The sequence below is a fragment of the Miscanthus floridulus genome, chromosome 1 (assembly GCF_019320115.1).
Source record: "Miscanthus floridulus cultivar M001 chromosome 1, ASM1932011v1, whole genome shotgun sequence".
NCBI classification, from domain to species: Eukaryota; Viridiplantae; Streptophyta; class Magnoliopsida; order Poales; family Poaceae; genus Miscanthus; species Miscanthus floridulus.
In genome coordinates this window covers 4437424-4509512 of record NC_089580.1, presented here as the reverse complement: position 1 = coordinate 4509512, position 72089 = coordinate 4437424, and the positions used below count along the sequence as shown (strand labels likewise).

The 72089-nt window shown below is 45.8% G+C and overlaps 3 protein-coding genes and 1 pseudogene across 11 annotated transcripts; 2 read left to right on the top strand and 2 right to left on the bottom strand.

The window, feature by feature from the left end:
- Positions 1 to 12540: 12540 nt before the first annotated feature.
- LOC136451269 (uncharacterized) lies at positions 12541 to 13119 on the bottom strand. Its single transcript, XM_066451984.1, has one exon. It carries the CDS (start codon positions 13117 to 13119, stop codon positions 12541 to 12543), a length of 579 nt encoding a protein of 192 aa, XP_066308081.1.
- A 24465-nt stretch (positions 13120 to 37584) lies between these two features.
- On the top strand, positions 37585 to 41445 carry LOC136471439 (putative B3 domain-containing protein Os03g0621600). Its single transcript, XM_066469174.1, has 5 exons — positions 37585 to 37848; positions 38418 to 38535; positions 40090 to 40522; positions 40604 to 40791; positions 40974 to 41445. Exons 2-5 carry the CDS (start codon positions 38431 to 38433, stop codon positions 41226 to 41228), a joined length of 981 nt encoding a protein of 326 aa, XP_066325271.1. The 5' UTR covers positions 37585 to 37848; positions 38418 to 38430; the 3' UTR covers positions 41229 to 41445.
- A 4632-nt stretch (positions 41446 to 46077) lies between these two features.
- On the top strand, positions 46078 to 52717 carry LOC136471411 (1,4-alpha-glucan-branching enzyme, chloroplastic/amyloplastic-like). 9 transcript variants are annotated; one of them, XR_010762036.1, is made up of 8 exons: positions 46078 to 46661; positions 46747 to 46972; positions 47052 to 47120; positions 47319 to 47425; positions 47510 to 47585; positions 47674 to 48071; positions 50051 to 50253; positions 52193 to 52717. XR_010762036.1 is itself a non-coding variant. In XM_066469147.1 (7 exons), the coding sequence occupies exons 5-7, from the start codon at positions 47991 to 47993 to the stop codon at positions 52206 to 52208; spliced, it is 300 nt and encodes a 99-aa protein (XP_066325244.1). In that variant the 5' UTR covers positions 46078 to 46661; positions 46747 to 46984; positions 47319 to 47425; positions 47510 to 47585; positions 47674 to 47990; the 3' UTR covers positions 52209 to 52717. The 9 variants fall into 9 exon arrangements, 1 of the variants encoding a protein (XP_066325244.1); XR_010762037.1 differs by having other exon boundaries at positions 46747 to 46984; positions 47092 to 47120; positions 47319 to 47398; XR_010762030.1 differs by having other exon boundaries at positions 46747 to 46984; positions 47092 to 47120.
- Positions 52718 to 61659: 8942 nt separating this feature from the next.
- On the bottom strand, positions 61660 to 64600 carry LOC136451258 (uncharacterized; annotated as a pseudogene).
- Positions 64601 to 72089: the final 7489 nt, after the last annotated feature.

Genomic DNA, 72089 nt, shown 5'->3' with positions numbered 1-72089 from the left:
GATTGAGAATTTTTTTATTTTTTACATATTTTTAAACTAATTTTAAAACTAACACTGTTTATTTTTTTTTTAAATCTAACACTTTTAGGCCGCTGCCTATTCGCATGACGCGGATGAATTAACGCTGCCGCGCCATGCATGGGGCGCGGCGAGGCTGCTTACGTGGCTGCGACAGGGCACTGACCGGTGACGTGGCCAGCCCTACCGCGCCACCGATCAGGGCGTGGCTGTGACGCGCCACGCATCAAGGCACGGCAGTGACGCATCACTCGCCAGGGCGCGGTAGAGGCAAATATAGGCCTGCGGCCCAGTCCAGCTGCGCCACGCCACCGCCCTCCGCCCACGCACGCCGGACGCCTGCCGCGCCAGCCCGCCGCGCCCGCACGCGCCGGCCGCGCCACACACGCCGGCGCGCCACGCACGCCGCGTCCGCACGCCGCCCGTCGCGCCGACCGCGCCATGAACGCCGACGTGCCACGGCCGCCGCCCGCCCGCCGCGCCACCCCCCCCCCCCCCGCCCAGGCATGCCGGCACGCCACGCCCGTCGGCCGCCCACCACGCCCTCCGGCCATGCACGGCGGCTGCCTGCCGTGCCACGGAGGCCCGCCACACCCGCCACCGCCCTCACTGCCATGTTGCCGCCCTCATTGCCGCGCCCGCCACTGCCGCCGCCGTCCTCACTGCCGCGCCGCCGTTGTACACCGCTCCCAACTTCCGCACACCCCTCTCTCTATCCCGTGTCCACCCGCCGCCGCCGCCAAGGCCAGCGCCCGCGCCTCCCAGCCTGGTCTAGCGCGCTGCCGCCGTGAGGACGAGCGCATGCTGCCGTGAGGTACTCCTCTAGTGTATTTGTTGATTGAGTCGACATTGTTAGTATAGTAAGTTAGTACAATAAGTAAAGTTAGTATAGTTAGTAAAGTATAGTCAGTATAGTTAGTAAAGTTAGTTAGTTTAGTTAGTTTAGTTAGTATAGGCAGTATAGTAAGTTAGTATAGTTAGTAAAGTTAGTTAGTTTCGTTAGTACAGTTAGTGAGTCTAGTTAGTTATTGTATTTAGTATAATTAGTTGTTGTAGTTAGTCTTGTATAGATGTTAATATTAGATTAGTTAGTATAGTTATAGTTAGAATATGTATTAATATTACTATGGACAGTACGTACGACGATTTCGATGACTTAATGAAGTTTCTTGAAATACTTTTGTAGATGGATTATTGTGTTAGAGTTTTTTACGGAGGAAGTGTTAGGAGAAAAGATAGTATGTTTGAGGATATGGAAGAAGAATTGGAATGGTTTGATGAACCTCCTAGCTTCAACGACCTTTGTGTCCGTTTGAATGTAAAGTTTGGCGGTGATTTCACACTGAAGGGGAGGTTTGATACTGGGAAGACTAGGGCACACTATGTCCTGATGCCCTTGTGCGACCCTGCTCACTAGTCCCGCTACACTAGGGTGCTCCAAGGTTCCAATGTGCCCATGACTGAGGTGGTGGTGGAGAATGGGTACATGATGCAGGGTGTCCTGGACGGGCCGTTCATTGATGGTGTTGGAGGCAATGAGCAAGAATTGGGGGTCGAAGGGGAAGCAACTCAGGGTAACATGGATTTGGACGGTCAGTTGACGCAGGAGCAGTTTCATTCAAGTCAAGTAGGTTGTATAAGCAATGACTTCGATGTAAATGAGTTTGAACTAGAAAAGGAGGAGCAGGAGGAGGAGAATAGGATCAGTGATGTAGTTAGCAGTGATTCGGATGATTCAGATGATGACCTAGGGAGATAGACATGATATGCCCATACCAGGTTGATGCCATGCCAGTACCTGTTCACTGGTATGCCATTACCAGTACCAACTAAGGTTTTGCATGCTATTTCAGGCTCAGGGTAGACTAGTCACAGATTTGCCAGCAGATGATACCCCCTATGATTCATGGGGCAGAATTAGTGAAGCGCAACAATATGTTCCTACCACCACCTTACACAGCGACTGAGCTTGAGCAACTAAGGTCGATGAATGTACCTTTTAGGGGTGTTCTGAATTATAGGGATGTTAGCATGACGGATATGGCAGTTTGTGACATCGGTCTCTAGATGTATAGGAAATCATTGTATGACCATGAGAAAGAAATCCTTAGGAAGGGGGATGATATTCAATATAATGTCAGAGATGAAGCTCTTCCTTTAAGGACTATGTTGTGTATCACAATAGGTCATACATCGTCACTCATTCGGACCAGGAGTTGAGGTACCACATGATATGTAAAAACGGTTGTATGTGGAGGTTAAATGCATGAAAGAGATAGAGTGATGGTAAATGGAGGATAAGTAAAGTTGTCGAACCCCACACTTGCCTAACAAATAGGGTGAAGAAAAATCATCAACAGCTCACTGCACGTTACCTTGCCCATCGTATATTGGGGCTCGTTGATGACGATAACGATATTTTGAAGTCTTCTTTACAACAGTCCATATATGAATTCGTTAAGTATGATGTGAAGTACGGAAAGGCTTGGCATGCTAAGCAAATTGCCCTGGCGATTCGTTGGGGTAGTTGGGAGGAAGCGTACAACAGGGTGCCCCACATCTTATGTGCAATGCATTACTACAACCCTGCTTGAAATGGTTTGTGGACACCGGAGGAATGTATTTTCGGGACCCGTTGAGGCATGTCCTCTATTGTGTGTTCTGGTCATTCGCGTAAACGGAACATGCATTCTAGTTTTGTCGGCCAGTCGTACTTGTTGATGACACTTTCCTGATAGGAAAGTACAGGGGCACCTTGATGATGGCTGCTGTTGTTGATCCTGAGGACCAGATAGTACCCATGGCTTTTGCTTTGGCAGAGGGAAGAGAACAATGAATCATGGTCATGGTTCATGCAGCTTCTACATGTACAAGTGCTTGGCCCATCTCGCACTATATGTTTGATCTCAGACCATCACCCTAGGGCTTCTTAATGCTGCAGCTGAGCATATAGATGGGTTCCCGCCTCTAGTGCATAGATGGTGCATGAGACACTTTGCCGCTAATTTTAGGCGGCGTCAGAGGAAGAAGGAGGTATGTGACAAGGTAAAGGCTCTATGTTGTGTACGTATAGAGCACCAGTTCAAGGAGACAAAGAGAGAACTAGACAAGATGCAAAATGAAGCGAGAAAGACCTAGTTAGAGGCATAGATGGAACAGAAGGCTCAGTGGGCATTAGCATATGATGAGGGGGGTTCATGTATGGCATCATGACCACTAACTCCTCGGAGTCTTTCAACCATGTATTCACTGGAGTTCGATCGTTGCCTAGTGTCTAGAATTGTTGAGTTCTCCTTTCATAAGTGCAACGAATATTTTGTCAAGAGGTGAAAACTTGCAGCAAAGGAATATAGCTGAGTAGGGGCATTTTGGAAAGGACCAGGAGCAGAACATTTGAAGGAGGCTGAGGAATTGGCCAAGTAGCACACCGCCGAGCCATATGGACCCTCGCCGCCATATCTTTAGTGTACAGGGCTAGGGTGGCACAAGCTTAGGCGGCGAACATTATGGTGGACAAAACTACCTGAGTTGATCTTGAAAAAGTATAGTGCAGGTTGCAACGTCCCTCAGATCATGCATGCCCCTTGCTCTCATATGATCACGTCCTACAGGGTTCGCGGGTATAACTATGAGGATCTACCATATATGTCACCCGTGTATCTCTGTTCGAACACCGTTAGTATTTGGGAGAGGAGCTTCGAGCCATACCTTGACCCAACTACAGTGGCCACCTTATCATGGTTATGACTACGTGCCGCATCTAGATCTAATGAAGGTAGGCAAGGGTAGGAGGAAGAAGAAGCGACTCAAGGGGGACATGGACGCTATGAGAGGGTATGGCGAAGACATGTACAGAGGGGGAGACTTCAATGAGATCCGTGGTAGGAATCTTTGCTCCGTTTACAAAGAACCTAGTCACAAGGCTAGCAGGCATAGAAGGCAAGGGCAGCAGGTGCATATAGCATACATTTTATTATATTAATGTTAATTGTTTGACTTTGCTATTTAAAACTACTATGTTAGTACATTGGAACTTTGGAGCTATGTTTATTATGATATATGTTTATTCTATAATTTTGCATAATAATTTATTCCTTTTAGATTTACTTTGTTTTTATGCACTAATGTTCCATCAAATTATAGTACTCTTAATGTTTGTTCTAGCATATACATTTGAAATTTGAACCAGGATGGGGGATCATCATCCGTAGTACCCCATTCTTGAGGTGCAATACGACAAAGACCACCGAGCCAAGCGTCTGTCGGAGGTTCAGGAGGACTTGGTACCTCTTAGACTATGCACGCACTAGTCACACCGCTGGGACGAGCGATACCGGCCGTACATACAGCGTGCCGGCTTCCTTGAGATCGTCCATGTCTTCAACACTGGGCTACATATCCTCGACCCTACACTTCTCTCTGCTGCTGTCGATAGGTATGATATGATACACGTTTGCGATAGTACAAAGCATTGATTTGTCTCATTGTTTGAATTAAAAAAACTTCTTGTATTGAATTAAAAACCCATAGGTGGAGGCTAGAGACCCACACCTTTCACCTTCCTTACGGTGAGATGACTATCACGATGCAGAATGTAAAGATGATTCTGTGTCTACGGTTGGGGGGTCTTCCAGTGACTGGGATCCTTGATAACGATCACTGGATGGACTTGGTGGAGCAGTTCTATGGCAGAAGACCACCCGAGGACGAGGATGCTAAGAGAGCAAAGTAAGAATTTCTATGTTCCAAACATTTACCATTTTGACACCAGCACATGCAAGTCTTTGGTTGGTCTCTTATATCACAAATATATGTTATGGTCTAAGTCTGTCGTTGATCTACATATTCTACAAATTATTTTGCTATTTAAATGGAGGGTTTAGTACATAACTTTTATGATGTGTATTATCTTTGCCTAATTTAATGTTTATTTTTGTTCCCTCAGCTCTCATGTAATTGTCCTTCAAAAATTGTAGGAAAACATTCGGTGTCAGTTCGATTTGGATAACGGAAAACTTTGGGGCGCCACTGCACCCAAACACTCTAGAGTAGGAGATCGAGAGGTATGCTAGAGTGTGGCTATGGCACTTCTTAGGCGCCTTCCTGTTCCCCGACGCATCGGGTAACACCATCAGCTGGGCCTAAGGATGAAAACGGTCGAACTCGGTCGAAAAACTCCTCAACCGTTTTCTACTTTTACATTTGAAATACGAAAGCAGAAGCGAAAGCGGACAAGCCGGACACGAAAACGAACGCGAACTTATGGAATATCTAGAATTTCGGAAATGAACCAATTCGAGCGGAATTATGTCGAACACGGTCAGTATGCGAAAATTCAATACGAAATACCGACCCACAGTGCATAGCATTAAACAAGTGCACGACCAAATACATAACAAGTTCATAACTAACAAGTGCATGATCTAGTTCAAGTGCATATCATTAAACAAGTGCACGATCAAATACATAATAAGAGAGATGAGGCTGGGCGCCGTCTATAAGAGAGGGCAGCTAGCCACCAGTAGAAAGAACGCAGATGCGTGGTGAGCAGCCTGTAATTGGGCTGTATGACCTATGCAGTTGGCCAAATTCGGTTTAAACCGAATTTTGAATTCGGAATATTTCAAATTAAAAGTAGAAAAGTAGAAAACGGTCGAAAAATGTGTAAACCGTTTTTTACTTTTACATTTGAAATATGAAACATCTCAAATGCGAAAGCGAAAACGGTAAAGTCGGACAAGAAAATGCGGATTCGATCGGATTAAATATAGAAAATGATGCGGTTCGGTTCGGGATATTTTCGTTCCGTTTTCATCCTTAGCTGGGCCTTCCTCAACATACTGAGCCAACCATGGGAGAATATAGGAGCGTACAGCTGGGGCAGCGTAGTCCTAGCATGGATCTATCGTCAGCTTTGCATTGCCTGCCGATGCAGTACAGGAGGTGCCAACCTAGGAGGTTGTTCCCACCTACTACAGGTTTGGTGTTGGGAGCGATGGCCAGTCGGGAGGCCCGTTGTTCACGGTTTACCTGTAAGTGCATCGATTTTTTATTTTCCTCAAACTTGATGCCGCACTTGTGACCGACTATCCTATTCAATACAGGCATGGAATCACGTGGACGTAGGACCGACTGCTCTATACGTCTGGCAAGAAGCGGAGGTAGTTAGAGGGAACCCGAAGCGTTGGTATAGGCAGTACTCAGACACGCTAGACGTCCTAACACAGCACCAGGTAACGACCACTTTGATACTGCTAGTCGGTGTTGTTGCTTTTTTGTTATTCCAAAAAACTAACTGTAGTTACCTAACTTTCAGGTGAATTTGTGTCCGTGGTCCAGATTCGAGCTAGAGGGGTACCTGAGTACTCGCACTGAGGAAGAGTCGGATGAGTGGCTTTTTAACGGGCCACTAATTTTCTTCCACGTGGTCGAGATGCACTACCCTATAAGGGTGTATAGGCAGTTTGGAAGATTGCAGCCATGCCCATCACCGCTGTACACAACCAACAGAAAGTTAACTAAAACATAATAATTTAGTAGTCATATTCATACATACAACCACTAACTTACGTTAAACTTATAGGTACGATCGAAGGAACAGGTACAAGGAGAAGAATTGGGTCATGACGCACGCCCCGTTCATCCACGAATGGGACAGTCGACAAAGGGTCCTAATCGCCAAGATACCGCCGCACAACCAACACAACTTTGACCGCTACCTCCAATGGTTGCATAGGAGTACCCGCACACATATGCAGGGCCCCTACACTAACAAGTCAATTGATGAGGACAAAGACGAGGATGACATTGTTAATATGTACGACGAGGCAACAAGGATGGAGACACAGCTTCAAAGAGCCCCGCTATAGAGATACATGATAAGAAATTTGAATTTCAATACAACTGCACGTCAGCGTTCCTATGAATTGAAGTGATACGAACTTAGCTCGCTTGTGTATGCAGGCATCACAGTTAACAAGTCTATCCAACGAAGCAGCCATGTGACTTCACGAGACCAGAGGGGAGCCGCACGACATTCTACACGTCTTCGTCGATGCATATTCTATTCTTAGAAACATGACAGTGGTTAAATGGTTCCCATGACTCATTCACCTGTGTTTTCTTTTTTTGTAGAAAGTGAGGAGGAGCTGCAAGAAGCTGGCACAGAAGCTCAGCTACGTGGATACTTTGTGGGAGATACCCTATGACCCGGACCTGTCTAGTTCCTTATGCTCGAGCACTATGCCGACACGAGCGGGTTCCTCTAACATGATAGCTGGTGGGACCTCTTATGTTCGTACTCCCAGCAATCGCGGCAAGGGTCCTGCGAAGCACGATGTTGAGGAGGACAAGGATGAGGAGGACGAGGATGAGGAGGAGGACTACGATGAGATTGGGATGTCTTAGCTTGGTGATGCACCATTTCCTACACAGTTCGACGCACAGGTACTTGAAACAACCCTTTGCTATATACATCATAATTACTTAAACATTATAAGTAATGATGCCTATATTGTAATTGTAGGGTCCTAGTTACACTCAACAGTACCACCAGGTGTACTGCCAACGAGACCGTACTGACGTTGGGTTCACCCCTAACGTGCTGCCTTCACGTTCGAAGAGGCAGTGACGTCCACAGTCACCATATACTCCTAGGTCGTAGGAGTTCTTTAGGATGCACTTGTACTCGGACACCCATATACTGATGGAACATGTAGTATGTCGAGTAATGACGAACTTATGTATTGATGAACTTATGTCGTAGTTATGACTTGCTGAACTTATGTCGAATAGTGGTATTGTCGAACTTGCGATGAACTTGGGACGTGTACAAGTTAGTATTGCTGAACTTGTATATTGATTGTCTTGTGCACTTATCCTTCCTGTTGACCTATTTGTTAAATCGACATGACAACATAACAGAAGTGCCTTGTTCCTTTTGCTGCCGCTTTGACCGCCGCGCCATGGCTTAGCAGCAACATTGTAATACCATTTTTTGTGGCAAAAGTTTAATGAGACAACACAATGTCCGTTACAAAAATGAAACAATGTTTGTTAGATGGGTACAATACATAAATAGTTCAAATGAAACACAATGCAGCACCAAGAAAGTTCTACTACGATACAAATACCAAATCTAAAATATTGAACTAGCACACGTGTACCAATCCTCAGTCTGAAACATACTGAGTAAGCAACTCATCATCCGAGTACCAGTCCTCTAACACAACCTCGTTATTGTGGCTAGGCTCACCGGCATTGCCCTGATCTACCTGTCGCTTATAGTACGCTGCCTCTGCTTCACTTGCGGCCTCTGTGGCCTAAGCCAAGAACGTGTCCTCCTTTGTCTGGCTCATGTGGCTAGGCTCACCTATATTGCCTAGATCTATCTGTCGCCTATAGTAAGCGGCCTCCGCTTTATCTACGGCCTCTGTGACCTAAGTGAAGAACGCGTCGTCATCCTCCTCTGTCTGCAAGTCCGCCTCTGCTAGAGCGATGAGCTCGCTCAGTCTACCAGTGTCATCTTCAACCTCCTTGGCCTACAAGCCTGCCTCAGCAAGAGCGATGAGATCGCTCAACCTGGCAGTGTCATCCTCATCCTCGTCCCCCCTCATCAGACAACACAATCGGAGATTGAACGGTGCGACCAGCTCGCGTTCTGTGCTCATGTAACTTCTTTTCCTCAAATATTTCACGGGCCACCTCTGTGGCATGGTCCTCGCTACATCTAATCCCTTCATGTATGAAATGCAACAAGTTAGCAACGCGATTATATTATATTTAAAAGCAGGCAATAAAAATAACAAGGCTTCCAATGACTCACTGGCACATAATGCAACAACATGGTCGTTCGAGGCCTGCATTTGTACTCTTTCCTACTCCCTTGCCTCCTTCATTGCCCTCTCCTCCTCTAACTCCCTTCGTCTCTCCAATCCCCATTTGTCAAGCCCAACATCGATCGGGTTACAAATACCTGCGCTGTCTAGCAAACTCACGCATCTTGTTTTTGTGATATTTAACGAATAGGTTGACGTAGTCAGGTCCATATCCTCTCTTCCATACAATTACCTGCCTCCCCTTCAGTTCATCCTAAGAACTTAGCTTGACCATCATAACATTCCCACCTGCATTTTCTAGTGCTCTGTTCAAACAAAAAATATGTCATATATGTCTTAGCAAAAGAAACAAAATACTGATTTCATGTTTACCACAAAAATAACCAACCTCATCATAGTCAACCATATGGCTACAATAATGGCCTATTCCAAGCTCTGATGGGACTAGACCGTAGTTGGATTTAACACCACATTCGCACTTGACTCGAGGTGCTTTGTAAATTAACCTTTCTTTCTTCTTTTCCTTTGCCTTTGGTGGCTCCGACTATTGATTCTTAGGACCGTAGAGCCACTCATTGAAATGACACTTCGCAAATCCATAACGCTACAAGAGAATACATTAGTACACGCACACATATAGAGCTAAACATTTAAACAGATATACTTTCCACTTACTTCGTGTTTGTTCGGACACAAACTCCAACATATTCTTAGGGTTTATCACAACTCGATCTCCGCATTCTCATAGAGGAGGTTCCTCGAGTTGTCTAACTACGGCTATGTGCTTCTCCTTAGCCGTCATTGGCGGGGGGTTAGGGGGGTGGAACCCACCGCTGGAAGTGCTCACGTGGATGTCTTCCTCTACACCAATCGTTGAAAAGAAGGTACCTAGAGTCAAACTTGTCTGCACCGTTGATCCACTGAAAGAAAAAGCACCTCTCATGGTCCTACACAACAAGATTTCAACAAAATATTAGTAGCCTACTTACACAAACAAAAAAAAGATAGTGGAAACAATTACTTACATTAAAACGATTGCATGCGTAGAAGCAATGCGCCGCTGTGTCTGGATGTCTCGATTGAAACATGTCGGCCGGGAAACCACAATCACAGTTAGGGACATGAAGGTCAGGAGGGACGATGGCATCTTTGCTAGACGCGTCAGGGTATAATTCTCGAGGACGATCTCATTTTCGCCAAAACTCCTCCCGATACATTTATTGCATCTAACAAAACAGTTGTAATTTAACAAACAAAAATCAAAATATCACAAATTAATGTCAATGAGAATCATTTGCATTACAACAAATAAAATATAACCTATACTTTGGTGTAAACTCTATCTTAGATACAAACATGAAAACTATATAAAAACAATACTTTGGTCAGTAAAAAAAAATTTGGTACATCAACAGTGTGTCCATATATTTATTCACATATAAAAGGTGAGATGCAAAGTCAAACAAGCAAAATACATGGTAATCATAATTCTAACTAACCAATTAACCTTAACATTAGCCATCCTAATCCTAATCCTTCAATCCAACGTTCTAACGAACTCATATTTTTCTCCATACCCTAACTACTCATTCAAATCATTCGATCCACCGTGGAGGCTGAGGAGGAGCTTCATTACCTTGACAAGGCCGAGGAGGAGCTTCGGGGAAGGTAGGGAGGGGAACGGCAAGGGAGGGAAATTCGGTGGCCGGACGTGGGGGAGCTAGAAGGCAATGGCGCGGCGGTGCGGGCTGGGAGGCACGGCGGCGGGGGCAGGGCGGCACGGAGGCGGCTATTGTGCGGTGCGGAGTGAAACAGAGAGGGAGAAAAGGGACTGGGCCATGGGCCTATATTTGGCTCTGCCGCGCCCTGACGAGTGGCGCGTCACTGTCACGTCGTGATGCGTGGCGCGTCACCGCCGCGCCCTGATCGGTGGCGCGGCAGAGCTGGCCACGTAGGCAGCCTTGCTGCGCCTCCATGCATAGCGCGGCAGCGTTAATTCGCCACGCCGTGCGAATAGGCGCGGCCAAAAGTGTTATATTTGCCAGCCGCGGCTGTGCGCATTCAAAGCCCGATAAGACAGCGTCAGTGCTCAGCTTTGGCGACGCCCGATGCGATATCGCGCGGCCCCAGTGCCCGCCTGCCCGGCCAGCCGCAGCGCTACCACCTTGTAGCTGTAGCAGCGGCCGGCCGGGGTGTTTACATCCGGGGCTAAAATTTAGTTGTATCACATCGGACTCCACGTGGGGATGTTATATCAGCACCGTTCGGCTTGCTGAAACTTGGCTGAAAACACTGTTCTAGCTGAATTGTTGTGAAAGAAAAATACTGTTCCAGCTGAAAAACAAGCTAAATAGTGCGGATTATAAGGTAAGCCGAACGGGGCCATCAAGTGTTCGGATTGTAATAATAAAATAAATTACAGATGTCCTCAGTAATCCACGAGACGAATTTATTAAGTCTAATTAATTTCTCATTAGCATATGTTTAATGTAGCACCACATTGTCAAATCATGAACTAATTAGGTTTAAAAAATTTGTCTCACAAATTAGTCTCAACCTGTGCATTTAGTTTCGTAATTAGTCTTTATTTAATACTCTATTTATGTGTCTAAACATTGACAGGAACTATCATTTCGGAGGGGAAAACAAACACAGCTGCCAAGGCACTGAAATCTTGGATCGTAGAAGCTGTACCACCTTGCAGTTGCTATGGTTCTTGTGTGTTTGGTTTTTTGCTATGGCTTAGAGCATCTTTGGCGGTCCTCAATCTCACCTCTTCGTCTCCATAAAGCTATCGTAGCACGAGAGAGGTTCAGTTTTTTTCTTCTCTAGCCGTCCCAAAGTAGCCCTTCCCAGAAGTATCAAAATATCTACTAACTACTTATGCACTCGCAGCAATGGCCCACAAAAAAGGTGTCATCTTGTGTATGCTCCATGTTTGAATAAATTTTCGAAAGTTTTGTATAAGGAGTTTCATATTGTCATAGAATTGATAGGGGTGCTAGTAGATGGGTTGTAAGTAGGGATGCAATAAACGGATTGGATACGAACGGATATTGTTGGTATCATATTTGTTTTCATATTTTTCCTCGAATTCGGAGTCGAACACGTATAGCTACCGGATACAGCTACATATACGGATTTTCTTGGATATGTGAATACAAATAAATATATATCAAATACAGGATGAGTTGGGCACGGATAGTGTCGGTTACGAATATTTCTCCGGATATTGAGTAAAAACAACATCTATATATACAACATATGTTGCTGTCATTTAACCACTCTAGTGTAGAAGCAAATTATCAATAGTTCATATACAAGTAGCATTGTCATGTTTTTTTTCAAAGTTGAGTTGCATTGTCATCGCTTACATAGCATATTATGCATACCTAAGCCTATATCTTTTGAGTACAAACAAAAATCATATACAAAAGATAAAAAAGAAAATGTGCTGGCAAATACAGAAACAATTAGACTTGAGCAAGCAGGCAAGCACACTCGGCTGTTGCGTGTGCTTCATGGGCTTCAGCCAACACATCCTGCTACTCGTGCTGGGCCTGTGCGTATGCGATGGTAAGTAGAGTGCTTCATGTACTCCTTTCTTTTTCATTCTTATATGTGCCATTTCTCTTTTTTTTATTTCTCTTGGTAAGGTTTTTTTTTTAAATCGGAGTGCATTTCATTACTCTCCTGTCACAGCTAACTCGCTGGGCACCAGATCCTCGAAGGATTGAGGTACAACGTCCCAGGTGGTTTGCACACCACCATGCAGCTTACAACCCAAAGAAGCAAATTCATGTGCTAGCTTATTACAAATACGAGGACAATAACTAAAGATACATGAGGAGAATTCCATCGCCTTCAGGTGCTTGATTTCAGTGATAATACCGCCCATTGATGATAGCCGGTAATCCTCACCTTCAATAGCCCCCATCACCATCTGCGCATCAGTTTCAACAACGACATGAGCCATGCCCAATTGCGCTGCCATCTTCAGGCCCTCCAGGCACCCCAGCAATTCAGCGTGGAAGGCATGTTGAAGGAAAGGTTCGCTGCCCGCTCCAGCTTTCTTGACAGCACCCTGATCATCCCGAATCACGTACCCCCAACCTCCTGCTCCAGTCATCGAGGAAAACGCTCCATCAGAATTGATTTTCAGCACTCCCAGCCGTGGCCTACTCCAGCTCCTTGTCTGACCAGAATCCGGCAATAGCAATGGTCGCTCCGGTTTATTCAGATTGTCAGCCCGGGCAGCCACCATGTACGCCACATCTCGGCCAGCTCTCCTTCTCCCTTCCTCCCTCCATTTGTTTCTCTCTTCCACCACAGCCAGAGCAACATCACGACCTGAGCTTGCTGCTGCGCATCAAGTTTGAGAATTTTCTCCATCATCTCTCTTGCAGAGGACGCATTTGCCAGATCACATCGTATCTCCTCTAAACTGAGCTCCCTCCATACTTCCTTCACTTCTTTACATTTGAGAAGTAGATGTCCTCCATCCTCATCAAATCTCCCGCACATACAACATCTAGTGTCCAGCTTCATACCTCGCTGCTACAGAACAGTGCGGACGGCCAAAGTATTGTGGCTCATTCTCCATAGAAAATGTTTCACCTTCGGGGGGCAGTCAATTTGCCACAGCTGCTTCCAGAAATCATCTTTGCCACGGCTTCCCTCAGCTCCTCCTAGTCTGTTAGATCGTTGAGCTCTCATCGTCGCTGCCCTATGCACTTTATAAGCCGATCTCACTGAAAACCGGCATTTATTATCAAAGTGCCATCCCAAAAATGTCCCCCATATCTGCATGGACAGGTAGCGACCTGATGAGCTTCACGTCTTCTTCCCAGAAAGTTTGTTCAAGTAGCTGCACATCCTAGCTCTCTGTCACAGGGTCTATTAACTCATCAACCCTTTGCAGTAAGTTCCTCCCCCTTGGTGTGATTGGCTTGCGAGTCATATCTCTGGGTACCCATGGGTCTTCCCATATATTTATGCTCTGTCCATTCCCAACTCTCCAAATAACACCGTCACGCAAAACCTCCACACCCTGCATAATGCTTCTCCAAGTATACGAGCAGCCATCCTTCAGTTTGGCCGACAGCAAGCTCGTATTGGGAAAGTACTTGGCTTTGAGAATCCTCGCACAAAGAGAGTCCGGAGTTTGGATCAATCTCCATCCTTGTTTAGCGAGCATCGCCATGTTGAAAGAATGCAGATCCCTGAACCCCAGCCCCCCTTCATCCTTTGGTAAAATCAACTTCTCCCAACTCAGCCAGTGGATGCTATTCTCCTTGTCTTGATTATTCCACCAATATTTGGCGATCAGCGCACTGATTTGGCCACAAATTTCTTTGGTGATGTCAAAGCACCCCATGGCGAAAACTGGGATCGCCTGTGCTACCGCCTTGATTATAATCTCCTTCCCAGCTTTGGAGAGTAACTTCTCCTTCCACCCCTGAATCCTTTGCCACACACACTCCTTGAGGTATGCAAAAATATCAGTCCGAGATCTCCCTACATAAACAGGCAGGCCCAGATATTTTTTCGCTCCTTGTCTCAGCCCGGATATGCATTATCTCTCTCACTCGCCTTCTTCTATTTTCCCCGGTATTAGTACTGAACATAACCGCTGATTTATCAGTATTAATTACCTGACCGGAGCATTCCTCATATATTCTCAGGATCTCTTTTAGGTTCTCCACTTCCTGCTCGCTGGCCTTGCACAAAATAAGTGAATCATCAGCGAACAACAAGTGAGAGACTGGTGGCGCCCCCCTGCATATGCGTATGCCATGTATTCTCCCCTCCTCTTCTGCTCTTGCCAGCAACGCTGAGAAGCCTTCTGCGCATAATAGAAATAAATATGGCGAGATTGGGTCGCCTTGTCTCAAGCCACGTTTCGGAATAAATTCCTCTGTCAACACACCATTCACCCGAATGCGGTACTTGACCGTTGTAACACATGTCATCACCAGATCAACCCACCTCTGAATGAATCCCAATCTTTGCATCATCTCTCGAAGAAATTGCCACTCGACATGGTCATATGCTTTGCTCATGTCCAACTTTACCGTCACCGAGTGCGTTTGTTCCCGGACGGCTGATAACGGACAATATTCTCTTGGTAAGGTTTTGATTACTTGTAGATAGTAGTTTAATATAGAACCGTTACAGGGAAAACTTTACTTATTCTCAATAATGCCTTTGACCTGAGGCTCTAGGATGGCCTCCGCTAGGATCGAGCAAGAACCGATCCAGGCAGCAAGGGCTACAAGGCACAGCGTGTTCTTCATTTGCTGGGAAACTTTACTTATTCTCAATAATGCTTTTGACCTGAGGCTCTAGGATGGCCTCTGCTAGGATCGAGCAAGGACCGATCCAGCCAGCAAGGGCTACAAGGCACAGCGTGTTCTTCATTTGCTTGGGCTAAAGATGCATGGTTCGTTGACAGGTGAACCCTCGCGCCTCGCCCATCCTCGCACATACCCCGGGAGTTTGGATATTGATGACAAGGAGGAAAACCCCAGTGGCCCAACCCAGGAACAGGCTCGCCCTGAGGATGTTCCAGCCCCCGAGCCTAGCTTGGCCATGAGGCGGAGGAGCACCCGATCACAAGGGAACGCCGAACAGCTCACTCTCCCTGAGCAGAAGAGAAGTCGAGGCAAATCTCCAAGTCCTCCGACGGCCGGTGGATCCGGGGGAACCAGCTGGACAAACCCGAGGGGCCCCAGATTAGAGATGCACCTCGTCCGGGCGATCAGGTACGTACTATGATTGTCTTTGGTCGGTTGCATGAGGCATTTGCCCATCTGAGAAGTCTTGAATGTGTTTGAGAGGTTTTTTTTAAGGGATGGCAAAAGCTTTGCCGCGATTTTTATTAGATGGAGAAAATATAAATACAAGTGTTCAGTCCAGTTTTTTGAGTGAAAATCGGGCCCAAAAAACCATCAATTGGGAGAGTGCACCACTCATCCCAGCCAACTTTGAAAACACCGTTCGAACAACTAACGACTTCGCCCCAGTACTTGCTCAACCATGAGCGAACAAGGTAAAAAACGACCCAAGTAGCAACTCAACTGCACTGACAACTATCTAACAACTAAAGCAACTAAAAGTGTTCGAGAGGTTTGTTCTCGGGGAAAAGCTTTGACTCCATCTACTAGCAATCCACCACCTAGACGGAGGAAGAAGGTTATATCCGGTCCAGTTTGGAATTTAGCCCATAGTGGCCCATGTGCATATTAATGAGATATTTTGAGAGTTTAGTCTCACCTTGGTTGTTAAAGATGGGATAGACCAACATATAAGGCTTCTAAAGTCCATCCCATCATTCACGGGTTAACCCTTTTACGCGAAGCGAGGATGAAAGCGTAAGTGGGATGGTGGTAGGTGTGGTTCATTCAGCATGTAGAGTGGATCTGAGCCGTTTGGACTCTGGGGCATTACAAATGGTATTAGAGTCGACTTTCGCGGCCACGGACACGTGCGGGTCAGGGGTGCGGACATGGGGGTGGTGTATGTCACATCCGGCCCAGTTTGGAATTTGGTCCATAGTGGCACATGTGCATGTTAATGAGATATTATGGAGAGTTTAGTCCACACCTTAGTTGTGAAAGGTGGATATACAACATATAAGGTTTCCAGAGTCCATCCCACCATCCCTAGAGAGTTTAGTCCCCACCTTAGTTGTGAAAGGTGGGATATACAACATATAAGGCTTCCAGAGTCCATCCCACCATCCCTGGGTTAACCCTTTTACGCGAAGTGAGAATGAAATCAGTCCATCCCACCATCCCTAGAGAGTTTAGTCCCCACCTTAGTTGTGAAAGGTGGGATATACAACATATAAGGCTTCCAGAGTCCATCCCACCATCCCTGGGTTAACCCTTTTACGCGAAGTGAGAATGAAATCGTAAATGGGATAGTGGTAGGTGTGGTTCACTTAGTACATCGACTGACTCTGCGTCAGCCCCAGCTTTTGGGCAAAACTTGGCCATTATGCCTGACGTTAAAGTCAAGGAAGCCGAGTTGGGGCTTCCGAAGAAGAACCCTCCCAACTGGACGCCATAATCCAAGAGCTGAAGGTTTGTCGGAACACCTCCCGACTGGACGCGGAAGCCGAGTTGGGCCTTCCCGAAGAAGAACCCTCCCAACTGGGCGCCATAATCCAAGAGCTGAAGGTTTGTCGGAACACCTCCCGACTGGACGCCATAATCCAAGAGCTAAAGGTTTGTCAGAACATGTGGTGCACGGCCAGTGCTCAAGCCAAGTAGTCTGGTTTGGCAGCGTCTCAGCTAGAAGAAGTAAACAATATTTGGGAATCTGCTCTTTGCTGATCAAGCTTTTGACCTCTGGTTTATTCCCGCCTGGAGGTCAATGCAAGAATATCGAGCATCTGCAAGGGGAGAAGACAGTCTTGGAGCAACAAGTCGCTTCCAAAGACAAGTCAGACCCACGGCCAATGGGCCGACGCCCACACGAATCCGAGGCTGACGCCTCCGCGTTGTGCTGCTGTTGTGAGTTAGGTTTAGTCGTCGAACTCAGGAGCCATGGGCCGATGCCCCTGCTGTCCTGGGTCTGACACCCCTATAGCATCTCCTTTCTTCTCTTTTCTTCCACCCTTGCTTCCATATGCCAACATCAAAGTGTCCCAACAGTTGCACATGTGTTAGCGTACGGTTTTTCAAAGCATTTTCATGGGTCAGGTTAGTCACGCACTAGGTTCTAACGTATATGCATGAATCACTTCACCTAGTGGCACTTGGTAACCTCTTTTACCATGATTTTCTTCTCTTCGTAGTACGGCTATCTAAACCCGGTCACACTCTCTATAGTGTCTTGACCGACAAAACAAAATGGCCCTATGGTTTACCTTTGCCTTGAGCCCATTATGTTTTCTCTTTCTTCTTTTCCATGTTGGAGTACAAGATCACCTTCTTTTGGCCACTTCCATCACTTGAGTGCCATCTAGCTCCATTTCTTGGACTTGGACCAACCTATCTAGACTATGCATCTAGAGCATAGGGTTAGTCCAATAGGTTTGATCAATTAACCAAAATCAAACTAGGGCTTTCAGTAACAGGGTTTCAAGTCAGGGTCCAGGAGAAGTTGGTTAGGTTCTCAAGCTTCCAAGGGCGTTTTGAAAAGTCTAAGTTGGAATGACCTTTGGGTCTTGACATTATTTGTAAACAACACAATGAAACTCTCCATTGAGAATGACCTTAGATGCTCCGATGCTCCCATTCAAGAAATCCATCATAAAGTGCTTGAAAAGTTCAACCAAAAACAACGGATAGATGATGAAAGCATCCATCTTCATGCAAAGTTTGAGGATGAACAAAAAATTCTACAAGGAGAAACAAAAAAGAGATGTCATGTATATGTAAAGTCACAACTCCTATGGGGAGTTGTAAAATTTAGGTTACATCGTGTCGGGGTCATGATCCCCGGATGTCTCAAGACATCGATTAGTCGGCAGGCCGAGCGGCCCATGACACAAAAGCTGGCTGGAGCCCAAACGACCAAGGCCCAGCCAAGCTAGGCGGACCGAGCCAAGCGCTGAGGCTGAGGTCTACCACGATCCCTTTCCTTTGTCTTAGCCGCCCGCCGAACAAGGGCACAAGACCTCTCCACCGTCCCGACCCTCACGAGGAACCAGGAGAGATCGAATCTGCCATAGCGCGCCTGCTCTGACAGGAGCAAGCACGCCACACTGACCCCGGAAGGACCGAGGGGACAACGGTCACCTCGGTCTGATCAGACGTCCCCCCTGTGCCACGCAGCGTAGACAAGACAACATCGCCAAGAGGTGATGGCCAGTACGGAGACCCGCCGTCCAAATACGGCCCGACGAGACGTATGTACGATCTCACCCACCACAGGATGGGATCTACGACGATGGTCTTGACTTAGGAGGCCACCCAAGATAGCAAGGGCCACGACCCCTTAGCTCAGGATCGTGGCCACCAACTCCGTAGACGACAAGATGATTGGTGACCCAGGGGCGGTTGTCTACCCTCGTACGACGCCCCCGGACGACCAGGACACGATGACGAAGACCACGGCGAGGCCACGTTGTGTAGGACGACTGGCGAACTACCACCATGTCTACAGTGCTGCCACGACCGGCACAGTAGTACCATGCCACACCATACCGTGACGTGGGCACAAGACCATGACGACAACCACGTCCAGACGTGCACCACAAGACGACGTAACTTACAAGCCAAGTTAGCTAGGCCCCCTCCCTTGGCTCACAACTTCTCGGTCAGGAGAACCTCCTTCTTGTAACCTAGCCCTAGACTCTATATAAGGGCAGCCAGGGCCTCCTTTCAGGGCATCTGGATCCTCATCTAGATCTCATCCTATCATTCTCATTCTCGCCGGGCTCTCGAAGCTTTCCTCCAGGTAGCCCTTCTCCTAGCTCTAGCTCTCCTACCTCTTCCACCATTCTTGCCCCCCCATTGTAAGAACTTCAAAGCATTCAAGCGAGGAACACACACTTGATCATCTCTAAGACTGGACGTAGGGCTTCAGTCTAGACTAGTATAAATCATCATGTCTTTTGGATGCTACTATCGTCTTCCTAGAACAGCGCGGCATTCGTATAAATTTACTAGTCCGGTTTACAAATACAGACACATCGCATAATCTAATATTCTTAAGTATAGATGTGTGAAGTCACACAATGATATATACGTATGGAGATAGATCTAATATTCACTTGCATGTTATGTAGTATGTTAACACGCTAACAATCGTAATTAATAATTAGTCAGTGTATTAACATCACACAAGAACATGTAGTTGTCATGTATATTGGTATATATTGAAACTTCGGCCCCCGTTCGCCCCCTCCCCCAGGGGTGACTCCGTCGCCGCCGCCTTCGGCCCCCGTTCCCCTCACCTCTGGTCTCCCTGCCGGTGGTGAGGAGCGGGGGTCCATCCTTTTAGCAAATCTACTGTTTTCTTAGATTTTTTATTCTTTTATTTTCCTTTCCTCCATAATAATTTGGGCTAGGTTTTGGTTGGTCGTTTTGATGTTTTCGATCTGGCTTTCTATTTCATACCAGATCGCTGGTGGATGCGTCGTTGTCCTCGGTGATGGCATGCTCTTCCTGAAGAGATCGAGGTATGTTGGCATAGTCCTTCTTGGGGAGGGATTGGATCTGTTTTTCCCCTTCTATGGGATTATCTTTCTGGCCGTCGGTGATGCTACTGGCGGTAGCGGATCTACCCTTCCGGTTGTTGATGGTGATGCTAGTGGTGTCGGATCTTATGTTTGGTTCAACCTTCAGAAGATATGGACGATGTGCTCTCGACGCCCTTTACTCCCTATAGTGGTTGAGCTTACCATGCCTCATTTGTGGTCTCCATGTTCATGGAGTCTTCTGTTGGTAGGGACTATGGTTCTTGGGTCCAGATCTGTTATACTTCCATGGTTGCAATGGAGCTTCCTGAGGGGGTGTACGCTATCGGAAGCGAGGAAGATAAAGTATAGGGATCTAGTGGTGTGCTTCAATGTAATTTTATTTTATGTTGCGGTCTCAGTTGTAAAAGGGGTTTTAATTTAATAAAATTCAGTCCCTTTCTAAAAAATTAGATTCATTATGAATGAAAATAGGACCCTGTAAACATAGTGTCGGTGTTTCAGACCCGGGGGGGTCCTCAACCAACTAGTGAAATGTACTGCGTGCCCCTAATCCCGGATGGTGATGCAAAGAGACACAAGGTTTATACTGGTTCAAGCAGTAGGTGCCCTACGTCCAGTCTGAGAGATCGATCTTGTATTCCTTGCAGCGAGGTGCTTGTAGTAGGGGTTTACAAGCAGGGCGAGAGAGGGAGCTAGCCCTAGGTCTCTGCGTAGTGGTGTGAGTTGCTCGTTCATCTGTCTGTGTGTGTCTGAGTCTACGTCCGTCCTTTTATAGTTGAAGGGGGACAGAGGCGATACATGTGTTCGCTACGTGGTGTTTTGTGAGCGGAGGCGGTATGTTTGAGCCTGTAGCTTGTCACTGCGGTGGCATGGTCGACGAAGTGGTCTTGTCCTCGATGCACTGGAGCGACGTGCCAGTCATGCCCGGTCCTGTGCGACGTGGGAGCTCCTATGACGGCTTGACGTAGGGCATGGCGCATACTGTGGACGATGTGTCGGTCGCTGTATGTTGTCAACGTAGAGAGCCGAGGCCTAGTTGGTGTACAGGCTGAACCATCGTGGGGGGCTCGGCGGGCACGAGACCTGAGGCTACCGAGACCCCAAAGCGGATAGCCGAGGCTCGGAGGGAGCAGTTGGTCTGGTATGCTGATTCCGAGGCTACAGGGACCCGGACAGACTCTCCACGCCGCGATGTCCTTGGAGCAGGTGGGGTTAGGCAGCACAGTACCACATGGGTGTCCATCATGGGCACAGTGCCGAGCACAGCGGTCGGCAATCTGTAACAGAACCGACCAATTATACGAAATTAAGTAAGAAAATCATCCGCCAGAGCAGACGGTTTAGCAAACTTAAGCCCGTATAACCCGGTAGTCCGTGAAATCATGAAGGATTGCAAACCAACTCACATACCAGCCAAGATCGTAATAAGTTTAGCGGTCACCATCACATATTACATAAAAGTTTGCATCACAGATACATCAGAGTTTAAACATAGTTATTACAAAACGAGTTCAAATAGAAGTAGCGGAAGCCATTTGTTCAAAACCACACACACTCACATGGAGTTCAAATACAGTGCCAGCTAATGATCATCTCCAACAAAAGCATTAGATGAGACGTAAGGAATGACCATGCCCATGGTCCTAAGCATCACCCATCGCAGGATAAAGGCAGTTGATACAGTAGCCGTAATACATCTGCCCATCTGCAACAAGTGGGAATAAAACCCTGAGTACGAGAAGGTACTCAGCTAGACTTACCCGACATAACCGAAAATAAGTGACACCAAGGATTATGAAGGGCTTTATAGTAGTGTAGCTGACTCATTTGCAAAAAGAAGCATTTTTAGCATTTCAAGAACCTTTCCAAAAGCATTATTGTCAAGTTAATTATTATTAACATGTCGACTAGATTTGCACCTATACTAGAGACAACATGTGATTAAGCAAATAATGATAACCCATGATCATTAACAACTTCCATATTGTCCTATTCATTATAAATGTCCAAGTGTTCCATTAACATTACTACGATGAAGTAACTCAAGTCAAGTGCTCACTATCCGGCAGCGATGGCGATTCAAATCGATTCCTAACCAGCTGGTGATTTATTCCTTACACAAACCTCACTCATCCGCTAAAGTGAGGTATTGGTCACCGAGTCAACTATCCAGGTATCTCGAGTTTGCTAGGAACCACATGTACCCGGGGGCCGACCGACTGCACTTTGGTCTTATCATCTCGCCCCCGTGTCCTACCACACCTGCTCCGGCACAGTGCGCTGCGGGCAATCTACTCGGCCCAAATAATCTCCTAGCTTCGCGGTCGAAAGGTACTTTATTCGGCCAGCTAAATGTAAGGCATGCGTTCAACATGACTCGAGGCCCAACAACGGTCGGTCCTTAATCGACACATACGGAAAGCACTACAGTCCAAAACTCTGTAAGTCTCCGCCCGATCTCAACTTCATTTAACACTTAGTTATACCATGACTACATAGTTATCCAAGCAGATCCAGGTAACCACCTATAGCTCGCAGGTGACAGAAAATCACCCGACTTCTACCGGTCTAAGCCAACTAAGCATTGACTCGACTGTGGATACCAGGGTAACAAGGATATAGTATAACAAAGGTAGACAAGGTATAATGCAGCAACGGTTGCAAACAACTCCTGAACGTAATGCATCAATTAAAGTAAAGCATTTAATTAATAGTTGCAAACCGGGGAGAAAATGCTCCGGGGCTTGCCTCTCTCGAAGGAGCTCGAGCAGTGATCGGGGCACTCCGGAAGTTCCTCAACGTCCTCCTCATCGGCTTCGGGCACTTCCTGCGGCTGCACCTCGAGCTGCTCCTCGGGCTACTCGGGTATGACGACTGGGTTCTCGGTTTGCGATCCTGTATGATGCATGTGCGTAAGTGCTTATGCAAAAGTGCATCGGATGAAATGAACACAAGGGATATGCTTGAATGCAAGGTAGTCAACATCATCCAAGAACATATACTACAAGTACATGTCATCTACTGCATTCTCTTCTACTTCTAATATGCTAAGTCAACACATCTTATTAAATGCTTCAAAGATACACCAAAGCTTCACTAATTTCTTAATCACACATAAAGCAACACTTGATTAAACCCTAATTAATAATAGGTTTGAATAGCAACATCTAATTTTATTGCTCAGAAAAATCTTAGAAAATTACCATAGCACAGTACTACCCTAAGTAGTCTACCAACAGATTTTTATGGTATTTGAATGAGTGGATTAGCCTACACAAAAATAACAAGCTATGGCATGATTATGAACATGAAAATACTTTGTACTGTGAAAAGTGTCAAACAACAGATGAAATATTTTTCCTATGTTCTACACAACAAATAATCACTGTACAAAATTTATCACATGCATGTTTTATACAAATTTTGCTCTCTAGCAAAAATAACAAAAATCAGCCATTAAAGGCACTTGAACTACACCTCATAATTTTTCTACAGGACATGCATGGCACATATTTTTCCTAGGAAGTACATTACACAAGAAGATTAACAAACTTAGAAATCATATTTTTCTGATACATATAGGATTTACTAACCATTTTACAATATATCAGCAATATCAAGAATTAATTAAAGCTCTACAGAAAAGTATCTCAAAAATGACATGCAATATTTTTATCATGTAGATCTGGTGACAAGGAACCTAGCAAAATTTGTTTCAACAAATTTGGAGCCAAAATGAGTACACAAACATTTTCCAAAGCATTTAATAGAAATCTGAAAAACATTTCTTAAATTCATTTCAAAACCAGCCGACGAAAAAGGCTGGGTGCACCCGGTGCTGTGCACCCGGAACCTTCACCAGCCACTGCGGCTGGGCCCTGCGGCCCCACGAGTCAGCGACCCGAGAGCAGGGGAGGAGCTCCACCGACCGGTGTTCACCGGCGGCGAGCCCTTCCGGTGGCGCGGGCGGTGCCAGCGTGCACACCACGCCAAGCCGCACCGGCTAGGAGGGTGGCGCTGGCCCGGCGGTGTGACGGACCACACGGCCGTGGCAGCGCGCTCGCCGGAGAGGAAGGAGGCGGCCAAGCTCGGCCCTTACCTCGACGACGACGGCCGCAAGCGAGCGCAGGCGAGGCAGGGAGGCTAGGCGGAGCTGCTGGCGGTGTGAATCGAAGAATGGAGGCGAGGGAGGCGGGGTATGTCGCCGGTAGGGCAGCGGCGGCGTTCGGTGGCGAGAGCGGCGGGCGCTGCTGCTGTTGCTGCGTTGCTACTGCTGAGTGAGTGAGGGAGTGGAGTGGAGAGCGCAGCGCTATCGGGCAAAAGAAGGCGAGCGCTGGAGGGCGAGGCAGGACGTGGCTGCCGCACGACGTACGTCGTCGGCGCATGGCGGCCACGCGGCGAGCGTGCCCTGACGCGGTCGAGACACGGCGCGCGGGAACGGCGCGGCGCAGCGTGGAGCAGGCCAGACGCGCGAGCTGGGCTGGGCCGAGGCGAGCGGCGGGGGCGGAGGCAGGCCAAGCCGGCTTCGGCCGTGGGCCGAGAAGCGAGGCGGCGGCCCGTAAAAGGATAGAAACATTTTTTCAATTTTCTATTTTCAAGGAAATTTCAAATAGCAGTTTTCAAATACACTTTTGAGCAAGAAAATGACTTCTTTTGAAAATGACCCAAAAATAAAAGTTGCTTAGAATTTAATCCTCTATAACTTTTCTTTTAAGACCAAAGTCCAATTCTTGCTAGATTTTGAATTATAAAATTAAAGTCAATTTTAACTCAAAACCCTAATTTTTGGAGAATTATTTTTAAAGCAAAATTTGGCAATAATTTAAATACAAACTTTGCTCCAAAAATTGTGCTAAATAATTCTAGATGATTTACAATCATAGCCAAATTGTTTTACTAACCTAGCTAGCATAATTTGGGCAAAAACAACTCTAAACAAGTGTATGCAACATTCATGTTTCACGAGCATGTTTCGTATGTTTCGAAGCAGGGTTTCAGTTATTATTTACATGATTAGGCATGTATGATTAGGATGCTTGATGATGCATGATATGCATGATTTGCAGTGCCTAAATGCTGGCATAACACCGGGGTGTTACAGCCCTCCCCCCTATAAAAATCTCGTCCCGAGATTTAGGTTACGAACCATTTGTTATAAAAATCTTCATAAGCTTTTTGTAGATATTCTCCCGTTTCCCAAGTTGCATCTCCCTCATCATGATGATTCCACTGTATCTTGTATATTTTCACCACACTATTCTGAGTAGCACGTTCTTTAGTGTCTAACACACGGACCGGTTGCTCACGATACACCAAATCTGATTTGAGTTGGATGCCTCGAGGTTCTATTCTTTCCTCCGGAACACGCAAACACTTCTTGAGATGTGATACATGGAAAACTGGGAAGACGGTACTCATTATCTCAGGTAACTCTAACTTGTAAGCTATTGGACCTCTTTTTTTCAAGATCTTGTATGGTCCTATGAATCTAGCGGCAAGTTTTCTTCGGACTCCAAACCTTTTCTTCTTCATTGGCGTGACCTTTAGATAAACATAGTCACCAACTTCAAACACAAGAGGTCTCCTTCTTCTATCTGCATAACTTTTCTGACGCGATTGGGCTACCTTCATATTTTGTTGAATATAATATGAACTTTCTTTTCGGCTTCTTCTACAAAGTCAATGCCATAATACCTTCTATCTCCAGGCTCGACCCAATTCAATGGTGTTCTACATTTTCTGCCATACAAAGCCTCGAATGGAGCCATCTTGATGCTTTCTTGATAACTATTATTGTAAGCAAACTCAGCTAATGGTAACCATGACTCCCATGATCCCCTAGAAGACAACACACAGGCTCTTAACATATCCTCCAAAATAGCATTCACTCGTTCAGTCTGACCATCTGTCTGAGGATGATAAGCTGTACTACGAATCAAACTAGTTCCTAAGCCTTTGTGCAAATGTTCCCAAAAGTGAGCCGTGAACTGTGGCCCTCTATCAGATACTATAGTCTTTGGTATACCATGCAACCTCACAATTTCTGCGATATACTTCTCGGCATATTGAGGTGGTCGATATTCGGTCTTGACAGGCAAGAAATGAGCGGTCTTAGTAAGACGATCCACAATCACCCAAATCGAATCATGTCCCTTTTGAGTAGTGGGCAAACCCGAGATAAAATCCATACTTATATCATCCCACTTCCAACTAGGTACGGACAAAGGTTGCAACAAACTAGCAGGTTTCATATGAATGGCATTCACTCTATAACACGTGTCACATCTGGCAACATATGCTATAACTTCTTTCTTCATTTTGGTCCACCAATAATGAGGTCTTAGTTCTTGATACATCTTACTACTTCCTAGATGGATAGATAGCTTGAAAAGGTGAGCTTCATCCATGAGTTTATTCCTAAGCTCTCGATCCTTGGGAACCACAAGACGGCCGTCAAACCATAACACGCCCTGTTCATCCACTTTAAAGTGCTTAGATGGCTTTTCTTTTATTTTCTCTTTGATGTGGAATATTCCCTTGTTGGTTTTTTGGCCTTCTATTATCTTACTCTCCAAAGAGCAACTAATCTGAATACTATGTAACACAGCAGGATGCATCAGATCAAACCCATCTTCAAGTAATGGCTGCACATTCAAGTAATGTGACTTTCTGCTCAAAGCATCTGCCACTACATTGGCTTTTCTAGGATGATATTGCACATTCAAGTTGTAATCTTTGATCAATTCCAACCATCTACGCTGTCTCATGTTCAGCTCGGGTTGGGTAAAGATGTACTTGAGACTCTTGTGATCTATGAAAATATTGCACACATTACCAAGTAGATAATGTCTCCAAATTTTTAGGGCATGCACAATTGCAGCAAGTTCAAGATCATTTATCGGATAGTTGCCCTCGTGCTTTCTCAATTGACGTGAGGCATAAGCAATGACTCTCCTTTCTTGCATAAGAACACAGCCTAATCTAGTTTTCGATGCGTCGCAAAACACATCAAATGGTTTCTCGATGTCTGGTTGTGCGAGAACAGGAGCAGTGGTCAACAGTTTCCGCAAAGTGTGGAAAGCTGCTTCAAACTCCTCTGTCCATACAAACTTGTGATCCTTCTATAGCAGACTTGTCATAGGCTTGGCAATCTTCGAGAAGTCTAGTATAAAACGATGGTAGTAACCGGCTAGTCCTAAGAAACTTCTAATCTCAGAAACTGTGGTCGGTGCTTTCCAATCCATAACCTCTTGCACCTTACTTGGATCGACTGAAACTCCATTTTCTGACAGAATGTGACCAAGGAAAGGAACTTTCTTCAACCAGAATTCGCATTTGCTAAACTTAGCATACAGTTGATGATCTCTAAGTCTGGTCAAGACAATTCTCAGGTGCTCTTCATGATACTTCTCGTTCTCGGAGTACACCAGCATGTCATCAATGAACACGACCACGAACTTATCCAATTCTGGCATAAAAATTGTATTCATCAAAAACATAAAGTATGCAGGAGCATTTGTCAAGCCAAAGGACATGACAAGATACTCATACAACCCATATCTGGTGGAAAATGTAGTTTTTGGTATATCTTGTGGCCTAATCTTGATATGATGATAATCGGATCTCAAATCTATTTTTGAGAACACCTTAGCCTTGGCTAACTGGTCAAACAGAACATCAATATGAGGCAAGGGATACTTATTCTTGATGGTTACAGCGTTAAGTGGCCTGTAATCCACGCACATTCTCAACGTGCCCTCTTTCTTCTTCTTCACAAACAAGGCGGGACATCCCCATTAAGACTTGCTTGGCCTGAATAAACCCTTTTTTGATAACTCTTCTAGTTGCTTCTTCAGCTCAACTAATTCATCGGGAGGCATCCAATAGGGTCTCCTTGAAATCGGAGCAGTTTCGGGGATTAACTCAATTCCAAACTCAATATCCCTATCCGGCGAAAGACCAGGTAGCTCATTCGGGAATACATCCGGAAACTCACACACTACCAGGATCTGATGAATAGGAATGGCTTCCGTAGCGCATGTCACACTTATAAGGTCTGTTCTCCGAGGCAATGGTACTTGGAAAGTACCCTCACCTAGGGGATCCTTAAGGGTAAGTACCCGACTTCCGGTATCTATAACTGCTCCCCAATCCTTCATCCAATTCATCCCTATAATGACATCCAAAACTAGTCCAGGCATAACTATCAAGTTCACTCGAAACTTCCTGCTACCTAATTTAAGGGTTGCCCCTCAAACCATCCGGTTGGTCAAAACATCAGCCCCTGCTGAACTTATACGGTAACCATAACCCAATTCTGTGCATAGTTGTTCATGTTTCTGTGCAAATGCTTGACTCATAAAAGAATGCGATGATCCAGAATCAAAGAGAACAACTTCAGGGTTTTGGTTGACAGGAAACTTACCAGCGGTTACGGGCTCTCCCTCAGGAATCTCATCCACAGTCGTACTATGTACCCGAGCATTATAGGTCTGCTTCTTCTTGGGCGGATAAGGACAGAACCTTGAGAAGTGGTCGGGTTGATCACAATTATAGCAGGGTCCCCTCACTATCCTAGCAGATCCCATAGCTCCCTTAGAACTGCCTTGTACCACAGTTACGGCTGCCTTGTTGGACTGTACTGCCATCTTGTAAGGCTTCTGGGATCCATAGAAATTCTGACTTCTCTGCTGAGGTGGCCTGAACCTAGCTCCAGGTGTAGATGGACGATAGGGAGGACAACCTCCTGTAGGTGCTCTTGCTTGGGATGGACCACCTTCTAGGGCTCTCTTGCGAGTCTTGGCTGCGGTGCTGGCGTTGTTGTTCTTTTCCTACTTCAGACAATCGTTGATAAAGTCATTGAATCTGACGCGGTTGTTGGTACCCACATGCTTCATCATCTTTGGATTGAGTCCCCTTTTGAAACTGGCGATTCTCTTAGCATCCGTGTCAACCATGTCGAGAGCATAACGGCACAAGTTGTTGAAGGCATGCAAATATTGCGTCACCATCTTGGTGCCCTGATTCAATGCCAAGAACTCTCCCAACTTCATCTCGGTCAACCTAGGTGGAATATAAACTCCACAGAAGGCCTCAGCAAACTCTCTCCATGAAATCTAAGCATTTGGAGGGAAGGTGGTGCGATGGTGCTTCCACCACATTCCTGCTGGTCCTTGCAACTGATGTGCAGCATACTCTGTTTTCAATACCTCAGTCATCCTCAACACACGGAATTTATCTTCCATAGTGTTGATCCATTCCTCAGCATCGAGTGGCTCTATTGCTTCCTTGAATATTGGTGGCTTAGTGTCCATAAAATCTTTGAAGCTGCTATATTGGTTCACCCTAATACCACCACCTTGATTGTTACCGCGCTGAACGTTGTTGGCGATGGTACGCAGAAAATTCCTCCATGTTCTTCTGGGATTGTTCCGTGTTGCGCTGACTCCCGAGCAACTGTGCGAGGAACATCTCTGGGGTAAACAGGGGAGGAGGTGGCAAATGCGGTTCATGGGGAGGCTCATTGTTGTTGCCGTGGTTTCCACCACCACCACCGGTCCCCGCACCGTTAGCACCGGTCTCAGTGGCCTCATACGTGGTACGGCGAGTGTTTGTCATCTGCATATTTCAGCAACAAGTAATGATTGAGTGAAGCTGTAATAATTACGAGTGAAGGAAAAATTATGACGTACTGAATTTACTAGAGAGAATAAATTCATACAATAAAACAAAGGCACAACAATCGCATCCCAATTAAAACAACATCACTAATCAAATTGCTTCAACAGCAAACATCACGTCCATACAATCAAATTGCCAGCATACATACACTGGACTTTTATGCGTTCAGATATCGCATTCTAGCCAAGTTCCAATCACATGCCAAGTCTCATAGATTCCGAAGCAAGATACATTAGGTTACATGACAACAAAAGAAAGGTCATCGCGATAGGACCTAGATACTAGCGCAAGGCAACTAGCCTACTCCTCGGGGCAGTCGTCGGGATCGGAGACGTCAGCCATTGCCCCCAGGTGAAACTATAGGCTCATCCTCGTTGTCGTCGTCGATGTCCATGCCAGCTGGCGTCTAGAGGAGCATATGGGCCAACCCCATTGTAGAGCGCGTGAAACTCCTCGTGCAGGTTGACATTGTACTCCTCTAGCTCATCGACCCTCTGTAGCAGAAGGTCCCTCTCGTCCCAGGCTTCATTCCTCTCCTGAACCAACTGTCCAATCATGCGGTCTGCATTGTTGTTGGCTTGAGTCAACGTATGCACCCACTGCATAGCTCTATCACCTCTCTCAACCGCCTGGTTCCGCTGTAAGTTCATATCAGCCAACTGCTCCTGCAAACTAGCTATAGCACGTGCCTGTCTCTTCTTCTGCTTTCTCCCCTTGAGCTTATCATGACCACATAAGTGCAGTCAAAGTCTAGTAGGTACTCTCGAGACCCTCATACGCTCTGATGGCGGCGAACATAGCACTCATAGCATGGTTGTCGCTAGCCTGTCCCTCAGCTAGACCTCTGACCAAAGCACTTCTCTGAGGCTAAACCCAAATAGCATCACGAGGATCATCCCTAGGAAAGGTGCCAGCTAGAGCTGCTGCAAGCTCACTGGGAAATCTGCTCATGATATCCCTGATGACACGGAAAGCTGCTCCCTCTACACCCTCAGCAGGAGTGCGACCCTCAAACTCCAAGTGCCAACCATCCCAATCTGGAGCATCACCGAGAGCAGGAACCATGATCTCTACCACTACAAGTCCATCCTCTGCTAACTAGCTCTCATTCCAAGAGTACACCGGCTCTTGACCCTCTGGGTACCCCATATCATGGAGCACTCTCCAAAGCAAGGTCGGCATGCCAAACTCGCTCAAGAAGGTGTCTGTGGTGCGGTGCTCCCTCAGGGCCAACGGACGTCGAGGTGCTCTTCCTCTGGTGGACTTACGGGCGGTCTGCTTCATGCGGGCCATCTGTAGCAAAAGTTCTTTTATTACCCCGTGGAAACATATTTTAGGTGATACAACTTTTATCAAAATGAGATAATCAATTTATAAGGGGAGGAATGCATGACATGAATGAAATGCACAAGTAATATGATGTATGTACGTGCCGTACGTTCTCACAAACTTATGAAATAAATAATTTCTAGCGATGAATTCGGTGGCATACAAACGATCTCTCAAATACATAGCTAATGCGTTCTACATGATAGCATTGTTATGTACCTGCAGAAGATTCATTTTAGCCCAATTCCCAATGAATGCATAAAAGCAGTAAATTTTATCTACACGCTCTACACGAATCCCTAGATACGTGTACAACGGTAGTAACTACCCGAACCATCGTCCTATTGATGGCATCGCCTCAATAGATGGAATACCCACACATGAGATACCTTTGTAAAACATGCGTAGAACATGTAATTACTTCAGCATCATATAAGCATTCACCCTAGATCGGCGGTGTATCCGATCATGCTCTCACAACTCATACTTGCCGAGGCGTAGAGGCAATTGATCCATACACTACCACTCAAACAAGTGGCACTCATACAATAGCATGCCGTATGAGCGACGAAAGAGAAATATGATGTAAGAACCCCAAGTCAGTACTTAATTAAGCCACCTAGAGTCCTTAACTGGGCATAAAGGATATGACCACTGGCATACTTTTTAGTTTAGAAATCACGTTTTTCAAATGCCTTTTTGTTTTAAATATACTTGTGAACAGTAACACGCTAAACCATGCTCTGATGCCAGCTGTAATAGAACCGACCAATTATACGAAATTAAGTAAGAAAATCATCCACCAGAGCAGACGATTTAGCAAACTTAAGCCCATATAACCCGGTAGTCCATGAAATCACGAAGGATTTCAAACCAACTCACATACCAGCCAAGATCGTAATAAGTTTAGCGGTCACCATCACATATTACATAAAAGTTTGCATCACAGATACATCAGAGTTTAAACATAGTTATTACAAAACGAGTTCAAATAGAAGTAGCGGAAGCCATTTGTTCAAAACCACACACACTCACACGGAGTTCAAATACAGTGCCAACTAATGATCATCTCCAACAAAAGCATTAGACGAGACATAAGGAATTACCATGCCCATGGTCCTAAGCATCACCCATCGCAGAATAAAGTCAGTTGATACAGTAGCCGTAATACATCTGCCCATCTGCAACAAGTGGGAATAAAACCCTGAGTACGAGAAGGTACTCAGCTAGACTTACCCGACATAACTAAAAATAAGTGACACCAAGGATTATGAAGGGCTTTATAGTAGTGTAGCTGACTCATTTGCAAAAAGAAGCATTTTTAGCATTTCAAGAACCTTTCCAAAAGCATTATTATCAAGTTAATTATTATTAACATGTCGACTAGATTTGCACCTATACTAGAGACAACATGTGATTAAGCAAATAATGATAACCCATGATCATTAACAACTTCCATATTGTCCTATTCATTATAAATGTCCAAGTGTTCCATTAACATTACTACGATGAAGTAACTCAAGTCAAGTGCTCACTATCCGGCAGCGATGACGATTCGAATCGATTCCTAACCAGCTGGTGATTTATTCCTTACACAAACCTCACTCACCCGCTAAAGTGAGGTATTGGTCACCGAGTCAACTATCCAGGTATCTCGAGTTTGTCAGGAACCACATGTACCCGGGGGCCGACCGACTGCACTTTGGTCTTATCATCTCGCCCCTGTGTCCTACCACACCTGCTCCAGCACAGTGCGCTGCGGGTAATCTACTCGGCCCGAATAATCTCCTAGCTTTACGGTCGAAAGGTACTTTATTCGGCCAGCTAAATGTAAGGCATGCATTCAACATGACTCGAGGCCCAACAATGGTCGGTCCTTAATCGACACATACAGAAAGCACTACAGTCCAAAACTCTGTAAGTCTCCGCCCGATCTCAACTTCATTTAACACTTAGTTATATCATAACTACATAGTTATCCAAGCAGATCCAGGTAACCACCTATAGCTCGCAGGTGATAGGAAATCACCCGACTTCTACCGGTCTAAGCCAACTAAGCATTGACTCGACTGCGGATACCAGGGTAACAAGGATATAGTATAACAAAGATAGACAAGGTATAATGCAGCAACGGTTGCAAACAACTCCTAAACGTAATGCATCAATTAAAGTAAAGCATTTAATTAATAGTTGCAAACTGGGGAGAAAATGCTCCGGGACTTGCCTCTCTCGAAGGAGCTCGAGCGGTGATCGGGGCACTCTGGAAGTTCCTCAACGTCCTCCTCGTTGGCTTCAGGCACTTCCTGCGGCTGCACCTCGAGCTGCTCCTCGGGCTCCTCGGGTATGACGACTAGGTTCTCGGTTTGCGATCCTGTATGATGCATGTGCGTAAGTGCTTATGCAAAAGTGCATCGGATGAAATGAACACAAGGGATATGCTTGAATACAAGGTAGTCAACATCATCCAAGAACATATACTACAAGCACATGTCATCTACTGCATTCTCTTCTACTACTAATATGCTAAGTCAACACATCTCATTAAATGCTTCAAAGATACACCAAAGCTTCACTAATTTCTTAATCACACATAAAGCAATACTTGATTAAACCCTAATTAATAATAGGTTTGAATAGCAACATCTAATTTTATTGCTCAGAAAAATCTTAGAAAATTACCATAGCACAGTACTACCCTAAGTAGTCTACCATCAGATTTTTATGGTATTTGAATGAGTGGATTAGCCTACACAAAAATAACAAGCTATGGCATGATTATGAACATGAAAAATACTTTGTACTGTGAAAAGTGTCAAACAACAGATAAAATATTTTTCCTATGTTCTACACAACAAATAATCACTGTACAAAATTTATCACATGCATGTTTTATACAAATTTTGCTCTCTAGCAAAAATAACAAAAATCAGCCATTAAAGGCACTTGAACTATACCTCATAATTTTTCTATAGGATATGCATGGCACATATTTTTCCTAGGAAGTACATTACATAAGAAGATTAACAAACTTAGAAATCATATTTTTTTTGATACATATAGGATTTACTAACCATTTTACAAGATATCAGCAATATCAAGAATTAATTAAAGCTCTACAGAAAAGTATCTCAAAAATGACATGCAATATTTTTATCATGTAGATCTGGTGACAAGGAACCTAGCAAAATTTGTTTCAACAAATTTGGAGCCAAAATGAGTACACAAACATTTTCCAAAGCATTTAACAGAAATCTAAAAAACATTTCTTAAATTCATTTCAAAACCAGCCGACGAAAAAGGCTGGGTGCACCCGGTGCTGTGCACCCGGAACCTTCACCAGCCACTGCGGCTGGGCCCTGTGGCCCCATGGGTCAGCGACCCGAGAGTAGGGGAGGAGCTCCGCCGACCGGTGCTCACCGGCGGCGAGCCCTTCCGGTGGCGCCGGCGGTGCCAGCGTGCACACCACGCCGAGCCGCACCGACCGGGAGGGTGGCGCTGGCCCGGCGGCGTGACGGACCACACGGCTGCGGCAGTGCGCTCGCCGGAGAGGAAGGAGGTGGCCAAGCTCGGCCCTTACCTCGACGACGGCGGCCGCAAGCGAGCGCAGGCGAGGCAGGGAGGCTAGGCGGAGCTGCTGGCGGCGTGAATCAAAGAATGGAGGCGAGAGAGGCGGGGTATGTCGCCAGTGGGGCAGCGGCGGCGTTCGATGGCGAGAGCGGCGGGCGCTGCTGCTGTTGCTGTGTCGCTGCTGCTGAGTGAGTGAGGGAGTGGAGTAAAGAGCGCAGCGCTGTCGTGCAGAAGAAGGCGAGCGCTGGAGGGCGAGGCAGGCGAGCGTGCCCTGACGTGGTCGGGACGCGGCGCGCGGGAACGGCGCGGCGCAGCGCGGAGCAGGCCAGACGCGCGAGCTGGGCTGGGCCGAGGCGAGCGGCAGGCGCGGAGGCAGGCCGAGCCGGCTTCGACCGTGGGCCGAGAAGCGAGGTGACGGCCCGTGAAAGGATAGAAACATTTTTTCAATTTTCTATTTTCAAGGAAATTTCAAATAGCAGTTTTCAAATACCCTTTTGAGCAAAAAAATGACTTCTTTTGAAAATGGCCCAAAAATAAAAGTTGCTTAGAATTTAATCCTCTACATCTTTGCTTTTAAGACCAAAGTCCAATTCTTGCTAGATTTTGAATTATAAAATTAAAATCAATTTTAACTCAAAACCCTAATTTTTGGAGAATTATTTTTAAAGCAAAATTTGGCAATAATTTAAATACAAACTTTGCTCCAAAAATTGTGCTAAATAATTCTAGATGATTTACAATCATAGCCAAACATGTTTTACTAACCTAGCAAGCATAATTTGGGCAAAAATAACTCTAAACAAGTGTATGCAACATTCATGTTTCACGAGCATGTTTCGTATGTTTCAAAGCAGGGTTTCAGTTATTATTTACATGATTAGGCATGTATAATTAGGATGCTTGATGATGCATGATATGCATGATTTGCAGTACCTAAATGCTGGCATAACACCGAGGTGTTACACAACCCCTGCCCCGTCCTGTCCCGGACGGCATGGCGTCGATGTGACCCACATCTCGTCGGCCACTCCGCTGTGTCGAGCCGTCGTTCGGCTGATATCGCGGGAGCGGTTGAACGCGTTAGTTGGACGTGACGTCCTGTCAAAGAAGTTGGTCAAGGCGGAGGTGACGGGGTTGTTGCCGAGCCAGCCTCGAGCGAGGCGGAGAATCGACAACTCGTCCGAGGCCTTACGGGCGGGGCCTCGGGCGAGTCGAAGAATCGGTACCTCATCCGAGGCCTTACGTGCGGGGCCTCGAGCGAGACGGAGAATTGTATCTCGTCCGAGGCTTTACGGGCGGGGCCTCGGGCGAGTCGGAGAATCGGTACCTCGTCCGAGGCCTTACGTGCGGGGTCTCGAGCGAGGCGGAGAATCAACACCTCGTCCGAGGCCTTACGGGCGGAGCCTTGGGCGAGTCGGGGTACTGTTCCAGGCGGGCCGGGCGGTCCAGCCGAGTCTCGGATAAGGTGGGGGTTTGCCGGTAGTTGTCTCTTGGCTTCGATTTTTACATGGTTCTAAGCGATTTTTTCGGTCCTTACTTAGGGGACCCTTTTTTATGGTACCCGACACATAGACGGAAACCCCTCTCTTATGGAAACGGATCAAACAAAAGTAGAAAAGGAAACTGACGAAACAAAAGTAGAAAACCTGATGGATTTTTGTCCCTTCATTTTCATCCAAAGTTGAGGCCTCGTGTAGCTGGGATGTAGCAGACGCCGTGTTTTAAGTTTTTCAGACTTATGTTTTCAAGTGTTTTCGTCTGGATGTTGTGTATGTTGCAATGACTATATACGCATGTTTCAAGCGTATCTTTAATGTTACGAGCATACGTTTCATGTGTTTTTAAATATACGTTTCACGTGTTTAATCTGGATATTGCAGAAGTAGATCTAGATGTTGTATTGCGAACGTATATTTTCAAGTGTTTCAGGAGTTTCATACGTTGCAAGTGTTTTATCTGGATGTTGCATTTACTTGCAATTGTTTTTTAGGTGTTTTGCAAGTATTTCATACGTATGTTTTAGGTGTTTCAGCTGTTTCGAACGTACGTTGTATGTATTTTATCTAGATGTTATAAAAGTAGATTTGGTGTTACACATGTTGCAATAGAACCCACCTACGCTGGGGGCACCGTCGTCCTGTGTTACCGATGCATCTGTGGCGCGCACCCACAGGCGGGCGCGTGGATTCCTGCATGCGCGAAACAGAGCAGGCATGGGTGGGCCATGCGTACATGCGGGAAGCGGAGCGGGCGTGGCACGAGAAACAGAGCGGCTTTAGTGGTGCGGGAAACGGAGCAGCGCGGGGCGATCAGCGCCCATGCGAGCTAATCCACATATGCGCAGGCTGGGACTGGGAGCAGCATCCGGACGCGTCTTGAATCTTGCTGCCCCGTTTCTACATAAATTTAGTCAAAATTTAAACGATTGACTCCTTGGAAACGAGAATGGCATTGTTTGGTGGATAGAGGGGGTCGGTAATATTATGATATTAAATGCAAACGTGGTGCTTTGTTAACCGGTAGTAAGTCTCATCTATACTATAATCGAATAAAAGCTCTTGGTGTTTCCCAGTCTTCCGTCTTGGGTACCGTTTAGTTCCATTTTATTTTACAAAAAAATTTCAAGATTTTACGTCACATCGAATCTTTGAACGCATGCATGAAGCATTAAATATAAATAAAAAAATAAAATTAATTATACAGTTTAGGCGAAATTCACGAGACGAATCTTTTAACCGTAATTAGACTATGATTAGACACTAATTATGAAATAACAACGAAAGTGTTACAGTACAATTTTCCAAAAAAAATCGCCAACTAAACAAAGCGTTGGCGATATACTGCTATTAAATGCAGACGTGGGGGCCTAGGCGTCGCCGGCATCGTGGTCGTGGTAATAATTTCCAATGAACGTAACTGCAGCGAGCAGTAATAAATGGCAATGCGTGCAGGTGCAGTGGATCGGATGATCGCCGGCAAGTTCCTTTCTTCTTCCACTGGAGTTCAAGCGCCTGCTCTGCTCTACTGTAGAGTATTATATTAATCCCACCGGACACCGGGCACCACACGGCTCCTGCTCTGCTCTCTTCGCCTGCCAGTGCCAGCCACAGCACAGAGTCCCTGAAACATCGAGGGTCGATCAGGCCATGGCGCAGGGCTAGCTGTCTCTGAAGAGGAACGGGCGCACAAGGTTATCCTGTTCTTCTCCCCCGGTAGAAAAACGTTTCTGCGCTTGGAGCCTTGGACTTAGCAAAAATCACTGTAAGCCCTCTTCTAGCGATTTCCTTTAGATAGTTTCGTCTTTTCTGTTTCTTCAGTAGCTTGTTCCCCTTGTTAATTCCATTTTTCCTAATCTCTCTCAGATTGATTGTTCGTCTAGTTTGTCTCTCACTATTGATTTATTCGGCTACACTCATATTCACCTCGATCCATGTGGATTGGACTGAATTGGGTATAAATAAATTAGTTAGTTTTTCACCTTAATTTATGCCAATACACATGAATTGAGGTGGATACGAATGCAATAAAATCCTTAAATAATGGAACGTCGTATTGTTAGACCCTTTTGAATGCGAGAATTTTTTATGTTTTCTATTTCCCATAAAAATGAAATGATTCCCATAAAATTTTGGTATGTTTTCTATGTAATTCTTACGTTCTAAAAGGGCCCTTAATAGGGCATACAGAATTACCTTGAACTGGAGTAGAAAAAACTTTGTTTTTTTTACCCTTTCTTTGTGAGCTATGACCTGTCCAATTTCCTCTCTTTTTTTCCTCTCAAAAGGTTACTTCTCCATCTCTAGTTGATACTATTGTAAACTTTTACGCAGGTATGCTACCAAGATGAGAAATCCTTCGAAGGATGCAAATTACCACCGGGACGATCACACATGTGACCATGGCAAGCATTTCTTCAAGGTTTTGATTGGTGATTTCCATAAAAGATTGGTGAGCAATTTTTTTTTTCACACTGCGTTTCCGGGTATTCAACTTGTGGAATACTAGAATGTGTTAATTACCTTCTTAGAAGTCGAGTCACTTTTGTTACTAGCTCAATATTGTGGTAGCGTTTCCAATTTATTAGCATGTTGTCCCTAGGACTACTGATCAAAGATCTATTTTGGTAGCCATAAATGTAATAGCATCACTAAGGCTAGTCTTAGTGGATAGTTTCATAGCGTTATTTTCAATAATGCCATGTCATACAGAACGAAATAAAACTCGGATGAAATACCTATTCTCAATGGAAAGTTTCATTCTATAGTTTCATACATATTTAATTTCATGACTCATGAAGAGTTTGTAATCGTGTCAAGAGTGTTTCATCCCCATGAAACTCATTTCTTCTCTCTCTTCTTAATTATAATGTCATGTCATCAAAAACGTATATGTGGCAAACTATTTAATGTAGATGTAGATGAAACTCTCTTGAAACTCTCACTAAGACTGGTCATCTCAGTGAAAAGTTTCATCACACTATTTTCAAGACATCACAGCATTGGTAGCTGTGAATGAAACAGGTTCTCTCGGTGCACACTTTCATTTCACTGTTTTATAGGGTAATTGTAACATTTAATTCCTATAAGATGTTGCGATCAGTTGTGTCGTGTGAACTATGTAGCTATTTTTTTTTTTAAAAAGCTAACACATTAGAATACTACAGTTTCTGCAACATATTATATTATATATATTACTGTCATATTCATCAACATGCCAAATATTACACTTCACACAACATATTATATTATATGGTGCATTTTTTTCGGGTATTCGTCGACATGCATGCAGTCTGTAGAGACAAAATAAACAAATGAAAGAAAAAAATAAGAGAAACGGAGAAACGTGAAGAGGAGCAGGTGGGCCATGGAGATTTGACCGAACGGAGAAACATGAAGGGAGCAGGTGGGCCATAGAGTGATAGAGATTTAACGCAAGGGGAAAGAGAGAGCGCCAGGGTTGCCGCACAGTGGATCCGACGAAACGAATGAAACCGGCTCAGTGCAAGTTTCATACGTTTTCCAACGTGTGAGAAACAGCGTTGGCTAGTTTCGTGCCTATGAAACTCTAATCCCCTCTCTCTTTCTCGATACATGCAAAATAATAGTTTTTGCTGATATATCATTTTATTTAATGTGCATGAAAACATCTCCATTAAAACTAACCTTAAAAGACTATTTTGGCAATGTTGTTTTAAGGCAATGCTTCTGCTCCATGGGACAGGGACAAAATATTTACTGATTTTACAACATATTAACAGCATTAATATCAAATAGCTTCAAGTAATGAAATTGAATTAATCAAGCTATAGCAACTCTTTGATTCTTTAATTGCTAGCTGTTTGCATCTGGAATCAATTTATTGTTTCATTATATGATGGTGTGCATCACTTGTTTAAAGATATAGTTGTGATATATCAACCAAACTTGCAATACAGCGATGTAGATATTATATAGTTTCCTTACCTCATCTGAACTTTGTTCTACGTTAAACTTGTTGCCGCAGGTCATACCGGGTAAATTTGCTAAACATTTGGGAGACAAAACAGAAGAAAGTATTACGCTTGAAACACTTGGTGGTTATACTTTTAATGTTCAAGTTGCAAAGAATTTGAGCAAATTAGTGCTTCAATCTGGGTGGGAATCATTTGTCAGTGCCCATGACTTAAAAAAGATGGACTTCTTGGTATTCAAGTACGATGGGATGTCTCGGATGAAGGTTCTGATATTTGATCCTAGTGGTTGCGAGAAAGTACCACCATGTGTTGTCGCGAAAAATGCTATTAGTGGTGGACGGAAGAGAAAAGAACCCATTGACATTTCAAGCAGTTGTGCTCATCTTCTCAAGAAAACAGCAGGAACTAAAAAGAAAGCATGGAAGCAAAGGGACAGGTGTAGGATCAGTACCACTTCATCAAGATCCCTATCCAACACATCAGGTTGAGTCACAATGTCATCAAACATAGTAGCATCTATGTATATCTGCAAGATCATGACATTATTGTTTTGTTTGGTTATAGGAGGAATGACATCTTCTGAGGGCGATGAAGCACATTCTGTTCCGAGTTACATGCTCCCACGAGGCACCAGCCTTGATAGTATGCAAAAGAAGAAACTGAAAGAGAGAATCCGAGCTATTTGTTCTAAAATCCCCATCTATGTGTGTGTCGTGAAGAAGTCAAACATTTCTGGAAAATCTCGAGCTGTGGTGAGTTAGGTTTTTCTCTTTTTTTGGTTCTAGGATTGATATTAATATTGCATTTCAATTGCACGTCCTTCAGCAAGCAGGTTGTTTAGCTTCCTAGACTCCTTGAAGAAATTTACAAGCTAAGTTCGATGAAAAACTGTTTTGATTTTCGAACACTGAAAACCCTTTCCCTCTATAACCAGGTCTTCTCCAAAAAATATTCTGATGTATGGCTTCCATTCAAGAGCAGAAGGATGATTCTTCAGTGTCATGGCATGAGCTGGGAAGTGATGTGCCACATTATGGTTGGGAAAGATCGTGGCGAATGCAAAAGGCTTCGCAATGGGTGGGCACGGTTTGCAGGTGACAACAATTTGCAGCTGGGTGATATCTGCCTCTTTGAGCAACTGAAGACCAAGAAGTACAAGATGAATGTGCATATCATTCGCAAAGAGTGAGATTTGGAATGCTTTCTGCTTTTGTTTTCGACTTTCACAGCGGTGGCAGTAGTGTTTTTGGGTTTGATAAGAGTCGCTTATGGCCAATGTCATCCATTGGTGCTAACTTTTGTAGTACTGATATTAATGCTTTTATGCTTGCCTTGGAAATGCTTACTCTGTTTGAGTGCTGAAGAATATAATCTATGGTCTATCTATCCCCTGTTTGAGTGCTATAGTCGAGGATGCTTCGCTTGTAATCCATCTGTGTTTTTGCTTCTGCTATAATGGAATTAACAACAGCAACTGTGATACATTGGTTGGATGCCTATACTCCGTGATGTCGATTGGTGCAGCCATGAACTGATGAACTTGCTTGCGTAAATGTTCTACAGCAAATAATCCCTGTAAGGTTCACTTGAGCCATCAGGCGTTCCCATAGTCCTATATTCCCATGATATTTTCTCGATAGACGCAAGAGTCTGTTCCTTAAAAGCTTATAACTTACTACCTCAGTCTCGCAAGGGTGTCATTTGACACTTGTTTTGAATCAAATAATCCTAAGTTTAACTAAATTTGTAAAAAATATCGATATTTATGATATGAAATAAATATCATTAGATTCATCATAAAATACATTTTATAGTAAATCTATTTAGTGTCATAAATGTGGATGATATTTCCTATAACTAAACTTCAAGAAATATAAGATATTTTGATTTAAGATAAAGCCAAAATCGTTTAGGACAGATCCACAGAAGTACCGGTTTTGTTGCAAGGTTTGTTACGTGATATGTGAGAAAGGACTTACAAGATGCAGAGTTAACCAGATGTGTGGCCAGCCCATCAGCTCAACAAGTCGGCCTACACCACCTGTAGCCGCTATCGTTTGGTACATCCACACATGAGCTAGTAAGAGCAACTCCACTAGATTGACAAAAAAAAGTGACCTCGTTTCTCATTAGGAATGAAGCAGATTGAAGGCAAAAGTCAAGCTCCAGCAGATCTCCTTTTCCTAATTTTTTTTCTCAATTAATTAGAAACTATCACCAGAAACTAAAAATAAATCATGGAAGCAAAGGGACAGGAGCAGGATCAGTATGAATGCATCATGCTCCCTATCCAACTCATCAAGTTGAGTCACAATGTCAAACCAAGTGGCATCTATGTACATCTACAAGATCATGACATCATTATTTTGTTTGGTTATAGGCGGTACGACATCTTCAGAAGATGATGAAGCATATTCTGTCCCAAGTTACATGCTTCCAGAACGCACCAGCCTTGATAGTATGCAAAAGAAAGTGAAAGAGAGAGTCCGAGCTATTTGTTCTGAAATCCCGATCTATGTGTGTCGTGAAGAAGACAAATATTTCTAGAAGATCTCAATCTATGGCGAGTCAGGTTTTTCTCTTCTTTTTTCGATACTGGATTTTCAATTGCACATCCTTCAGCGAGCAGGTTGTTTAGCTTCCTAGACTCCTTGAAGAAATTTACAAGCTAAGTTGGATGGAAAACTTCAACTGTTTTGACTTTCCAACTCTAAGAAGCCTTTCCCTTTCCCTCTATAACCAGGACTTCTCCAGAAATACTCTGGTGTATGTTTTCCATCCAAGAGCAGAAGGTGGACTCTTCAGTGTCATGGCAAGAGCTGGGAAGTGACATACCGCATTCAGGCTCCGAAAGATCGAGGCGAATTCAAAAAGCTTTACAAAGGGTGGGCACGGTTTGCAGGTGACAACAATTTACAGTTAGGAGATATCTGCCTCTTGGAGCCACTGAAGACCAAAAAGTACACCATGAATGTGCATATCATTCGCAAAGAGTGAGATCGGGAAATGATTTCCGCTGTTGTTTTCGACTTTTGCAGCGTGGTCGCTGGCAGTAGTGCTTTTGGGTTTGATAAAAGATGCTTATGGTCATGTCAGCCATTATTGGCGCCAACTTTTGTAGTAGTGATATGAACGCTTTTTTATGCTTTGGCAAGGGTCCAGCTTACTCTGCTCAGAGCTGAGTGTATATATACACCATATATGCGCTCTCTTTATTGACGGAACAATCTATGATCCATCCATCCCATGATCCAGTTCTAGTGCTAAAGTTGAGAGCTGAGACTGTTTCGTTTGTGTCGTCCATGTGTGTTTTTGGTTTTTTGCGTTTGCTTAATGGAATTAGCAATGGCAACTCGAGATGTGTTGTTTGGATGGCTATGCTCCGTGATGTCAACTGTTCGTGATGATCTAGACTCAGTGTTTTCCTAAACGCTAAACGGTAAACAGTCGGTCACCTACCATTTAGCCATTATTCGGGCAAAACGTCCCATTAAACGGGCTAAACGACCAATTAAACGGGGTAAACGGGTGATTAAACGGAAACGGTGCACCACGGTGTAGCGTTTACACGGTGTTTAAACGGGCTAAACAACCGTTTAGACGAACAGTGTCTAGACTAGAGCTGGGACTTGCCATGCCATGCCGGCCCATTTGTGCTTCGGGCCATGTCGGCCCAGCATGTTAGGCATGCTCGGCAAGTCGGGCCATGCCGGACGGCACGACAAGATTTTCTCTAGACCCAAGCACGGCCCATGGCCCAGTGGCCCACCTTTATGCCATGTCAGCCCAAGCACTGCCCTCACTATATTTTTACTTATTTTCTTCAATAATTGGTAATATAAAACATGTTTTTTTAAATGCAAAAAAGACATCAAATTGGGGAATATCGACGTGTTTTATTAATTTGGATGGTGATTTGGTGATGATCTAGACTACGAGAGCAAGATAAATTGGTTATATAGGCACGTTGCCATGAAGGTAGATTTCATAATGGGTTAATTGGACATGTGCCATTATAATTCTGCTATTTTTTAAATACACCATTACTATTCGTGAAACTATGCCAGTGCCATTATGATTCTTGCGAAAGCTGATACATGCCATTATATACGTATGCCACGTCTTCGGGCCTATGTGCAGGTGTATGGACAGTTTTGTATTTTAATATAGACCAAAATACCTCTCCACTCTATCTCACTTACAGGTGGGGCCAATGTGTCATCCCCTTCCTCTCCCATGTCATCCCCTTCCTCTCCCCTGAGCTGCCGATGTCCAACACAGTCGTCGAGGAGCTCGGCCTCGGCTGCTGTTCCATGCCCTAGCTCCAGCGCCCTCACTCACTTGTGCTCTCCCTCTTGCTCGCCCTCACCGCTCCCTATCGCCTCCCTCGCCCTCTGTCCGCGAGCGCAGTCACGACCACCATGGCCGTGCAGCAGAGCTTCGCGGCCATCGCTCGTTTCCCCACCACCGCCCTATCGCACAGCCCCAGCCACCACCAGCAGCTCCACGACCCTTTCCTCTCCCTCGCGCACTCCCGTTCGAGCCGGCATCACCGTACTGTGGATTTGCCTGCCCCTGTCCATGGTCGCCAAGAGATGCCATGCCCCTGTCGTGCCACCGGGCGAGTAGGCGACCGGCTTTGCCGCGCCACCGCCGGGCAAGCGCGCGGGTGGGCTACCGCGTCGGTCCAGCCGAGCCACCGCCGGGCGAGCGCGTGCACTCTGCTGCGCCGCCACCGACGAGTAGGCGGCCGCACCATGGCCGACAAGTGCACGTGGGTGGCCCGCCGCACTGCCACCGGGAGAGAGCGCGGGGGGCTGCCTCGTCGAGCGAGGTCGTGTGCGTTGTTGTGACGCCACCGAACGAGGAGGCAGCCGTGCAATTGCCGGCGAGCCCACGCGCGGGCGAGCTGCTGTGCCGCCGCCGGGCTTGCGCGCGGGTGGGTCACCGCGGGCGAGGGCGTAGGTGGGCCACCATGCCGCTGCTGCACTGCTGCCAGGCGAGCATGTGGGCGGTAGAGTCACGCCCCCGCTGCCAGCAGGTGACCGGAGACGAAGAAGACAACACAGAGAGAAGGTGTGCAAGGCTGACGAGTAGGCCCCATGTGTCCGTGATTGTGAGAGAGAAGAGGAAGGGGCAATCTTGTCCATATGGATATACGGTGCCCTTAATAAAAAAAGACTTAAGATCTGCTATATTTTCAATAATAAAAAGCATAGAATGACCTTTATCTGCCCATTGGAAAAAGAAAGGTAAGGATAGGATTGGTAGCAGAAGTGATGTGAATGAATGAATTGAAATATGCCATTTAAGAGGAGTAGTAGTTTTTTTGTTGATGCCGGTGTGGAAGACGAAGACGAATGTTACTAACGTCAACTAAAAGCAAGGAGTTGGCATCGGGAAGTAAGAAGTTCTTTTTTTCTATAGAAAAATCACTTTCTTGTTTTGTTTTTCTGAATATATAAAGGGAATATCACGGGATAGGAATGAAAGAAAAAGAAAAAATACTGGAATTCTGGATTTTTCCAATTTCTCTCATTAAAATATTCCAAAATTAAGAATGGGTTTAATTACTTAAATTCAAAAAGTGAATCAAAGAATTTCAGTATCTAGTTATTAGTTAAAAAAAATTATTAAAATACAAAAAAAGATTGAATAATTTTACTTTCTAATCATTTTTGCAGTGGGCCCAAGTCGTCTTCAAGCGTACATAATAGCGTATCTCAAACATCTGTAAAGTTATAATGGTAGTAGCATAGTTTCTTAAATAGTAATGGTGTGTTTTAGAAACGGTAAAATTATAATGACATAGATCAAATTAACCCTTTCATAATTGATCATTTCCATGGGTCATGCATGGAAGGTAGATTTCATAATTCTTGAGTGCAACATTGCCGTGTGTCATGCATGGAAGATAGATTCCATAATTGATTACTTTTTAAGAATCTTTTACCACTAAAAAGATATTTTTTATGCCACATTTATTTTGGGCGTGCCTTTCTCGGTGCCGTGCGATACAGCGAGCGCTCCCTCGCTCCCCCGCTCGCACGGTGGGCCTGGTCCCGTGCGGTCTCCACTCCCCCGCACGAGGCAGGACGACCCCGGTGATAGATGGCGTCGCACGATCGCTCGCTTCCCCGGGCGTCGATCCCACATTCATCACGCACCCGGCGTCGATCCCGCATCCATCACGCACCCGGCGTCGATCCCACATCCATCACACACCCGGCGTCGATCGCACATCCAATCACGCACCCGGCGTCGATCCCTCTCCCCCGCGCCTCGCTTGACGATGCCGTCTGGCCGCCTTGCCCAGATCCTTCACGGTTGTGCTATACTGCAGCCTCTCCACGTCCATGTCGGTTGCTCAGTCCGCTTCTCCTCCAGATGTGCGCCGCGTCCGCAATGTTCCTCACTGCCCTCCTCGTCCATGTCGGTTGCTCGCTCCTTGGGGAACTTGATCCGGTCGTCCTAGGGTTCCTGCCGTAGACGGCGGCGGCGGTGCCGGTGATTCACCCGCCGGTCTGATCCGCCGCCGTCCCGCGGCCTACGTCCGGCAATGACGCCTAGGCAGCAGCCGCCTCCCCTTGTGAATCGATTGCTCCATCCGCGCTTTCCCACGGTACCCGGCCCATCCCCATCCCCTTCCCATCCACGCCTCCGCTACTCCCGCCGTCTTCCTCACGACTTTGCTCCTGCCGCTGTAGTGCTCTCGCTCGCCTGTTGATCGGACGGCGCCGCCAGGGATTGCGGTGAGGTTCGGCGATGGGGTCACTGATGTCCAAAGTCCCAGGCAAACTTCCAACCGTGTTCGGAAGAGAGACGACTCACAGCGGATCCTTCACCCCCAGCGCCAACCCTACACCCAACCCCAACGCCTCCGACGCCCCCGGGTGCGATGAAGAACAACCGGCGCGGAAATCAAAAGCAAAGGCGAAGCTGCAGGTTCGTTGAACATCCGTCTCCGTCAATCTTTCTTCTTCTTCTGAAAGAGTAGTGAACCTCAATGAAGATGAACAGAAAAACTTTGAATCAGTGCTTGGTGTTCGCAGATCCATCGTCACCCTTGCTGCTACTACTGGTATTTTTTGTTATCTGGGCTCTTGCATTCAGTTGTTATTACTAATCATAGTATTGCTATATGTTGACCATAAAAAAGCTGGTTGCATTTACACAAATATGGTATAGAGTGAAGGGGGGACTTTAGAGTTTTACTCTGACTTTGTTTTAAATTTTAGTAAATTTATATGATGATTATAAATTGAATACTCTTGCACAGATGGATGGCGTATGTGTTGCTCAGGGACAGTGGTTGATCATGTGAGCAAAAAAACGTGGATACTAACCTCTGCTACTCTGGTTAGAAAACCTGACACTCAGTTTGAGGTCAGTCTATTCGTTTGGCTGTGGCTTGTCGTAAACGATCGTAAATTTCCAATTGAAATAGTATTTTTCTCTTACACAAACCAGCCAGCAGTACTTCTTCACGAACCAGCAACGATACGAACCAGCCAACCGAACAGGCTATGGGCACGACGACATTAAGGTCAAATAGAACATCAGTTCCTTGTTTTTTCATGCTGACTTTCTCCTATCTTGCTATGGTTAAGTATTTACAAATTTGTCGATTACAGATAGAAGTGGTTCTTCACAATAAACAAATTGTTCAAAAGCTTTTCTGGTGAGATGTGGCGGGCTGGTCCGTGAAAGTAGCAAGTGACTGCAAAGAGCTCTTGGAGCTTGTTCGCTTGTTGGTTTTAGTCAGCCCAAACCAGCCAGCCAACAGTATTTTTCTCTCACAACAAACTAGCACCAACCAATCCAAATCAGTCCAGAAACCAACCAACAAACAGACAACGGCCTGTTTGTGTGATGTCAGTCAGGTTAACGGGCTTTGGAGTTACAGTACCCTTTTTTCTCTACTGATGGTTGTTGGTTGGTGGCTTCCTTAATGGTTTCGCAGGGTGGCGGCAATGTGCGGCTGAGTGTGCTGTTTGTCCAGTGCGAGGCTCGCCGGTCAGGAGTGCAGAAGGTATGCAGATCTTTTTCCCTGATTCAAACCGTACGTTCTTATGGCAACAAGTCAAGCGGATCTCAGGTTTCAATTAAAGCTGTTTAAATTTTGGTGGTTGGTTTTCTTCTGCCATTCTCATCATTTATTACATAATAATAAATAGTTACAATAAACTGCTATATTCCGTGGTTGCTGCTTTTTTACTTTTTAGCCCTTTTTCCGAAAGTTCCCCACAAATAGACCTCTGACGGAAAGAATTCAGAAAATAGACGCTTAGCTCGGTGCTATCGACGCTGGCGCCGAGCTAACACGTCTCGGCGCCAAGGCTCAACGCAAAAGCGAACGTGGCAGGCAGCTCGGCGCCAGCATCAATGGTACCGAGCTCGAGCGCCGTGCAACGTGGGTTGTGTTTGACCCCGAGCTCTCAATTCTCCAACCACGTACGGGTACCAACTTGGAGCATCAATCAATCAAGTTAAGGATTTAAATAAATAAAACTTCATGATTTCTGGTGTCCTGGTCCAATGCATCTTCGGTCTTGTTTCTCCGTGCGTGTTGCTGTGAACTTTCTTTCATCTTTATTTTGATTCGTAAGTAGACTCATTCGTTTTTTTAACAAAGCAAGTAACGAAACTGTAGTTGAAATCCGTAACATGCACGATGGTCCTGTTCGTTTCGCTGAGATTGGACTTATGCTAAAATGCTGAGAGGAAAATACTATTCGTTCATATTGAAAAGTACTGTTGAGCTAGTGCAGTTGTTTTCTCAGGATCTCAACGGGTAGTACTACATGCCCTGTTCGTTTCTCTTATAATCCGTCTTTATCGGTTTGTTTTTTCAACCGGAACAGTGTTAGTTTTGTTTTTTCAGCGAAGCGAACGAGACCACCGTGGATGTTATTAGCTGTAGTACCACCGTGGATGTTATTAACCGTAGATGTTTGTTTTCAGCGAAGCGAAGCGAATGATGTGAGAAGAGAATTAGAAAGGGAGTCGTGATGTACGCCTGTACATGTGTCCGTAGAGGGTAGAGTACTTATATTAGCACTTGGTTACAAACTTACACGTACGTACGTTCGAGGCTTACATGCATCATGAAGTGTGTAATAACAAGTTGATACATTGCTGTTGTTAGTCACTTTATTTTTTATTTATTTATGTTGTTGCGAAGCGGTTCGTACATGCATGTTGCGAAGCGGCCTCTGTGCAGCGGTGCAGCGACGACGTGTGCGAGCGAATCCATGTCGCTATCGCTACCTGCTCCCCTCCCTATCACAGACGGTGGTGACAGTGACCTGCCGTGCCGGTGACGATCCAATCTGACTGTGGCCTGCTGCAGATCCAATCTGATTATGGACACGGACAAGTCTTCTCCCATCGACGACGATCCAATCTGACCGTGGCCTGCTGCAGATCACTCGCTAGCTCGCATCTCTTCCTCTCCCTTCCTTTGTTCCCCTGCTAGCTACTCACTCCTTCGTGTTCATGTACCGTACATGCATGCTCCCTCGTCAAACAAAAAGACCGGCGCAGGGTACGGGCCACAGTGCAGGATATGGGCCGGTTCCCCTGCTACTCACTCCACAGTGCAGGGTATGGGCCGGTTCCCCTGCTACTCACTCCACAGTTGGTACCCGTACGTGGTTGGAGAATTGAGAGCTCGGGGTCAAACACAACCCACGTTGCACGGCGCTCGAGGACTGGAATTGCATTCTCGGCGTCAGCGTTTACGGCGTCGAGCTGCCTGCCACGTTCGCTTCTGCGTCGAGCCAAGACCTCGGCGCCAGGGACGCTGGCGCCGAGACGTGTTAGCTCGGCGTCAGCGTCGATGGCGCTGAGCTAAGGGTCCATTTTCTGAATTCTTTCCGTCAGAGGTCTATTTGTGAGAAACTTTCGGAAAAAAGGCTAAAAAGTAAAAAAGTTGCGCCTTACTGCATCATCACATGTAGCTTCTATGGCTGGTGTAATTCTGAATCTGGCTTTAATGCACTTTGCAAGGTCAAGAGCAACGCTACTGCATCTACCGTGCAACAAGATAAAACTATGGCAACCGCCAGAGGCGATGTCGACCATCGTCCCATATACGACCTGGACCCCAAGCTGGACAAATTCAAGGACCATTTCAGCTACCGGATAAAAAGATTCCTGGACCAGAAAGGCTCCATTGAGGAAAATGAGGGAAGTCTTGAAGAATTTTCAAGGTTATGCTTATAATACATTCAAATGCTAATATTTATAGCTCCTGCCTATGCCGCAAAATATCACCTTATCTGCACCATCAATCTTTCTGGATTTTATATGTTTTTCGGGCCATTTCAAATTTGGGATCAATCCAAATGAGGATGGACTGTATATCATGAATGGTCACCTGCTGTGCAGTAAGTTCTAATGTTGTCTTGTAAACATGATGTACCGACAGAGATAGTAACTAGATTTTTTTTTTTAAAAAAAGAAAAGTTAAAGCACATGAGAGTAATCAATGTTTAAAAGTACAAAACTGTTTGGAGACTTTACTCTTGTCCAAGAATGTCATGTCTTGGCTGAGGAGGCTAAAAAACTTTACAATGGACATGATTTGTATTTCTGAAAACAAGAAGATCCTATCGCTTTCCGGAAACTAAGATTAGGTGACTTAATCGCATTTGTCATATACATTGTTACAACTTTTCGCTTTATCTCCTACATTGGAGCTTTGTTTAGCAAGATGATGGTCATGTCATCGTAATTGCCCACAAATTCTCCATCTGACGCTTCATGATTGACTCATGCGATTCAAATTCTTGACCCGTGGCCCAAACACATACTTGAATGGCGATGGGAAGCCAAATTGTGGCCTAACAGTGTCATGGCAAGCGTAAGCGGCAGTTGCATATATCTTGCAATTCTTTGGATTTGGTGCTAATGGTTCATCCATCCATCTTGAGCAACACGCTAACACGTGAGTTGTGTAATTCTTTTCTTCACTTCCCTTATTTCTCTTATAATTTTCTCAATTTGTATCCTAAATATTTCTGAATCAATTTTCAAAGCACATGAAACCACTGAAACAACAGAGCCAGAGAAAATGCAATCATTAGCCAGTGTCTTGCATAATACTGAATGTGCAACTTCTCCCAAGAGTGCAAGTTCTTGTTTTAGTTCAGATAGGATGGGCGTGCTGAGATAGAAAGCTGTGCACTAATTTTGACAGTACAGTGTCATGGTGATGGCAGCAGTAGTTATCTCTTGCAATTCTTTGGATTTAGTGCTAATGGTTTAGCCATCCATCCTGAGCAATACATAAGTTGTTTATTTCTCAATTCGCACTCTAAATATTTCAGAAATATTTATTTTTCAAACTTCAAACTATGTGAAACCACTGAAACAACACAGCCAGAGAAAATGCTATCATTAGCCAGTGTCTTGCATAAGTACTAATACTCTACATGTGCAATTTCTCCCAAGAGTGCAACTTCTGGTTTTAGTTTCAGATAGAATGGGTGTGCTGATATAGAAAGATGTGCTCTAATTTTGACAGTTGGTTTGTGAAGCAGTACATTCTTTTTTTTGTTTCTCTTTTCTTGTACTGAAGAGCTACAATTGTTTCCTCTCAGTTGCTCCCAATTTTCAGTGCACAGTTTAATTTTCTATTATGTACAGTCTGTTGGAACACCCAAAGAGCTTGGTGTGACTGGAAATAATTTCAACCCCATCTTACAAAATGATGGTTTAGTACCTTCACTTTTGGTCTGTACATATCTACATTACAGAGATTAACTTCGTGAAATTTAGCACGCTGACATCAGAGTTTGAGCACTTCTTGATTTCTTTCTCTTTTTGCCTCTTATTTTTTGATTGATTGATGTTGTATTAGTAGTCTTTTTTCCCGGTTTGACGTGTAATTTGAGCTGCATTTAGATTTTTTTCTCTCTTTTGCAGCACAACATGTTTGCTAGATGGATCTGTTGCATTGACAAGCAAAGGGACTCATTTTTTTATTCCTGTCATGCTACCATGGAACCAAATCAATATCATATACTTTGTTTTTTTAGGGAGCATCTGAAGATTACATCTACATTCGTGTTCATGAACAGTATAGTATTGTGCTAATTTATGTTAGAAAAATGCAAATAAACCTATTAGCCCTTATCTATTTTGTAGATTGTGCAACAACTAATGGTCAATGATGGGAAGGCCAACTACTATGGTCGTGATTCGGAGCAAGAATCAGAACAACTGGCAGAGAAGAATATACGTTTTGGTGCTAGACTGGAGGAAGCAACACAGCGATGGAGATTATGATCAAATCCTGTCTCTGAGCCCATGATTATTTTCATATGAACGATGAGCTTCATCATTTTACAGTAAACGAGTAAAGGCTCTGGTGATGCTGCCAAGAGCATGGAGGGCGCCGGTGCCGGCGCCGCAATGGCGCCACCACTGGCACACAGGCGGAGCGCTGGACAAATTGACCTTGCCGGCATGGCCATTCACGATCTTAATCGCCGGAGTAAAAGGAAGCGATTTGGAATCAGAACATTTGGTGTTTGAGAATTTTGACACATTTAAATAAGAATTGTAATTGGAGAAAGATGTGAATTCTCTAGAATGTGTATTATTATTTTTCAAAAATTTCACTCTAAGTACTCCTTTACGAATGAACATTTATATGGACACTCCCTTTAATTTGAACTACGTGCTTGTATTATGTGTTTAGTGTCCTTTCTTCAAAGCTTGCGTTGATACTTTCATGTAAAATTGGTGCTTATACATCTAAAATGTGGCTCAAAACAACATGTTGCTAAGATCAAGTATATTATAGTGTTTCATGAGAATATGTAATTCTCTCGGCACCACCTAGAATATGCACATTGCAGTATTGAACATCTTGATCATTTGGTTTGTATGGATCTTTCCCCTTGGAGCTTGAGCTATGACTTCGTCGACAGTTCTGTTTTGGTGGTGCCCAGTAGACATAACATCAAAGATCAAATATTTTGATGAAGTCTAGAAATTTAGCATATCTTATCGTGCGATCCGTGTATTTTTAGTATAAAGGTTTAGTTGCCATGTAGCAACGTACGAACACGCTACCTAGTATATTATAAAAGACAAAAGGCAGAAACTTGGAGACGAGCCGAAGTCATGCTTACATGCTACGTGCCGTGCAGGCCCAAGCACGGCCCAAAATGCAGGCCGGGCCATATAGCCCGTCGTGCCAAGATCCTAGGCACGTCCCAAAATATTTCATGTCGTGCTCGCACGGCCCATAATATTTCGTGCCGTACCGTGCTTGGGTCGTGTCAAAAGACCATGCCACGACCCAGCCTCAAATGGCACGCTAGCCCATGTCCCAGCTCTATCTATCAGCCTCGCGCAGGTGGCGTCGTGTTGGCTCCATCACTTGCCGACGCAACGCACGGTGCCGTAGCTTTTTTTGCAGAAGTGCTAGCACCCGGACGTCCGGACGGACGCCCACGTCTAGATGCTCGCACACTACACTCCGTTTCGCTCCATGCAGGGTCCATCCACCCGAGCGACAAGAGGGGAAGGACACGCGGCGTCTCCGATCCGGAAGTACACAACCACGGCATCGTATGGATGCCCTGCCAGCGCCGGTAGAGACAATGAAGCAGAAGGTAGGGAGGAGAGGTGTAATACCCGATCTACTTTTAAAACATCCAAATACAACAGTTGCAACATATGTCTGAAGGCAGTTGAAACACTTGAAACATGCTTATGAAACAATTGAAAACCATTGCAACCATACGCAAACATCCAAATAAAACACATGCAACATATGATTGAAACATATGCAACATCCAGATAAACACTCTTGCAACATGCGTCCAGAAAACACAGATGGAACATACCTCTGAAACAACTGGAATACTTAAAACATACACTTGTAACATGCCTCTAAAACAATTGCAACATATGCAACATGTGCAACATCACCCGATCTACTTTTACAATATCCATATGAAACAAATGCAACATACATCTGAAACATCTGAAACATTTAAAACATACATATGCAATATAGGGGAGGGGAGCTCGGTCGACCGGGTGTGAGAGGGGGCGCCATCAGGGGAGGGAGGGCGCTGCGCTGGGGTGGGGTAGAGCCGCCCACTCCCCTGCAACAACGCCGCACCACCTCCATGGATCTTGCTCGTGCTCCATGGATCTCGCCAGGGTCGAGGAGAGGGCCACCAGATCCGTGGGCATTGGGCGCTCCCGGTGGGTGAGGATGTCGAGGTGGGGGAGGGGGCCGCCGTGGTGGGGGAAGTGGCCGCCGGAATAGGGGATGACGACACCGAGGTGGGGGAGCACGCCACCGCCGGCCAAGGAGGCAGCCATGGCCACGTGTCAAGAACACAGGCAGCATCCACGGTAGAAGGTTGTTGCATATGAACAACAGAACATATGTCATCACGCAACCCATCCACGAAACGTAATGCATAAAACAAAGGATCTGTAGTTTTGCCATAAGCTAGGAGTTGATCAACTAAGCCAGTGAATCGGTCAGCATATTCTTGAACAGCCCCGGACTGACGAATATGAAATAACTGTCGAATCAGCAACTCATATTGATCCCAACCAAAATGATCAAGGACCAACTGACAGAACTCCTCCCAACTCATCTTCTTCACCTTGAGATCTAAGGACTGCAGCCAGCGAGATGAGGCTCCAGTCATCCGCATGGAGGCCACACGAATCCACTGACTGGGCTCAACCATATACATGTCAAAATAATCATCACAATGACTAAGCCACAGCTTTGGATCCTCCCCATCAAAAACTAGAAAATCCATCTTAGGTAATTTACTACTAGAGTACTATGGCCCCCAATGCGCGCGATGCTCATGCGGTGTGCCCCCAGCACTATGAAACTCCCGATCCCCCAAATCTAGCGCCGAGCTAGAAAGCGACTTGTGAAGAACATAATGATGGGTGGGCTGGGGAAGGGTCTCGATGAGCTTACCCTTGACCGAGGGTTGAGCCACGGGCTCGGACCCCCGATGGTGATGTGCCGCGCCGTGCCCAACAAATGGGCCGATGGCCGGGTGCCCGACAGATGATGTCGCCGCGGCCACCACGGGATGAGGCTTTGAAGGACCGGAAACGGCGACCAGAGGGGGGGGTGAATGGGAGCCTCAAATTTCTTGCGAAATATTTGGCTGCTGTCCCAAAGTTACCCCCAAACACAAGCGAGCTGGCAAAACTAAAATATCCAAGCCAACTGGTAACGAGAGTACTTAGATCAATTCTTTGGAACGGTACAATACCAACGCAACAGATAAAATCCAATTTGGAGCTCAGATGACCAAACTGCACTCAAAATGAGAAATCAAGGCCTGAAAAATTACACCAGAAAATCAGCTGGAAATTCGCTGATGGCTGGGCTGCACAACACCGAGCGCTGGGGACTGACTCTCCTACAGAGATGAAACAGACTGGGCACTCAGGCCAAACTGGCAAGCAACAATAGTTAGGAGTTGAAGAAAGAGCAGCCACCAGGAGGTGCTACCTGCCTCCTGGACGTTGGGCCAAACAAGTACAGAGAGAAGCTAACGAGAGCACATGCTCAAGCTAGTCAACAAACTAATCAAACAAGTGAATATTTAATTAGTTCAAAAACTATTGCTTGAAAAGAGGCAGCAACCAAAGACACGACGAACAACGTTGCCTGGAATACGAAGCCGGTGGGACTGCTCACCGATGCGGAAGAGCTCGAGCAAGGATATGCACACCGTCCAGTAGAGAACACGGCAAAACAACACTGCAATATCCGAAGCTCGTGACTCAAAAACAAAGACTGACGAACAGGAACCGTGCGCATAGGAGCGGACGAGTCTCAATGTCCTAGGGGCGAGTGGTGCTCTGGTGAGCACGCACGGCAGCTGGTTGGTGCCACTATCGCCGAGTGCTACTGGGGCCGCCCGTGCGCATGCCTGTACGTGAGTGCCCAAGAACAGCGCACGAACAGAGCGACGAACAGAGGGAGGCGACTCCAAAAATCCAACGAGAACTGGATCAAATCAACACCAACCGCGCCCAAAATTTGCACAGACCAAATTCAATGCGCTACGAATCTAGCCCCAAAAAATCATTTCCTTGGATTGATCCAAACTCCGGGAAAACGAGATCGTAGGCATGAACGAAAATGGGGAAAAACTCAAGAACACAGTGACGAAAATCACACACAAAATCACTTAATCTCGGAGGACAACTGGAGGATTCGGACCTCCATTCCCACACCAAATCTCAGTTTACACTCACGAATTTCTTCATAAGTGGACCTCTCTCTTAAGAACTAGAAGAAGAGCTAACCCTAGGTGGAAGGGGGAAAATGAGAGAATGGGAAAAGAGGTAAGAGAGATGGGGGCTCCCTCATCCTATTTAACAGGGCTATTACACAATCCCAGTTTTGCCCCTGGATACTATTGAGTCAAACCACTTAGCCCAAGGGCGTTATGGTCCAACCCGGTGTCATCTTCATCCGACGGCCACCGCACCTCTTCATCAGTAGCTTCGCCTCGATGCGAACTCCCCGATGCCACCACGTGCCGTCCGTTCCTCCTCGGAACCTCCGCCCGGGTTTTGAGGCCCAAACCCGTAAACCCGCCACCGATGGTTTTGAGGCCCAAACCACCAAACCTGCTCACGAGTAGCGTACTCCATACGCGTCCCCCGCCGCTCGACACGTGTCACCGCCATCCTCAACCGGCCGGCACGCCAAGTCGTCTGAGCCTCGCTCGACCCGCACGTCCGCTGTCTTGACTCGGTCAACACCGTCACTCCCATGTCTTCTTGCACTTGTCGATGTCCCAAGTGTCAGCCACCGCGGCTAGTCACCCGGCCTCTAGGTCCCTCGGTCCAAGCCTCACGTCCGTCCTTCACCGCTCCCGGTCCGTCGGCACGGCACGTCCTCCTTGACCTTCACCTCACCGTCGACCACCGCATCCGAGCTCCACACCTGCACAACACAAGCCAAGAGACATGTCGCACACATAGCTTTCGCCATGGTAGGGTTAGTCACCACTCAACCCACTTCGTGGATCACATTGACAATCACTCATCACAAAACAAACACACAAGAGTACTTATCAACCTTGTGTTCGCAATCTCCCCCTTGATGAGTGCATTGTCAACACCAATACATGAACAGCTTGAGCAAAAGAAAAAGAAGAAGAAGAAGAGAAAACAAAGAACTCACCCAAATGACCAAAAGCCAAAGAAAAGCCAAGAACTGGGTCATTTGAAAATGAGCAAAACTTGGTCCCCAAAGACATGGACAACGGCTCGACGCAACCAAGTAAAACAAAGCTAGCCCTCAAGAAGAGGCAACGGGCTCAACACCACTAGCAAAGCTCGAAAAGCCGAAAAACTGCTAGACCCTCCAGAAGAGGCAAAGGCTCAACACATCTAGCAAAACAACTCAAATGCAACTCCCCCGCCGAAAAACTGCTAGACCCTCCAGAAGAGGCAAAGGCTCAACACATCTAGCAAGACAACTCAAATGCAACTCCCCCTGAACAAGTGCAATCTCAACTCCCCCTGAACAAGTGCAATCTCTCTCAAATGAATGCACATCTCTCAACTTTGGGTGGAATTGGAAGTTTCTTCCCCTGAATATTTCTCCCCTTGTGTCCCCTTGTGACATTGTGAGTGTGGAAACTTCTCCCCCTTGTTGACACATGCACTTATCAAGTTAGAGCCCAAAGATTGCAACTCCCCCTCAAAACAAGCTATGAATGCAGAAATGCACGAATGCAGAAGCTTCAAGATTATAGCAAGTAGATTGAAAGGATGCTCTAGTTGATGCTGTCATGTATATATAGCAACACATACAAGTGCTAGCAAATGCTCAAAGTGACCAAATGAGACAAAATATGGCATTTAAGCAAGTTTGATCAAGTTTGAGCAATTTTAAAAGAGGGTTCACCACCAAAGGAGCACATAGCAAAAATAGACAGGAGATCAACCTTGTGCTACACATGTATGCAAAGTGAACTACCCCAAACAAAGTTCACACATCATGTCATGAGACAAACTTGTGGTTCGATCAAATTTTAGATTCCAATTGAAATTTATCGGAGTTATGCAGCTTATTACCAAAGTTTGTCAGACAAGTGTGTGCGGGAGGTTATCTGTGCCATCAAAACCTGACTTAGCAACCATGTCAAGCCTATGCCAAAGGCAATCAGAAGCTTAAGACAATGATCTCGGTATCCATTACAGAGCTCAAGTTCACCAATAAGTGCAATTTGGAGCTATCTCGATACTCTGACATAGGATAGTACAGACCCATCCTGATCTTTTCAAATCACTTAGTTTGTTTTTCAAGTTTTAGCACAAATTCAAGTTTCTCAAGCAAGTGTGTAACTCAAGGTATGAGCCGTAGCAACTAAGCATATATATGAAGCAAAAAAGATCTTGACACATTCTACACATGCTAGTTGCCACAAGTAGTGGTGAACACATTTCATGTTTCAACAAGTTTTAATCAAGTTCACAATTTGGAAAACAAGCTTAGCTCATAACATGCATCAATTGATCAAAAGGAGCCTAAGCCAAAAGCACATCATGTATATCCATAACATCCCCAACAAGAGCATAGTGTCAATCTAGCTACTATAAGGATGAAGCTCAGGATGCAATATGATACATGATGATATGATATGCAAGTATGATATAAAAACAAAAACAAAGACTAAACTACAAAAAAAAGCAAAACTAGAATACAACAACCAAAGTTCCCCTCCTCTAAAAAGGGAAACAAACTCCAAGCTCCCCTCGCAAGCGAGCGAACTGGGCTTGGTCAAGTGGTTTGGTGAAGATATCTGCGAGCTGGTTTTGGGTATCAATGTGGTGCAGATCGATATCACCTTTCTCATAGTGGTCACGCAAGAAGTGAAAGCGAACTTCTATGTGCTTTGTCTTTGAGTGAAGGACTGGGTTTTTGGCTACACTTATGGCACTGGTGCTGTCACAAAACAAAGGCACTCGCCTAAACTCTAACCCAAAGTCTCTCAGAGTAGCTATCATCCAAAGCAACTGGGAACAACAAGCAGCAATAGCAACATACTCAGCTTCTATGGTGGATTGGGCGACGCTAGACTGCTTGTGAGAAGACCAAGACACAAAAGAAGATCCAAGAAACTGACAAGTCCCTAAAGTGGACTTCCTCTCAACACGACAACCAGCATAATCCGCATCAGAATACCCGCAAAGAGAAAGAGAGGAGGAGGCCAAAAACCAAAGACCAAACTCGGGTGTGAAACGAAGGTACCTGAGGATCTGCTTGATGGCTTGACGATGAGACGTGTGTGGCAAAGACTGAAAGCGCGCGCACAAGCAGACTGCGAACTGGATGTTCGATCTCATCGCCGTTAGGTACAGCAGGGACCCGATCATGCTTTGGTATTCCTTCTGGTCCATGGCTTCTCCCTCCTTGTCCTCATCCAGGGCCATCGTGGTTGACATGGGCATTGAAAGAGGCTTGGCCTCACCCATATCAAATTTCTTGAGCACGTCCTTGGTGTGCTTGCCTTGGTGCACGAACGTCCCCTCGCGAGTTTGCTTGATTTACGGCCCAAGAAAGAAAGTCAATTCACCCATCATGCTCATCTCAAATTCCCTGCTCATAGTATCTGAAAACTTGGCAACAAGAGCATGAGAAGAGCCACCAAAGATTATATCATCCACATATATCTAAACCAAAAGGATGTCTATGCCTTGCTTGAGGAGGAACAAAGTCTTATCTACGGAACCCATCCTAAAACCCTTATCAAGCAAGAAAGCTTTCAAACGCTTATACTAGGCTCTCGGGGCTTGTTTCAAACCATACAAGGCTTTGTGGAGTTTAAAAACATGGTTGGGGTACTTAGGATTTTCAAAGCCAGGGGGTTGCCTCACATAAACCTCTTCCTCTATGTACCCATTCAAGAAGGCACTCTTCACATCCATCTGATACAGCTTGAACCCTTTCGAAGCTGCAAATGCTAAAAGGATCCTAATGGCTTCTAGATGGGCAACAGGAGCAAAGGTTTCTTCATAGTCTATTCCCTCTTTTTGGCAAAAACCCTGAGCCACTAATCTCGCCTTGTTTCTCACTACCACCCCATCCTCACTCTGCTTGTTCTTGTAAACCCACTTTGTACCTATGGGGTGGCACTCTGGTGGAGGTGGAACTAAAACCCACACTTGGTTCCGCTCAAAGTTCTCTAACTCCTCGTGCATGGCATTGACCCAATCGGCATTAGATAGTGCGTGTCCAATATCTCGAGGCTCAAAAGAAGCTATGAAAGTAGAATGAGCGAAGTGTGAGATCTGATGTGACATGGACCGTGTGACCCTTTGGCCGATGTTGCCGATCATGGTCTGAGGCGGGTGGAGACGCTGAATGTGCCGAGGTGCTTCTCTCAAAGAAGTCACCTCCCCCTCCACAGCAGCTGGGGCCTCCTCAGGTGCAGCCGGCGTAGGCTGAGGAGGCGGCTCATGCGGACCCCAAGTAGTGGAAGAAGACGGGTCGGGACCGTGAGCCGAAGTAGTCGTCGTAGACTCGACTAGAGCAGCCAAAGAGGTCGGCTCGACATCTCTCCAATAAGCATCTTCCTCATTCTCCTCAACAAAGATGCTCTCACCGATCTCCTGATCACCTGCACTTTCAAAGACAGGAACAGAACAAGGCATGGTCTCATCGAAAGTGACCTCACAGGTCTCCACAACTTGGTTAGTTTCAAGGTTAAGAACACGATATGCATGAGAATGAGAAGCATAACCAAGAAAAATACCATCGGAAGACTTGGACTCGAACTTGTCCAAATTACCTTGTTTTAGAATGAAGCACTTGCATCCAAATCTCTAAAGTGGCTTACCTTGGGTGGTCATCCGAGTCGCAACCCATAAGAAGTTTTCTTCATGAAAGCTCAAAGGAAAATATGATTTGAAACATGGCACGCGGTGTTGATCGCTTCGGCCCAATATCTCCTAGGAGTCCTATGCTCATTGAGCATCGTCCTGGCCATCTCAACAAGGGTCCGATTCTTGCGCTCAACAACACCATTCTGCTGAGGGACATAAGGAGAGGAAAACTAGTGCTTGAGGTCCAAAGAAGCACAAAAGATTTCAAAATGAGTATTCTTGAATTCTGTGCTATTGTCACTGTGAATCGCTCTCATGGCATTCTTAGGGAACTCATTTTGCAACCGAAGAATCAAATCCCAAGCATGTGAAAAAGCCTCATCCTTACTCTTCATGAAAAACACCCAAGAGTAGCGAGAAAAATCGTCCACGATCACTAGAACGTACCACTTCCCACCATCTGACCGAACCCGAGCTAGACCAACTGTGTCCATATGAAGTAACTCGCCGGGTTCCTTGGTCATGATTTGGTTCATAGGTGGGTGAGAGGCGGCAACCATCTTCCCATGACGACAAGGGTGACAAACCAAATCCTTTTCAAATTTTAACTTGGGCAATCCTCGGATTAAGTTAAGTGAGCTCAACCTAGCTAGTAAGTCAAAACTTAAGTGACCCAATCTCCTATGCCATTTCCAAAGCTCAGAGGAGGATCCGGCCACCAAACATCGAGAAGAGCCAAAAGAGTGAGAAAAATCAGCTCAAAAGACACGGCCAAAAGGAACAATCTGGCAAACAAGATTTCCCTGAGAATCAAGGACTCGAGACAAGCCAGTCTTAAATCGCACTTCAAAGCCATCCTGAAGGAGTTGCGAAACTGAAAGCAAATTGAAATTCAAATTCGAAACCAAAGCAACATCCTTCAAGACAAAACTCTCGTTGACCCGAATGGTTCCACGAGAAAGCACCTTACCTTTGCTATTGTCCCCGAATGTAATGTACTCCTTGCATTGCATGGGGTCGAGGCTGGAGAACCATTTTGAGCTTCCGGTCATGTGGCGCGAACATCTGGAATCAATAAGCCATGTGTTCTCTAGGCCTCCATCCTGCATCAATAGAAGGACATGGGATGAGCAAATGGCGCAACACTGGGGTTAGTAAACTGTGAAGGATACTAGTGTTGGTTCATTTGCCCTAGGAAAGTGTTAGAAAAAACACCAAACATGCCATGTCCCATTTGAGGAAAGTGGGCACCACGTGGGGGAAAATGTGGTCTGCTAGAACTATAGGACTGAAAGCCACTGTCGTGAGGTCCAAAGTCATATTGATCACGACATGAACCATGCCGGGCACGACCACCACGTGGTCTAGCAACCTGAGGCCTAGCACCTTGAGGCATTGCCCCTCGAGGCCTAGCATTGCGCCTCTGAATAGGCAGCACAAGTACGCCATGGGCGGGTGGTACATGTTCCGGTTGTTCAACTCATACTCCCACCGCTCATCTCTCTTCCTCCTAAAGCAAAACTCAACAAGGTGACCATCCCTATGGCAACAGTCACAGTGATACCTCACCTCTCTCTTGGGTGGTTGTTGGCTCACTTTCTTGTGGGTATGTGTCACTCTTGGTAGCTTTTTGGCTTTAGGAAGGGGATCCTTAGAGATGCTCAGTAGAGTGTCAAGTGGGTTCCTAAGATAGTTCGGTTTTGGAACCCAAACTTGTTTCTAGGGGGGAGCTCTTGGAGGTTCTTCTAACACTCCATCTTTTACAGTGGGTTCGGTAGGCTTAGGTGGATTGATCTTGGAAGGTTTCTCACTTGGGCTTAAACCACTGAACTCACCAACTTTGCCATAGACATGTTCACCCTTCCCACCTAAAGCAAATCCTACTCCCGATGTCTTAGTTCCCCACCTAAACTGGCTCATCATCATGCCCAACTGCAGCTCACTACAAGACACCCAATTCAATATGGACCGAAGGTATGTGTTGTCTTCCTCGGATCTCATCTTGTCCCGCCTGCAAGAATCAAGCTCCAACACCAAGCTCTCACAACATGCACACTCAACAACCATGCTATCTAAACTGGCCTTCTCAAGAGCAAGGATCTTGGCATTCTTCTCTACCAGCTCAGATTGCAAGCCCGAACAAGACTTGCATGCACCCAACAAGCTAGACATAGCCTTTAGCTCATCGTTCTCATCTAACAAGACAGCATACTTAGATTGCAACTCAGAAAAGTTGGTCATATGAACAACACATTCATCACACTTAGCCTCATCAGACACATGAACGACAAGCTTCTTAGCTTCCTCAAGCTCCTTCTCCACAACTTCTAGCTTGTCCTTAAACTCTTTCCTCTCACGAGTAGCACGTTTTAGCAGCTTATCTTGACTCATCAAAGTATCAGTCATGATATCAAGCTCGACAATAAGAGCATCGATGGTGGATTTTACCTCGGTAGAGTCATCGTCGCTGGGAAGCACGTCCTTGTTGGGCTTCACCCCTTCATCCACGGCCATGGTGCAGTAGCCTCCGTGGATGGACTTGACGACAAAACAAAGCCCGATCAACTTGTCCTCATGTCTCTTCTCGGACTCATCATCGCTCGAGGAAGAAGAATGGTCGTCGTCGGTGTCGTTGTCGAGGTCGCTAAGGGAGGTGAGGAAGGAGCACTCTTGGGCCTTGGCCTTCTTGAAGTACTTCTTCTTGAGCGCCTCCTTATTGAATCCTCCCTTCGACTTGTGCTTGGAGGTGTACTCACGCTTGTCCTTGTGCTTGCTAGAGTCGTGCTTGTCAGAGGAGTGCTTGTTCTTCTTGGGGCAGTGGACGATGAAGTGGTCAGGGTCTCCATAGCCGTAGCATCCTTCCTTCGGACCACCACCATGCCGACGATTCAAGCGGTTGTTGTGAAACCGCGAGAACCGGCTAATGATCAACGCCAGCTCGTCGTCCCCAAGGGCCTCCAATTGCTCCTCTGTGACAGACACCAAAGAAGGCAAGGCAAACGACATCTGTGAGGGGTTAGCCAAAGAACTTGAGCTGTTACCAGAGACCAAAGCCATAGTCGGTGCAGAGGGATTCTTGAGCTTGGCTTGGGTCTGGTAGTTGATCTCGGTGGACTTGAGCTTGCTAAAAAGCTCATTTACGGTGAGGGTCTCATACCCCGAAGACTCAATAATGGCGGTCACCTTCACATCCCATACCTTCTGATCTAGGGCATATAGAAGCTTGAGTGCCCTCTCATGATCATCATAAGGTAACTGTGCCTTGTTTGCTCGCATCTTGTTGACGATGGTCTGAAAGCGAGAAAACATGGCATCGATGGACTCGCCATCAAGCTGGGTGAAGTTCTCGTACTCCCTCTTGTACGTCTCATAGAGTCTGGTTTTGACCTGTGCGGTCCCCTCATGATAGCTCTGAAGCCTCACCCAAATCTCCCGAGTAGTAGTACAATTGGAGACTCTCTCGAACTCCTAAAGCGAAAGACTAGAGAAAAGAATTGAGCGAGCTCTGCTATTAGCGTTGTGCTGATCTTTTTGATCTTGCATGACATGAGCACGGGGTTCAAGCACAACGTAGGTAGCATCCTCGAAAATCCCCCAAACAAGCCAATCAATCCCCTAGAGATGCACAGACATGCGGATCTTCCAATAGCGGTAGTTTGTTCCATCGAAGAACGGTGGTTTGTCGGAACCACGCTCCATGTCGCCTTTGTGGATCATGGACCGATTAAGGTGGAATGATCCTTAACCGGCTCTGATACCAATTGAAGGACCGAAAACGACAACCAGAGGGGGGGTGAATGGGAGCCTCAAATTTCTTGCGAAATATTTGCCTGCTGTCCCAAAGTTACCCCCAAACACAAGCGAGCTGGCAAAACTAAAATATCCAAGCCAACTGGTAACGAGAGTACTTAGATCAATTCTTTGGAATGGTACAATACCAACGCAACAGATAAAATCCGATTTGGAGCTCAGATGACCAAACTACACTCAAAATGAGAAATCAAGGCCTAAAAAATTACACCAGAAAATCAGCTAGAAATTCACCGATGGCTGGGCTGCACACCATCGAACGCGAGGGACTGACTCTCCTACAGAGATGAAACAGACTGGGCACTCAGGCCAAACTGGCAAGCAACAACAGTTCGGAGTTGAAGAAAGAGCAGCCACCAGGAGGTGCTGCCTGCCTCCTGGACGTTGGGCCAAACAAGTAAAGAGAGAAGCTAACGAGAGCACATGCTCAAGCCAGTCAACAAACTAATCAAACAAGTGAATATTTAATTAGTTCAAAAACTATTGCTTGAAAAGAGGCAGCAACCAAAGACACGACGAACAACGTTGCCTGGAATACGAAGCCGATGGGACTGCTCACCGATGCGGAAGAGCTCGAGTGAGGATATGCACACCGTCCAGTAGAGAACACGGCAAAACAACGCTGCAATATCCGAAGCTCGTGACTCAAAAACAAAGACTGACGAACAGGAACCGAGCGCACAGGAGCAGACGAGTCTCAATGTCCTAGGGGCGAGTGGTGCTCTGGTGAGCACGCACGGCAGCTAGGGCCAGCGTTGGTGCCGCTGTTGCCGAGTGCTGCTGGGGCCACCCGTGCGCACGCCTGTACATGAGTGCCCAAGAACAGCGCATGAACAGAGCGACGAACAGAGGAAGGCGACTCCAAAAATCCGACGAGAACTGGATCAAATCAACACCAACCACGCCCAAAATTTGCACAGACCAAATTCAATGCGCTACGAATCTAGCCCCAAGAAATCATTTCCTTGTATTGTTCCAAACTCCGGGAAAACGAGATCGTAGGCATGAACGAAAATGGGGAAAAACTCAAGAACACAGTGACAAAAATCACACACAAAATCACTGAATCTCGGAGGACAACTAGAGGATTCGGGCCTCCATTCCCACACCAAATCTCAGTTTACACTCACGAATTTCTTCATAAGTAGACCTCTCTCTTAAGAACTAGAAGAAGAGCTAACCCTAGGTGGACGGGGGAAAATGAGAGAATGGGAAAAGAGGTAAGGGAGATGGGAGCTCCCTCATCCTATTTAACAGGGCTATTACACAATCCCAGTTTTGCCCCTAGATACTATTGAGTCAAACCACTTAGCCCAAGGGTGTTATGGTCCAACCCGGTGTCATCTTCATCCGACGGCCACCGCACCTCCTCATCAGTAGCTTCGCCTCGACACAAACTCCCCGATGCCGCCATGTGCTGTCCGTTCCTCCTCGGAACCTCTGCCCAGGTTTTGAGGCCCAAACCCGTAAACCCGCCACCGATGGTTTTGAGGCCCAAACCACCAAACCAACTCGTGAGTAGCGTACTCCATACGCGTCCACCACCGCTCGACACGTGTCACCATCGTCCACGACCGGCCGGCACGCCAAGTCCTCTGAGCCTCGCTCGACCCGCACGTCCGCCGTCTTGACTCGGTCAACACCGTCACTCCCATGTCTTCTTGCACTTGTCGATGTCCCAAGTGTCAGCCACCATGGCTAGTCACCCGGCCTCTAGGTCCCTCGGTCCAAGCCTCACGTCCGTCCTTCACCGCTCTCGGTCCGTCGGCACGGCACGTCCTCCTTGACCTTCACCTCGCCGTCGACCACCGCATCCGAGCTCCACACCTACACAACACAAGCCAAGAGACATGTCGCACACATAGCTTTCACCATGGTAGGGTTAGTCACCACTCAACCCACTTCGTGGATCACATTGACAATCACTCATCACAAAACGAACACACAAGGGTACTTGTCAACCTTGTGTTCGCAGGCTTGAGGACCCCAGCGGATGCTAACGGATCCGAGTCGAGCACCACATGACTCACGGTCTTGTGGAGCGCGGTCATCTCTTCACGCATCTGCTCCACCACGGCGTCGGACTTGCGGACCTCGCCCAACTACGCGCGTAGCTCCGCCACCGACGCATCCACCTTTGCTTCCACTCATCGAGCACCTTGGCGGCCTCCTCCAAGCGATTGAACCGGTCCACGATGGAATGCTCCATGGCCCCGATCCGCTTGCCCAGTGATGCCTCCACCTCTCTGATTTGGCCGTCGAGAGGCGACTCGAGGGAGATCTTCACATATTTGAGCTCATCAAGAAGAAGCTTGGTATTGGAATCCATGGCCTCAATGTGTTTCCTGAACCTGGTGAAGTGGTCATGGATGATTTCGTGGGGTTCCAGGATGGAAATCAAGGCAGGGATTGCAACCTCCGATCTAGGCGGATGGATCGACTGATTCGGCCAAGGAAGGATAGGCTCTGGATACCAATTTGTTAGCAGCAAGGGGGAACGGATCGAGAGGAACAGAGCAGGGCCGAGAAGAATAGCAGAGGCAGAAAAAACAGACGAATCTCAGGTTCGAGTGTAGAGTTGTTTCTTTACATATTCATGCCTCTCCACTGGCAGAGATCAGAGCTCATATAGGAAACTCACACCTACTCCTAACTGGGCTCACTTGGCGACCCATTCTGGCCCAAATACCTTGGTACTCTTTATCTTGGGCCTCTTCATGCTTCCTCCTGCCTCAGCTGAAGCCGACGAGCCCAGATGCTTAACCGACGCCGGCCCAGGAAAAGGGATCCTGACATCCCCTCCCTCTTGCGCGCCTGGATGCCCCCAAACAGCGGCGCGAGGAAATTGCTGACGAAGATAGTCCAAATCTTCCCAGGTAGACAAAGAAGAAGGCAACTGAGACCACTTAACCAAACCTTGGCGCACAGGTGCTGATCCCTTGATGATTGTTCGGCGCTGAAGAATCTTCTCTGGAATACTCCAGCGAACAGATGATGGTGGCAGCAGCTTCTCGACAAACGACGTGCCTCACGCGGTCACGCTTGCCCGCGCAGCGCTCGCCCTGCCATGACACACCGCATCGCGCTCTGCTCGTGTGCACGTAGCACAACCCTCGCCTGTGCTGCGTCTCGAGCCGCCTTGCTGCGCGCCACACCATGACACCAGCAGAGAGAGAAGATGATGTTGGGAGATGAAGTAGATGTTGAGAGAGAGAGGAGAGGAGAGAAGAGGCTGTTGACTACCATTGACCAAGGGCAAAATAGTATTTTCATCCATTATTAGTTTATTAGTTAGCTACACTAGAGGGTAGTGACATAGATGTTATAAAATTTAGGTTCTATTTAAAATACATTATTATAGAACAGAGGAATGGAAATAAATGTAAGAATAGAATAAGAAAATTCATGAAAAATATAAGAAGATATGTTTGGAACAAAGAAAGAGGTAACATGGGAAAACTTAAAACATTGTATTAGACTAGTAAATATGCCCGTGCGTTGCAACGGGAGGAAGCTATCAAACGTTTGACCTGTTCGTTTAGTTTGCTGCATAGCTGCAACGCCCGCGACAACTTAATTTGTACATGTACTATTTTGGATATTGCGAGTGGTTGCTACACCAATCACAGACGAACGGGCTCGTTAATGGAAACAAAGATGGACAATGTTAGGTATGTATTTATTTTTTTATCGTCTCCATAAATTTAAAAGCTATACTTTATTTTATAATGATCATAGTATTCATAATATAAGTTAATATTGGCAATGTCCTATTAATTATGTATTGAATTAAAATACAACCTTGGTAGTTTTTTCTTTCGTTGTAAAGAGCACAAAAATATTTACTTGCAAATGTATTGTAACTTTAATTTTCATACTATCCATGTGTTGATACAGTTAGATATCAAGTTTCAAGGCTTCTTTTGAGAATCCATAAAAATATGTGACTTTAATACCTCATTAAAGTCGGCAATTTTTTTTAAAAGAAAAAAATCGGCAAGGAGTTAGTCGTCATTGTGTCTCAATTTTCACATATCAACCATGTCAAGAGTTGCACTGGTATATGTAGACAACTTAGAGATTTACACTGGCATACAGATAGTTTGGAGAAACATTTATTTGATTAGATTAGATGACAAATTGCTCAAGATTTCAGTTTACGATTTGATTAGTTAAGCCATCAGCTGATTCTTGTTATAATAATAACTTTTTTCTAATTAAAACCAACAACTTAGTAATAGAAATATTTATTTATTAACTAAGGGTCAAAAAGATCCATAATACTATATTTATTATTTATATTTATCTTTATAAGGAAAAACATGGTACTTTATATCTAGAAAGGAAAAAAAAATGAAAACACAGCAAGGCACCAAAAAAAAAAAGTCACGGACACCATCCACGAGCGCGGGAGGGGAAGGGGGGCAATACTTTTTTGAAACCCACGGAACACCTGTACGAGCGGGAGAAGGAAAAAAAAACAAAGTGGCGGGAGAAGAAACCGAGATGAAAGCGGTAAAAAAGAGACTCAGACCAAACATTGGTAATCAGATTGGACACGGACTGGTGATAAGTTGAACGAAAATTTATATGTGGCTGAAATTTTGCTTTTTTATTATTAGGTATAGATATAGATTAGAAACTAATAACACTTAATTATAGGCTAGATAACATAATATGTGTCCAAAAGTTTATAATATTTTGTTTTCACTAATGCCCATGCGTTGTCACCGCACAGTAATTTAATCGTTTGGAAAAATGATCCTTGCCCAACATTCCTAGAGTAACAACTGATGTTACCGCGTATTAAAAGGCGGCATAATAACTTTTTGGTGTATCAAAGATTTTTTTTAAGAAAACCAACACCAGATGGAATGCATAGAACTATTGGATTGATCCAATAGAGGCAAACTTGATTAAGAGCTAAAACAAAATACAAAACCCATGCACAACCTGACCCTGCTCGCACATAGGTCCAACATGTATGTGCCTTAGAAAACCGAGATATAATACAACAAAGAATAACAATGACATGTGACAATATATAAACTAATGTTCTAGTGTGGAAGTACAGCGATATACAAAGCATATATTCATTAGTGACAAAGGGATGGCTTAGCCTTACATGATATGAAAAAAATTCTAACTCCAAGTAATTAACGAAGAACAATTCTCAGGTACACGAAATAAATAATGACTAAGAAACAAAGTTGTACAGGCTGTCACGCTAGTTCCCTTCATCAGATGGATATATTCACCGAAACAACTCGATCGATAAAAAGTGAATCTATATTTGTAGCCCTGACCTCCGCCCCGCGTCCCCCACCCCACGCGCCGCCGAAGGGGTCACCTGCCTGATCAGCCCAGGCAAAGGATTTGCTGCCTTCGTGCCCTCGTAGCGGCTGCCACCCTGCCCTCGCCCTCTTCCTCACACACCACCACCGCCACCCTGTCCTCGCCCCCACCGTCAGCGCCCTGCCCTCGCCATCGCCCGCTGCGGTGGCCGCCCGGCCCTCGTCCTGCTGCCAACGTTGTCACCCTACCGCCCGGCGCTGGTGTTGAAGGCACATCCCATCTTCGGCACCTACCCAACCACCGCCACTGCCATCGGGAACGAACGGTGAGGAGTCCAAGATCCAGAAAGTGCGCCCCATCGTCCTCGTCCATCACCCGTATTCTCCTCCTACACCACATTATTCGTCTTCATCAGGATCCCCGGACAGGCTCCATCACTACCATGGAAGTCCTCTTCAACCGGACCCTCGACCTCCGCTACAATGCCCTCTTCACCCGCATCACCAGCAATCTAGCATCAACCACCGCTGCCTCCACCTTCCATCTCAGCACTCACTGCCTTCTGTCCTCCTTTCAGATGCGGTCCAAGGCCAATCAAAATCGATAAAATTGGATTGTTTGCACCCCAAAAAAGGGAGCCAGGGAGCAAGGACCTGGGCAACGGCCGCATATTTGGAGGCACAAGATTGGCGTGGAAAGATGGGGAGGGGAGGTTGGTTAGGTGCTGCATCGTGTGGCCGCCATCCTTATTCGCTGGTTCGTTCAACGACGATGGAGAGCAAAACCCCTCACCCGATCTACATGGTCCCGCCGTTCGCTGGGGACTGGTGAGGAGGGGTCTGCGTGCCCTCACTGCCACCACCCTGCCCTCGCCCTCGCACGCCGCCGTAGCCGCGGGCTCATTGGAGCTTTCGCCATGAGCGGGAAAACTCTGGGGTGGGTGTGGGCGGAGCTGTCGCCATGAGCGGGGAAAACTCTAGGGTGGGTGTGGGCGGAGTTGTCGCCATGACATCGACTGTCGAGTGCTGGAGCTGGAATGAACTACGAGTCTTCTTATTAATCAGTACTTCAATCATCCACCCCAACTATACTACTCAAAACAATATCCTTCTATTATAAATTTATCATTTTACCCTTAATTACATAAAAATTGGAAAAACTAATAAAAATCTTTTTTTAATGATGGTCTCACCAATTTAATATGCACTTTGTGCCTATAGTCCCACCAATTTAGTAGACACCTGGGGCCTTCCGGTGCTTCCTCCCTCAGTGGTCAGTGCCTCTGGGTGCCTATGCTTTTCTAGGATCGCTCCTCACCCGCTGTTCAATTTTCCCCAGCCATAGTAAAAATTCTCTTTTTAATATACATATTTTCCCCCGCCATAGTAAAAATTCTCTTTTTAATATACATATTTTCCCCCGCCATAGTAAAAATTCTCTTTTTAATATACATTAATCTTTCAAAAAAAATTAGACGAAGCCTGAATTGCTTGCCACTGGCTCATGCTCCGAGAGGCCAAGAGTCAAAGAAACAACAGTTGGGCCGATGACGTATTCATGTCTCTTTGCGTGCGTACTGCACGTCTGTACCCCCGCTTTGAGAGTGAGCTGGGCTTAAAGTTTGGTGTGTCACGTCGGATGTTATACGTAGATATTATATGGAGTGTTCAGATACTAATAAAAAAATAAATTATAGAATACGTCAATAAACCATGAGACAAATTTATTAAATTCATTAAGCCTAATTAATTCGTCATTAGCACATGTATATACTGTAGCACTTTATTGTCAAACTATGAACTAATTAGGCTTAAAAGATTCGTCTCGTAAAGTAATCGTCATCTGTGTAATTAGTTATTTTTTTAAGTTTATATTTAATATTATATGTATGTGTCCAAACAATCATGTGATATGATGTAAAATTTTGAGAGAGAAACTAAATAAGGCCTTAAAACAACTAACAGAGTAGAGGTCCAGTAGAGTAGGAGCATAAATGCACACACTAGAGTAGAGGCTTAGAGCAGGAGCAGCCAATCAGAAGCTCCACAAGTTCAGAGGGCTAAAAGAGACATAAACCCCACCT

What these genes read in the sequence shown, in the direction of transcription:
- LOC136451269 (XM_066451984.1), bottom strand. Translation starts at nt 13,119, where the DNA reads ATGGTGGCTGCCCGGGCTGACAATCTGAATAAACCGGAGCGACCATTG.
- LOC136471439 (XM_066469174.1), top strand. Translation starts at nt 38,431, where the DNA reads ATGAGAAATCCTTCGAAGGATGCAAATTACCACCGGGACGATCACACA. An exon ending in GTGATTTCCATAAAAGATTG is followed by an intron (nt 38,536 to 40,089) that starts GTGAGCAATTTT and finishes TTGTTGCCGCAG; the next exon opens with GTCATACCGGGTAAATTTGC. An exon ending in ATCCCTATCCAACACATCAG is followed by an intron (nt 40,523 to 40,603) that starts GTTGAGTCACAA and finishes GTTTGGTTATAG; the next exon opens with GAGGAATGACATCTTCTGAG.
- LOC136471411 (XM_066469147.1), top strand. Translation starts at nt 47,991, where the DNA reads ATGGTTTCGCAGGGTGGCGGCAATGTGCGGCTGAGTGTGCTGTTTGTC. An exon ending in GCCGGTCAGGAGTGCAGAAG is followed by an intron (nt 48,072 to 50,050) that starts GTATGCAGATCT and finishes GCACTTTGCAAG; the next exon opens with GTCAAGAGCAACGCTACTGC.